The 60,948-nt window shown below is 57.1% G+C and overlaps 1 protein-coding gene across 1 annotated transcript; it reads left to right on the forward strand.

Annotated features, from left to right (window-relative positions):
- The first annotated feature begins 9,714 nt into the window (after positions 1-9,714).
- Positions 9,715-39,254, forward strand: LOC102457667 (glycine receptor subunit alpha-4). Its single transcript, XM_075896715.1, has 9 exons — positions 9,715-9,855; positions 17,414-17,532; positions 19,471-19,538; positions 21,640-21,863; positions 24,601-24,683; positions 26,113-26,253; positions 26,702-26,916; positions 29,295-29,444; positions 38,863-39,254. Exons 1-9 carry the CDS (start codon positions 9,785-9,787, stop codon positions 39,151-39,153), a joined length of 1,362 nt encoding a protein of 453 aa, XP_075752830.1. The 5' UTR covers positions 9,715-9,784; the 3' UTR covers positions 39,154-39,254.
- Positions 39,255-60,948: the final 21,694 nt, after the last annotated feature.

Below are 60,948 nucleotides of genomic sequence, written 5' to 3' on the forward strand. Positions count from 1 at the left end.
ACCCCAGTGCCTCAGCCTGTCCCTGGAAGGAGGGACCCAGAACCAGGCCCATCTGAAGCAGCTCTGGGGCATGATGTCAGGGACCCAGGCTCAGCCATAGCGCTGCAGGGAGCTGGGGTCCTTCCCAGGGTGGGCACCAGTGTGCCAGGGTCCCCCAGAAACCTGGGCCCAGACAGGAGCGGCGGGTCGGAGGGAGAGGCAGCCAGGTGGAGCTGGAAGTGCTCAGGAGCAAAGAGCCACGCCCGGCTGCAACAAGCACGGGCCTCTCGCTGGGATCCTGCCCAGGTCCCGTTCCCGTCTCAGACTCTGGGCAACAAGCAGCGAAGCAACCCTGCCTCCCGGTGCCGGCAGGCAGCTCACGCCTGGCTCCCGCACCTGCAGAGGGACGTTGGTAGCCCTGGAAAAGAGCCATGGAATGGGAGATGCCGAAGGCAGGTTGGACCAGTGCAAGGACCTTCTTCCACCTCGGACCTCCCGGCCAACCTGTACAAGGCCGGCTCCACCTGCCCCCTGCAAGCTCCAGGGAGTGTCCCGCTGGCTGAGGTCCTGAGCGCAGTTCGTGCCCCCTCTGCGAGGCAGAGATGCCTGTCAAAGGAGGGCGGAGGGCGGAGGAGAGACTGCTGTGGGTTAACACACCCCGCCTCGGAGCGTATTCCACTGGATGTGCCAGCATAGGCGGCATGGTAGAAAAGCTCTCCGGGCAGTGTCCTCGTGGGCAGGCCTCGGTTCCCTGGCCAGGAGACAGTCCCGGGGTCCCCACTGACAGGCCCAGGACCAAAGCCAAGCGCTGCCCGAGGCATTTTGCAGCTGGTGGGGCTGGCCAGGATCACAAACAGGTGCCTTGGGCTTAAGAGCAGAGTGTGCGGATGCCCACGGTAATGCAGTGCGCAGGGCTCTGTAGAGTGATGCACCTGTCCCAGACTCCCCTACCCCACGGACACCCCGCACCACACACCCACCTGCCTCCGTGTGCATCTCACGCCAGCGCCGGCACATGGAGACACTTGCTCACCTGCACAGCCACTTACACACGTACCTGGGCGCGCGCGCACTCATGCACACACACACACACACACACACCGCTGGGCCTGCGCCATTCCTCACTCCCACAAACAGACCTCAGCCTGCTCCCGCTCCTACCCACCCATTCCTGCACACAGCTGCACACACGGGACACTTGGTACATCCAGATCCCCCCTTCCCATACACTGGCGGACCTCAACACACATGCACAGAAGTGAATTAAGCCTCAAACCTTCCTGCCAGACAGGGAAGTAGCGTTAGCCCCACCTGTTAAATGAAGCACAAAGAGGTGACAAAATCACACCGCAGCTCGGCTTCTCCTCAATCATGCCCAACACAGTTTATCAGCAGGGTCTGCCCGAAACTGGATTGACTCTATTTGCCATATCCCAGTGTTCCCAGACTTCTCCAGAGCAGCTTTCTCCTCCTATCTAGCTGGGATCCCTCCCAGGGAGCAACGGAAAGAAGAGGATGTTCTCCCCTGCTGCCGAGAATCCCTGCCTTCTACACCGTAAGTCTCCAGGAGAAAACAGAGACCGCAGAGAAAAAGCCCAGGAGACGGCAGGTCTCCTAGGACTTTGCCATCATCATGGGGGTTACCACATGACTTCCCACACATCACTGCAGAGGGAACAGAACTCAGACCCTCCCGCTCCAACTTCTACCACCTTTCTAGGAGGATCTCTAGTAGCTGCTAGCAATATAGGGCTCGTGACACACAGCTGAGCGGTGGTAAATAATAAAGAAGTGGGTGGCCCGGCCATGGCACTCAGAGCTTGGGGAAATTCTCCATTTCCACGGAACTTTCTGCTTTGTTCCCCCCTTTTCAATGCAGATGTTCCTTTATGCCCCCTCATTTGTGTTTAATAGAATTCATAGAATAGAGTTCATAGAATAATAGGACTGGAAGGGACCTCAAGAGGTCATCGAGTCCAGCCCCCCGCCCTCAAGGCAGGACCAAGCTCCACCTAATGTGCCCGTGACCCTGTTCCCAACGCCGCTCCCCCAGCCGGGGACATGTGGCCTGTTGGAACACGCCCCCAGCAATGAACGGAGGAGCGAGAAAGTCACATTAGTTTGGGGGCGGAGGAAGAAACGCCTGCGACAAGGCTGGAGCGACACAACACCAGAGGAAATCACAGGGGAGCAGACATGCAGGGCAGCTGAAATCCCGGGCAAGGGGAGACCACAATCTCTTCCAATCGAGACGAGCCTCGGGGCTCTTGGGACTCACCTGGCACACGCCCATTGATGGAGATATTGAAAGGGCAGTTCTTCATGGGGTGGCGCCTCCTGCTGGCCATCCCGGGGATCGGCTCTGGCGAGGGCTTGTGCCCCCCTCTGGCAGCATCTCTCCCTTCATCCTCTTGCCATCTGCCACTCAAGGGGATCCCTCTTTGGAATACATCCCCCTTTAGGTCGCCAGGGGGGCGGATCAAAGTCCCTCCATACAAAAGGGCACCTGCTGTGATGTAGTGTGGGTACCTTGCTGGTTGCTAGGCTTGGGTTGTGAGTGACCTCCACTGGCTGCTGTCTGCAGCATGGCCCAGCAGGGCAGGGGATGAGTCATTATGCAAGGGGGCTTCGAACCTGTCCGACCAGTTATCTCCCAGGGAGCGGAACAATGGGAAGAAGGGGAGTGGAGCCCCGGCTGGGGTCACGGCTGGAAGTGAGTTAGTTAGGTTGCTGGCTGGTATCATGGAGGAAGCAGCCTAGGCAACGGGCTGGGATTTAGGGGCCCAGGCTCCCCCATCTTAAGGGGGGCTGAGACATCCTAGGCCTGCCCTGTAACCGGATTACATCTGTGCTGTGCTGTATCCTGGAGAAGCAATAAACTCCCTCTGTTCTACTGGCTGGTGGAGTCTGTCCGTGCAATTACGGGGGTGCAGGAGATGGGAAAACCTCAATGCGCCGTCACACCAGCCTCCCGTGGGCCTTGCAGAAAGAGCCATGCTGGGAACCCACCGGTGGAACCACGTGGCTAAGCCAGGAGTGAAGATCTGGGAGCCAAGTTTCCTAAGAAGGGCTGAATTGTACATAGTGTAGCTGGCTCCTGGCTAACTCTCACTGGATGGGCGAAGGTAAAGTAATTGGAGTCGCTGCCTTTTCAGCAGAAGGCCTCTTTCCTTGTGCCCCTGAGAAAGTCCAGGGCCTCACCTCCCGTGTCTGTGACATCTCAGTGTTGCAAAGGAGCTGGGGGGCAGGAGTGGGTGTTGAGCCGTCCTTCAGGAGCATTTCTAGGCTTCACCCTGATGCATATTTGAGGTTTTATAACAAGTCCTGCCCAGGTTGAATAACATGGGCCATTCCTCCCCCAAGAGAGAGGGCTTGGGGATTGATCGATCAGATTAGAAGCCAGGGCACCTGGATTCTGGCTCTTCCACCACCTCTCAGTGTGACCCTGAACAAAGTCATTTAATCGCCCCGTGCCTCAGTTTCCCCCTCTGCAAGATGGGGAGGGGAGGATGATACCCACTTTGCAGGGCCAGCGTTAATGAATGGGTGCACAGCACTGCAAGCCCTCTAGGAAAGCAAAGTAGCAATTGCTTTGGAGGTAAGCACGTACTCGTGGGTCTGTGGCGCTGGGATTGTGTGTCACTCCCCATGCGGGGATGCTAAGGTGCGCACAACACTTGTGCTGTTTCTTCCAAGAAACACGGGGCCCAGCCCGATTCTGAGCTAGCAGGAAAAGCCATAAAAAAAATCACCGCCCCAGCACAGCTCAGGCAGAGGGCGAAGGGAAAGAGAAGCAAATAAACAAAGCCACAGCCAGCCCCCAGGACTTCTTCTGCACCATTAATCTGACACCCGATTGGCTCGCTCAGATGTGTGCTAACTGCGAAGAGGGTTGCTATTCCCTAACCCAGGGATTCCCTCGCACGGGGGGAGAAAAGACAGCAAATGGCTCATTGCTTAGGGCCGCACGAGTGTGTTACAGGGTGAGCCCTGGGGAGACGCTGCTCTGGAGTTTCCCCTAACTTGCCCTTGGTACTGCGTATTAAACTTGAGCAAAGGCAGCAGTAGCGAGGGCGTAAAATGCTCCCTCCAGTGCCCACAGCAGGGCAGATGTACATGAATGGCCACGGGAGGCAAAGCAATGGAGAACCAGACCACTGGATGCTACTGCGGACTCTGCCACCGACTCACTGTGTGACCTCGGAGGGTCATGACACCTCTCTGCCTCAGTTTCTCCACCCATTAAACGAGGCTAAACATCTCCCCCTTCCCAACAGGGAAAGTCTGGGAGATGTTTGAGACTTCCGGCTGTTTCCCATCCCACTGCAGCAGTCCTGAAGGATAATTAGCACCCAGGGGAGCAGTGAGAAGAAAGCCCTGCTTGGCCCCTGGCTACTAGGCCAGGCTTCTGCGGCTCCTGTGCCCGTTGTGCTCCTCCCGTGCTGTTAATCAGGCCAATAGGGTGGCCCGGGTGTAAACCCACGCAAGCCTGCACCACATCCTGCCCCAGAGCTGGAATGAGAGCAGCGTCTCCATGGCAGCCTGATGTGCAGCTTGGGATTTGACACCAGCCCATGTTTCCTCTTTCCTTTTTCAAATCACGTCGGGATTTATTAGCGACTGTCAGCGAGGCAGAGATCAGCCCCAGGGACTAGACACCCGAGGCCTCCGCCCTTCCAGCCTGCCCTGGATGGCACAGGGAGGGAAATAAGAGGGGACCTGGGGCCCTTTCCCCCCTCCCTGAGGTAGCTCTGTGGGGTTTCCTTAAAAATATGCCTAAGGTCACCTTGGTCTCCCCTGGTTTTGGAGGAGGCGTCCCAGGCAGACTGTGAAATGGCCCTTCACAGCCCTGGGGTCAAGGGGCTGATCCTTTCTCCCAAAGCGCTTTCCTCCCTAGGGGTCATTAGGCGTTTGAGTTCAGACAAGTAACCAGATCAACTCACAGCAGCATTTTAAACGCCCTGCCTCAGAATTCTCCCCCCTCTCCCCGCCCATCGAGGCAGGTTTCCAGCTCTTCTTTCTGGTGGTAAAGACTCAGGTCTCCAGTAAGACAGAGCAGGGAGACCTGCGGTCGGGCTCTAAGCTAGGGGACCAGCGATCCAGGGTTGGGTCTCAGCACCTGAGTAAGCGCTTTAGTCTCTCTGTGCTGCAATTCCCCATCTGTAAAGTGGGAATCAGGCCTGCGCTCCCAGGGGGGTGGTCTGGGTACATAGGTTAAGGACTGTGAGGTCTCAGCTCCTCTGGGGCCCTGGCCATACTGCAGAGAGGAAAGGCAACAGCTTCTAATCTAGGGCAGCCCTTCCAAACCAAGATCTTCCGGTCTTCCAAGCAAAGGAAGGCCCCAACCCACAGTCCCCCAGCACTGCAAGGACGTGCCTGGCCAGCCCTGGACGGGGGGTGCCCCCCTCAGGTGGCTCCGATCCCCAATCTTTTCAGCGATTGCATCTGTGAGTCCTAAGTAAAGACGGGTCAGGCCGAGCGGGTCTGGGTCTGGCCCCATTTCCGAGTCTCTCTCTGCTTAGGGCCTCGTGCACACTGCATTGCAGCTGGTGCAGAGACCCGCCGGGTTTCCATGCAGCCTGCGAAGGGGGGACTCTGCGAAACTGGCCAGTGGGCTCAGCCAGGACCCCCCTGATGGGCAGCGGCCTCTGGCCCGCGCCCGCAACTGCTCGTTACCCCAGCAGGGCTCCGCAGGGCTTAGCCCAGGGGCTAGGTCTGCTCCAGGGCCGTTCCAAGCCTCGGTGCCCCGCAGGCCAGGGGTTCACCTGGCAGCCCAGCCTGGGAGTGGCAGGCGAGCATCGCTGCAGGGTCTCCCTGGAGTGACCCCAACTGGGGTTAGGAGGGCTGGGGGGAGGGTGCAGAGGCAGCCCGGTGCCGTGTGACTTGGAGCGAGGACTCTCTCCGCCACCGGAGCCATCCGAGAGCGCTGCCCTGTCAGCGGCGCCCCCTCAGCCCGGGTCCCTCCGGCTGAGAACACTCTGATTGCAGCCGCTTGAAATGCTGCTCCCCTTGTGCCACTGTCATCCTCTGCGGCTGTCACCCTCCCTCCCGGCCTCCCCTGCTGCCGCAGCCCTTCGGAGCCAGCCCTGTGCCTCCCAGCCCCCTAGCGCTGGGCCTGCCCTGGCCTCGCACGTCAGCACCATTGATTTCTGAAATGGGGCCCCGGGGGTCACTGTGCGTTTGGAATCAGATCAGACTCTCGAAGTTCGGAGGGCTGGGGGGCCGGTGTCCAGTTCAATCTATTATAGTGTGAGAGGTGAATCCCTACATTCCCCACAGAGCAAAGCTGGGGCCTGGCCCTGGAGTTCTGGCCCCCTCCGGCTGGGACAAACCTCTTGGACAGCTTGTTTAAACCCCTCAGCAAATCTGTGATCCTCTAGGACTTCGTGGCTGTCCCTATTCTGCACACTCGGACGCCAGAGCAGCAGCAGGAACAGACGTCAGCACCCCTTCTCAATAAAGCACTTGAACTGTAGGAGAATCTCCATCAGTAGCAATAGAGGGCCTATGACACACAGCTGAGCAGTTCCTATGCTCCTCCCCCGCCCTCATCCGCGGTAGCACGTTGCTCCCTTTGAGAGAGCCCGAGCATTGCTCTTAGTGCTAGATATCAAACCCAGTTTGCAATGTACGAACAGCAGGATGGCCGATCCGCATTCAAGTCAGCTGAGAAACAAAAGGCAGCCATGCAGCGTATTTCCCAGCTGAAATCCGCACGATCCCTGTCTTCGGTGCGCTCTGCTCAGAGGCAGCATGGAAACCCCAGAAGCCACCCACCTTGGAGCTCTCTGTTTCTGGTTCGTCTGTCACTAGCGTGGCCCGCCCCACGCCAGGAAAGATGAGAGCAGAGGTTCCTGCTGCTCTCTGCATTAGCCTGACTTTTACTCTGTCCTCCCTCCATTGCAGCCCGCGGGGGATCGGACCTTAGCTTATTCCAGGAGCTGGTTCTTCTGGGTCCACCTGCCTTAAGGCGAAATATCAGCGTAAAACTGGTGCCACTCCTCCCTAGCAAGAGCCAGTGTGAACCCTTCCAAGTGATCCTCCCTCTGAGCTCAACCCGAGAAATCCCTCCCGTTCTCACCCCCGGGCAGTTCCAGCCTAGACCCAGCGCCTAAATCTTCTCTCCCTAGAGACATGGCTGAGAATGGGGGTGTCCCCGCAGCGGGGCTGGCCAGCGGGGGAAGGGGAAAAAAACAGGAACCGATACCCGCCCCCCACAGATCACTCGGTCCTAGCTCCGAGAGGCCCCGATCCTGACTGGGGTACTGGGTGCCATCCCCATGCCACTCGTAACAGTGAGGGAGACAGGCAGCTAGATACCCTCAAACCCCTGTAGGGGCCGCTCCTGCCAGCTGGTGCGACCCTTCTGCGGGGCGCGAGCCTGGAAATGCATCTGCGGGACGCAAGGCCTTAGATGCGCTTGAGCACTGGGCGCTGTCCAAATGCTGAAGCCCCGTTCCGCGTCAAGGCGACTTCCCCCTGACCCAGCCTGACCCTGCTCTGCAGCCCAGGCTGCGGGGAGCACGCGAACCGGGTCGGGGGGAGCACGCGCGCCGGGCTGCGGGGAGCACGCGAGCCGGGTCGGGGGAGCACGCGGGCCGGGCTGCGGGGAGCACGCGGGCCGGGTTGGGGACAAGGAAGAAGAGCCATCACCTTGAATAGGGAAAATCACCTGCCAGACAACCCGCGGCCCGCTCCTCAGAGACACGCCCGCGGCTTTGCCCTGCCTGGCAGCAGGAGGGAGCGAAACTCCCAGTGACCCCCCCCCCCCGGTCAAACACACACCCCGCCTGGGCCAGTAGCTCTGGGGCTGCCCGTCCTTTGAATCGAACCGCTGGGCGCATGGGCTACGTCCCGGCAGCCTGGCTTCTCCGAGCAGGACGGAGCGGGGCTAAGGGGGCGGGGGTCCCGCAACTATCTGCAGCCCTGTATTGAGATCCAGCCCAGCCGCCTCCTCCCGGCAGTAACATCAGCCCCCGTCGGGGGGGGGCAGCCAGGGGAATGAAGGGCTGAGGCTTTTTTGGGGGGGCATGTTCCGTACCCCTGCTGGTTGGGGCCGTTGCTTGCCCCCTTGTGCCCCCCTCAGGGGTGATGCTCCACCCATCTGCACCTTTCAGGCTCATGCTGGGTTGGCTCCCCCCTTACTAGAGGATAGCAAACGCCTGCCGGGCGAGCCCGGGCAGCGTGGGGAAGGGTGGGGGGTAGGGAGGCACAAGGGATGGGTCTGGCGATTGCTCCGGGGGCGGGAGTAGCAAGCAGCCTCCTCCCCTCCCCCCCCCCCAGGGGCCGGAACGGCTTCGTCACGCCCCAACTGGGCCTGGGAGGGCCGGGAGAGGCAGGTATCTGGCCGGGCCAGTGCTTGCTGCCTGCCCCCAGCAGACCGCGAGACGCGGGAAATCGGCCCTGGCTGGGAAGGCCGGACCTAGAGCGGACAGACCCGGGTACAGCGCTTCTCGCTGTCCCTGCCTTCCTGGGGGGCCGGGGGCAAATCATGGTAGGTGCCGTGCCTCAGTTTCCCCCCCACACAATGGGCGCGATACTACTCGCTTTCCCCCTCCCTTTGTCCGCCGCGTGCGTTCGGCCTGTTGGCGCTCCGGGCCGGGCGCTGGGTTTTGCTCTGTGTTTGTGCAGCGCAGAGCACAACGGAGCACGGGCCTCTTGGCCCCGCTGCAGCGCACCCGCTGCTCAGCGACCTGCCCACGATTAGATCTCAGGCCAGTGGCTCCAGTGGACTAGACCCCAATTGCCCCCGCCAATGGGCCGCACAACTCCCCTTCCCCATGCATCCCCTCCCCGGGGAGCTTTGCACCGAGACTGGCATCTCCCTGTATCTCTCGCGCACGTTCCCTCGTGTAAACAGACAAAAGCGGAGCAGGGAGCTCTTGGCATCCCCGAGGCGGCTTTTTGAAGAAAGCGGCGCCGGTTCCCGGCACCGCGAAGCGCGTTCGAGGTGTGACACCGCCTGGACTCCCGGGCTGGAAGTGGCGCCGTTCGAACGGGAAGATGAAGCCGGCGCTGGATCGGCGCCAAAGTCCGTTCAGGACCATGGTCAGTGACCGCAGCGGGCTTGGGTTCAGGCCTCGGGTTCATCTGCCCAGGGCCCGAGTGGATTTTCAGGGGGACTTTCGCCGAGTCCCAGGGGAACTGGGCTCACAGAACGGGGGGATGGGAACCGGGCAAGCCACGGAAACCGGGGCGCGGAGGGGACTTGCCTCGAGTCACAGAAACGGTTCAGATCAGGACTCGGGGTCTGCGACCTGTGGGGTGTCAGGGAGACGGGGGGGGGGCGCCCCTAGAGCACCTGACACCCGCTGCCCCTGCTGCTGGAAGAAGGAAGCGAACGGGACGGAGAGGGGAACCCCTGGGTGCGGGCTCTGCGGTAGCGCCCAGCGGCCCCAGCAGGACCCTTGGGGGCCAGGGGGATGCGGGGCCAGCCCTGCCCTGTGCAGCTCTCCGTGGGGCACCCCCGGCTCACAGCAACAGACCCCGCTCCCTGCGCACACCTGGGCGGCTCCGCCCCCGCTGCCGGGGGCTGCGCCTTTCCATCTCCGCTCCCAGTGTCTGGGCCGCGGCGGGGTGGGGGTGGCCCTGCCCCTCCCGCCGTTGCTTGGCGCGCAGACCCCCAGCGCAGCCGCCCCGGGCAGTTGCGGGAGGAGACTGGCAGCCAGGCGGGGGAGGCTCCCGCGGAGGGGGGGTGGCATGTCTGTGATGAGGCAGGGGGGGTGCGCGCTCCTTCTCGGGCTCCCTGCGTCCCCTCGCGGCTCCTGCCGGGCCCCGGAGCAGGGGGGTTCCGCTTGGCCGAGGGATGAAAACTCTCGCCCCAGGCACCGTCTCCTTCTTCGTCTTCTGCCTCTTGCAAGAGCCGGTCCCGCTCAGGTGAGGGGCGGGGCCGCATGAGCCGGGGGAGGGCAGCAGGCTGGGGGGGGTCGGGGCAGCAGGCTGGGGGGGTGTCGGGGGCGCAGCAGGCTGTGAGGGGGGTCGGGGCAGCAGGCTGGGGGGGTTCTGGGGCGCAGCAGACTTGTCGGGATCGGGAGACAGCATCTTGGGGGATCGGGGGCGCAGCAGACTTGGGGGGGGTCGGGGCATGCAAATACCCCCCTGCCCGTCTGTGCCACTTCGCCCCCGCAGCGCGCTGGGGCCGGGAACCCCCCACAGGGGCCCAGGGGCGCGCGCCGGAGGGCGCAGCGGTGAGGGGGGGGGCTCGGTAGGCGGGGGGGGGGGGCGGGGGGGGAAGCTGCCTGTACCAGAGCCCCGCTGGGGGAGCTCGGCAGCGGCCGGAGCGGGATTGCCCGGGTCTGAGGCGCGCGGTTGCCCACGGCTGCGGGACAGGCACCGCCAGGGTCCCGGGCCAGGGCGAGGCTGCCTTGGGGCCACGAGGGTGCTGGAGAGACGCGGTTCGGAGCGTCCCCCGGAGAGCGCCCCCATGGTAGCGGGGAGCGCCGGGGCAGCCGCAGCATTCCCAGCTCTCTCAGCCTTCCCTGTGACGGGGAGACCTGCCGGAGCCCAGCCTGCTTCCAGCTACTCCGGTCCCCACCCCCAGCCCCGGCAGGACCCCCCATCCGCCCTCCCTGGGAAGGGCCCCAAATGAGAGGGGAGGCTTGAGAAACCCTCCTGGGCACAGGGGTGCTGGGGTTGGGGCTGCCTGCCTGGAAGTGGCTTCCATGAAACACAAGATTTCGGTTTGGCTCAGTGGGCGTCCCCCCCCCCCCCCACTGCCCAGTGCCCCTGCTCCCCGCCCCCAGGGCAGGGCTCTCACAGGCAGGAGAGGAGAGGCCAGGCTGCGGGGCAGGAAGGCAGCAATTGGTAGCTTGGCTGGCACAGGGCAAGGCAGGAGAAGTAGGGTGGGGCGAGCTGGGAACCAAGTGCCAAGCCGCAGGGTTGTAGCTCCAGGCTCCCCTCCCCCCGGTAGAGCCAGGGATACAAGGTACCGGCAAAAACAACACGGGCTGACCTTGGAATTCCTCTTCCCTAAGGGACATTCCCCAGTGACCGGGACACACCAGGCCCTACACCCCCCCCAGCCCACTCCTTGGGGAGGGGGAACAGGGAGAAAAGGGGCATGGCCGGGCTGCCTACATGATTCAGATACTGGGGGGGGGGCACCAGGCCCCAACTTCTTGGGTCAGACTGTTCAGTCCATGTTGCAGCAAACTTGGCATCATCTTTTTCCTCCTCTCTCAACTGCTGCATGGAGAGAAACGTGGAGACCCCTGGGAACCTGGGCCCCACCACATGGCAAGCACAGAGCCAGTGGGGCATATAGCGGAGCAGCAGGAGCATAGAACTCCCCCCCTCCGCCCCCCCTGCGCCCAGGATGGAATGGCCTGGAGGCGGGGTTATAACTCAGGGGCAGGGAGGTGTCTGCAAAGGGGACATTTGTCTCCAGGCAGTTTGCAGTGCTACACAGTGGTTGTTGAACAGGCAGGTAGCTGACTCCAGGGGCAGCTTATTCCCCACAGCTCCCTAATGCGCAGGCCACAGCTCCGCTGCATCGAGCCTGGCACGGGGAGAGGGAAGAATCCTTCTTCCTCTAAGTGCACCCTTAAGCATCTAAAAGGGTGTCACAAGGAGGCGGGAGAAAATTGTTCTCCTTGGCCGCTGAGGACAGGACAAGAAGCAATGGGCTTCAACGGCAGCAAGGGAGGCTTAGTTGGACATTGGGAAAAACTTCCTGTCTGTCAGGATGGTAAAACACTGGAATAAATTGCCCAGGGTGGTTGTGGAATCTCCATCGCTGGAGATATTGAAGAGCAGGTTGGACAGACACCTGTCAGGGATGGTCTAGATGGTGCTTGGTGCTGCCGTGAGGGCAGGGGGCTGGACTTGATGACTTCTCGAGGTCCCTTCCAGTTCTAGGATTCCTCTTCTGAGGGGAGGGCTCAGGCCCCTGGGCATCAGACAGAGGCCTGACTGCTCTTTGCTGCCCAGGTTACTGGAAGGTGGTTCCCTACCACTGGGCTGTCCCGCTCCCCACAGCTTCTCTGCCAGCCTTTTGGGCTCACCCAAGCTGTTCCTGCAACAGCAAGCTAATAGGAGAAGAGATGTCAGATACCCAGGAGCAGGGAAGCAATCCAACTTGACAGGCAGGGTTTCTCCTGGCTGACTGGCCCAGCTGGGTGGGTTTGGGTGACACTAGCCCAGGCAGGGGACACACTTGCCTAGGGTGGGGCTATGAGATAATTGACTTATTTCCCCAGAGCCCCAGCATGCAGCATTTTACTGCTCTTAGGAAGTGAAAAGAGCCGCTCCAATGAGAGACAGCGGGGCCACGTGGGCATTCAGCTGGCCGGCCAGCCAGCCAGGCTGCAGCATTGCTAAGAGCTAGTGCCAGAGCTCCCTTGGGCCCAGAGTTTTAAAGTGATTTCTTGTGCAGTACAGCATGCCCGGCCATGTGTTGAGCCCAGGCCTTTTGTTTTGTTCCTTCACATGGTCATTACAGGCTGGGGGAGGGAGAGAAACTGACAGGCACATGCAGCTTCATCAAAATAGACTCTTTGAGAGCCGTTTAAAAGTCTCCATCAGCCACAGAAACAGCTAGGGAAGTAACGCATGTCAGAGTCTGCTAAGATTTCAGTGCTGGGGTAGGGGGGCATTGCTCACCCCGTGCTGTTCGGTCCTGCAGCTCCCAGAAGCCTGCCAATGTTTTTCCACTTGGGAGTGCAACTTCCCTTAGATAGTCACCACTCAGAGTCCCTACAATGATCTGCAAATGTACCTAAGTCTTGTCCTGCAGCACTCTGGGTATTAGCTTTCCAGCCACACACAGACCAGCCAATGCGGTTCTGCCCTTCAGCATCCCTATGCTATTCCAGTTCCAGGAGAGCACCATGCTGTGGCCATGCACCCCCCTGCAGGCCCAGAGCATCTCAGATACTGCAGGCCTAGACCCCCACAGCACATCTCATTCTTCACCGGCAGCTTAACCCTTCCAATAGCGAGCAGCCACTACACTCCATGGGTGAGATTACAGCCCTGGACAGCAGGTTACACTGGAATGGCACAGTGGGCTGGTCTGAGTCCTTACAGAGGAGCAGGAAGTTTGGAATGGAAAGCCCCTCCGTCTCTCCCCCAGCCTGTTTAATCAGCCAGCCTCAGGCAGGGTACTACCGGACAGCCCGGGGGTGGAGATCAGTCTCTGTTACTGGGCTAGACCAGAGCGTCAGGGAGCCCAGCACTGGTCCTGGGGCTGCACCAACTCTTCTATAATGAACAGAGACGTGTTTTCTGTTAAAGGGGCCGTTCCACATGCTGTAAAGCCCCTGACTTACTTGGTTTGCCTTGGCATTGGCTGGGCCTCCTGGGTGCAGATGGTGGGTTCATCGCCCAGACTTGGCATCTTTTGGGCAAGAGGTTCCTGAGATCCAGGCCCCCAAACGACAGGCAGAGCCTCACGTTGGCTGATCCTACCTACATTTTGGAAGACAGGTGGGGGGAGGGGAAGAGGCCAAGCCCCGCCTCTCGTCATGCCCTCAGTGGTCTCCTCTGGTCGATATTTACCCCATCTAGTGCCTGGCCCCCCTGAAAACACCATTCAGCAGAGTGACTCTGCAGATAGGCCCACGCCCAGCACTGGAGAGCCAAGGGGATACCCAGCCCAGGGGCAGATGGGCCCAGAGGTTTGCTAGACGGCACACTGGGTCTGCACTAGACAGAGCACTGTACGCTGGAGCACACAGAAACCCGACAGCAAAACAGGCAGGCTGCCTCGGGGCCCTTCTCTGCGCTCGTCCTTTGCAGCGTTCTCATTCCGCTGGGCACAGCTTATTGAGACGACCGGGCCACTTCACCCCCACCCCCTGCAGCTGGGTGTGCAGAGCCACCTCCTTCCCGCCACCCCGTGTCCTTGCTGAGAAGTTCCCGGTTCAGGGTTACCCTGCGCTGGCAATTGGGATTAGCAAAGCAGGTGCTGATGATTAATTTCACGCAACATTATAGTGTACAGGAATCAGAGCATTCTTCACCTAGTCACAATAGTGTCAACGGCAAGCGTCCGGGATCACTACAGCTGCACGCATTGATCACTAGCAAACAAACACGCTCATTAAGAGAAAACCAAATCTAGGGCATTTCTGATGACAGACTTCGTAGGTGCAGAACTCAGGCTGCCCAGTGGTATCCCCTCCCCTGCAGAGTGCTGAGCTCAGCAAAACTCAAACAGCAAGTAGCTAAGAAATGCAAAGTTAAGGCAGACACCCACTCAACCTTTACTCCACCCGCTTTGCCTCCTACACCCCCAGCTCACCTGCAAACAAGGCACCTCGGTGGAGCTCCATTCAAACACCGTCCCGACTCCGCAGAGACCCCCACCTCTGCTAACTTTTACCACCCTCTGCCCTCGTACACACAGTCCATAACACCACACTTTCCTTGACCCTTCCTTAAACCCACAGCCCTCCCAGGTCTGATGGAGAGGGCAGCAGAGTCCTGTTGGCCCTGGTCTACACTAGGGAGTGGTTTCGAAATAACCCCCCTTATTTCAAACTGACGGGCTGCTTGTTTCAAAATCTGCACTCCTGCTTTCCTCGGGAAATAACGCGCATTTCAAACAGCGGCCGTGTGGATGCTCAGCTGCTGCTATTTCCGAAGAACGCCTCCCCGGAGTCACTGGAAGTCATTCGAGTCCCAGGAAGCACTGGGGAGTAAGTCAAGGCCCTGTGTCCACATTCACGGAGCCTGCCTCGGATAATGTTGAGGCTCCCCTGTCGTGGGACACGCTATTTCGATTTTGTGACTTCACAATCATTTCCTAGTGTAGACGTGCCCTCCCGGACACAGCCGCACCGTGCTGAAGTTAGCCATACTGGGCCTCTAGGCACAGGTGCCTCTTGCTGACAGCCACACCCCCAGGGTCATATCAGAGCGTGATCTGTAACAGAAGAGGTGCCACGCTCAAGCACATTTTTTACTTTCCTAATGGATGTGGCAAACTCAGAGGCGCTAGGACTATGAACTGCCAAGCCCCGGGCGGTGGGGCTCAGCTCTGGATCCCACCCGCTCCTGCCCAAGCAGCCTGGCCCCAGATCCCAGTCACAGCTCTGTCAGGCTGCTCCAAGCCAGCCCACATGGCCCAGAATGCAGGCAGATCGTTCCCAGTGACTGGCCAGCGCCGGGGGGGCCGAATCCAGGTACTGTACAGGGGGACCACCAAACGGTCATGCTTCCTTTCCTGGCTCCCAAGGGTTTGCTAGTTGCAGAACTGAAAGCTGAGCTCTTGGGCGGCCGCCCAGGAGAGAATCAAATGCTGCCCGGCTGATTAGCAGAGCGCCCGCAGCCTCCTACAGCCAGCAGCATGTGTTTCTATTGGCGGTGCACCTCTGCACATGCCTGGGTGCACAGAACATTTATTCCACACATGGATGGAAAAAGTTAGCGGGAACATGAGACCCAGCTGGTCTGTAACCCTCCCTCCCTCCTTCAGAGGGACAACACAGGGACAGCAGCAGCAGAGCCCGTCCCTCCAGCTAATCCCTGTTTTCCAGCTGAGGATTGATTGAGAACTAGACAGATTGACACACCTCTGTCCATCCCCCTCATCTCCTCCCCCCCCCCCCCCCCCCGCCCCTGATCACTCTAAGCCCCAGCTGCAAGTGGGCTGGCCCCAGCCCCTGGCCTTTGCTGCACCACCTCCCCTCCTGATTGATCTGACTGTGCCACCTCCCAGCCTCCTCTCCCTGCTCTGCTCCAGGCCCAGCTGAATCAGCAGAGTCCCTGCACCAGCCCACATCCCCCCAGGCAGGTTTGGGAGGCAATTCACAGCCCTGTGGGGTGAGAGGGCCCACGGCGCCAGACTCCAGCTGAGCCAGGGTCACAGAGCTGGGCTCCTGTTGGTGTCAAGCTACATGGTCTAGGTAGATGGCCAGCCAGGCTGGGCAGGCGGGTCAGTGTGGCAGAGATGCTGGATACGGATTCTGGGAAAGTGGGGATGGAAGGGGGACCCTCCAACCCCTGTGGAAGTTTTGCCCTGGACTCCCCTGGAGGCTGGATTTCACACCTAGAGAAAGGTTCCAGTCCAGCCCCTTGGCCAACTAAAGCTAGGCCTGCCCTGACAGGAGCTGGTTTCATTTGTTCCTAAAACGCGTCCACTGGAGGTTGGACGCCCCCCCGGAAGACCTGTACCGCTGCCTGGCTTTCCAGTTAGAAAGAGTTTCCTAGACAGGAACGATTCAGCAACAGCCTCCTCACAAGAGCCCTTCCCACCTTCCCAGGCTTCTCAGAAGGGCTGTGTCCAGACTCAGGGTTTTTTTCGGGAAAAGTAGCCTTTTCCCGAAAAAACTTCCCCTGCGTCCAGACTCAAGCCGCGTTCTTTCGAAATTAATTCGAAAGAACGCGGCTTTTCTTTCGATGGCGGTAAACCTCAATTTACGAGGAAGAACGCCTTCCTTCGAAAGTTCCTCTTTCGAAAGAAGGCGTTCTTCAATGTAAATAGGGCTTCTTCGAAAGAGAGCATCCAGACTCACTGGATGCTTTCTTTCGAAAAAGCAAGCCGCTTTTTCGAAATTTCTCCATGTTGTCTAGACGCTCTCTTTCGAAAGAGGCTTGCAGTCTAGACATAGCCAAGGACACGTGCCCAGGTTTTGTAACCTGCAGTCACAGGTTTTCCAACCCTCTTCTCGTTTAATCGCTCGCCTCTGGACTCTAATTTGTCTGCATCTTTCCTACCGCGTAGCCCCCAGAACTGGGCGCAGGACTCTAGCTGAGATCTCCCCGGTGCCTTTGCCTTTTCCCTCGTGGCCTTTCGCTGTTGACTCATTCAGCTTGTGATCTCCCCCACGCAGAGCTAAAGCTCTCAGGCCAAGAGCCAGCTCCAGCTACTGACCTGAGAGTCAGAGTCAGCGCACCCCGCCTGACACAAGACGTGACCACACACCAGCAGCAGGGGCCCGCCCCCGACATAGGCAGGGAAGCAGACACAGACAGTGGATGGCTTCGGTACCGGGTGAGATTCAGCACTGCAGAGGCCCACGGCTTGTTCTGTATCAGCTGCACTGAGGGCTGTGCTGCAGCAGCTCCCCACCCCGGTCAGACACTCACAGGGAGGTAGGCAAGAGGAGAAAACAGCTCCAACTAGGAGTGAACCCCCAATTCCCCAGCTGCACAGCCCTGTTCAGCACCGGGCATGTATTTCAGATGCACCGCACGCACCTCAGAGATCAGGGGGACCAGCTGCTTGTCCATTTCCTCGAGCTTACAATAGCCCTGCCAGTGGGTTGTGAGCTTCCTCAAAACAGTGCCCTGGCATGCCAGCCAGAATGAGAGCTTCACTCCAGAGCCTTGTCTGTGCCAGACAGGCCTCTGGCTCTAGGAGCTCCAGCACAGCAATGCCTTGAAGGCTCCTGCTTCCTGGCCCTCCATGCAGCGCTGAGGCGCATGCGGAAGCATTCCTGGCCCACGAGGGGGATGTCAGCCTGCTAACCTCCGTCCTTTCCCTCTGCAGGTTGGTTTCAGGGAAAGAGGAGCTTAAATCTGGCCAGTCTATGTCACCCTCGGATTTCCTGGACAAGCTCATGGGGAAAACATCAGGGTATGACGCCCGGATTCGCCCCAACTTCAAAGGTACACAATGGGGTACCAAGAAGGCTTAAGAACCCCACAGAGGCGGAACCCCAGAGTTGCTCAGACAGTGCTGACTAGAACCGGGGTCAACGGGGCAGGGTCCCTGCCTATGCCCCTTCACACAGGTGTGCTGTCCCCCGATTGCCCTGCCGGGGGAGCCTGCCAGAACTCTGCCGGCACCCCTCCATCCTGACCTGCGTCCCCCTGCTAGTCCAGCCTTGGGATTCCCCTACCACCACTCTGTCATTGCCCTGCCCTGCTGCTGCCCACTGCCTCCTTCCAATGCCCCGTTCCATGGGTATGATTACAGTATTACCCGGTACCCTGCTGTGCTCGGAGCTGTACATGCAAACAGCAAGAGACGGCCCCTGCCCCACAGAGCTCCCCGCTTAAGTAGAGAGGCCAGACAAAGAGGGAGGGGGAGAATAGGCCCAGACAGGGGAAGTGACTTGCCCAAGGTCACATGACACGGCAGTGGCAGAGTCACCCGACTGTGGGATCCTGACTCCCAGCCCAGTGGCCTCACTTTTGTCTAAGTTTTCAAGAACGTGAAGAACCAGACAGATTTTTGCCCCCAGGGCCATTTCTCCATTCCGTGGAGAAACCCACAGGTTCAGAGTTTATACATGTCAATGAACCCATGGGGGGGGGGGAGTCTGGAATGCACCACCCCCTTTAATTTACACATGAATTGAGAGTGTGCACACACATACACAGGAGGCAAGGGGTTGTCTGAGAGGGTATGACTGTGTCCAGTTCTGGGCGCCACATTTCAAGAAAGATGTGAAGAAATTGGAAAGGGTACAGAGAAGAGCGACAAGAATGATTAAAGGTCTAGAGAACATGACCTATGAAGCCAGGCTTCATGAACTGGGCTTGTTTAGTTTGGAAAAAAGAAGATGAAGGGGGGACATGATAGCGGTTTTCAAATATCTAAAAGGGTGTCACAAGGAGGAAGGAGAAAATTTGTTCCTCTTGGTTTCTGAGGACAGGACAAGGAGTAATGGGCTTAAAGTGCAGCAGGGGAGGTTTAGATTGGACATTAGGAAAAAATTCCTAACTGTCAGGGTGGTCAAATATTGGAATAAATTGCCAAGGGAGGTGGTGGAATCTCCCTCTCTGGAGATATTTAAGAACAGGTTAGATAGACATCTGTCAGGGATGGTGTAGACGGAGCTTGATCCTGCCTTGAGGGCAGGGGGCTGGACTCGATGACCTCTCGAGGTCCCTTCCAGTCCTATTATTCTATGATTCTATGATCTATGTGAGTATCTATCTGTGACGACGAGTCGGGGTTCCTCCGATCCTGCAGCTCTGTAGCAGCAAGAACAGAGACCACCAGCCAGTAGAACAGAGGGGAGTTATTGCTTCTCCAGGATACAGCACGGCACAGACGTCATGTGTCTACAGGAGTCTGGGCCAGGATGCCTCAGACTGCTTGAGATGGGGTGCTTGGGCCCTTAGATTCCAGACCCCTCCTTACTCTGTTTCCTTCACGGTTCCAGCCCAAGACAACTCCTTCCCCCACATACACACTTCATTAGTTCCCTCGCTGCCCTCAACCGGTCTGACCGGTTGGGTCTTTGTCTACATGACCTAGGCGGCCCACCTGCTGGGCAGTGCTCACAGACAGAGGCTAGTGGGGGTGATCCACAGCCCACAGCATAGCAACCGGCAAGGCACTGACACTACCTCATGACATGTGGGTGAGTCAGTGGGAATCTCACATCACAGCGCAGGGGGGCACCGGGTTACAGAGCAGACAGCCCCCCCCACTACGTCACACTATCCAGGCAAAACCTGTGGGTCTGTGCATGGGCGTTTATTGGGGTGAGTGACGGTGGGATGCAGATGGGTAGCAATAGATCAGTTTACATCGTCTCTTCCCCTCAGACCAGCGGCTGTAAGCTGGGCTCACCTTCTCTGGCTGTCTTTCAGGGCCGCCTGTCAACGTGACATGCAACATCTTCATCAACAGCTTTGGCTCCGTCACAGAAACCACCATGGTAAGACTTCGCCGCCTGTCCCACCCTCCTTCCCTGCCCTTTCCACTCCCTCAGAAGGGACAGCCGGGGGTGGTGCCTCCCATCAAGGGCTGGGAATTTGGCCCTGCTTTCTGTAATGGCCCCAGGTCCCAGGAAGGGGCAAACTCCATGAGATGTGAGGTCAGACCCACCTCTAGTGCTGGAGTTCCAAACTTCTCTGAGGAGATTTTGGGCAGCCCTGCCTGGCACTGTGCATCCAGCCTGCCCGTGAGGAGCAACGATGCCCTGCCAATACCCACACTGCCTTCCCCAGCTGGGCAGCCCCCTGAGGCTCACCAAGCAGCAGGGGCCAGACGCCCTGTCCTGTGACCAGCCCTGCCGCCAATCTTTTAGACGAGACTGAACTGAAAAGCCACGGTTGTGCCTGGCCATTGAGGGCCGGAGGGCAGGGGTGGACCGGCCCGGCGGGATACCAGGAATTTCCCAGTGGGCCGTCGCCTGGTGGGCCGTCGTGTCCGCACGCCATTGCCTCTCACGCCGAGCGGCTCCGCGTCCGCGCTGTATGCGGCACGCAGAGCCCGAACCGTGCCGGACGTGACGCAAGGGGCAGGGCTTGAGGGGCACACAGGAGTGACATCACGGGGAGGGCCGTTCTCAACCCATTTCCCAGACCTATTTTGATTGCCAGTACGCTCCTGCCAGAGGGCCCCTCCGCCTGCAGCGGGGGATGAACCTCACGCAGCAGGGCCAGCCGCCAAGGTCCTACAACCGTGAGTCAGACCCCCCCAAAATCCAGAGCCTGCCGGGTCAGCGCTGGGGGGTTTGGTCTGTTTTGTCGAGCTCCCTCTCTGCACCTCAGCCTGTGCAGCCATTCGCGCTGCCGTCTCCACACACGCACGCTGAAGAGGAGCACGTGCAACCCATGGGACTCGCAGCAGGCGGTACTGGGATGGCGGGGGAAGCCCTGCTGCTGGTCAGGGCAGACAGACTTTGCTTCTGGGGAGCCTGGTGTGCGACCCTGAGAGAACAGGGCTGAACTGAAGGCACAGCTGTGAGATTTAAAGTCACAGAGGCTGCAGGCTAGGTCCTAGCTGGAAGGACTGGCTCATCCCACCCATGGCTAGCCCATGCCCTCGCAGCAACAGGAGGATGGGATTTCAGGGGTGAAGCTGGCAGAGGAACTGTGACCTGTTTGCAGTTGATGTGTATGTGTGTGTGTGTGTTTCTAGGACAGTGGTGAATTTACAGTTGGGGGGTGTGTGTGTGTGTTTCTAGGACAGTGGTGAATTTACAGTTGGGGGGTGTGTGTGTGTGTGTTTCTAGGACAGTGGTGAATTTACAGTTGGGGTGTGTGTGTGTGTTTCTAGGACAGTGGTGAATTTACAGTTGGGGTGTGTGTGTGTGTGTGTTTCTAGGACAGTGGTGAATTTACAGTTGGGGTGTGTGTGTGTGTTTCTAGGACAGTGGTGAATTTACAGTAAGTGCCAACAGCTGTGACGTGCGTATTGTAGGAGGGAAAGGGCATTTCACAGACAAGTCTGTAAAACACTAGACAGTTTGTGCCCAGGCCTGGCTTACCATGTGGTCACCCAACTTCCCCAGGAAGACCCTGGCAGGTTTGAAACAACCCCAGAGGCCTGTCTCGGGTCACAGACTCCAGCCAGATCTTGGCCTGAAGGAGAGCCCAAGATCCGGGCTGTCCCTTTCTGGGTCCAAGTGCTTTGTCTGCCAGAACCCCTCTTCCCAGCTACAAGGGAACTCGTTACCGGCATGCTGTTCCCTAACTGGGGATTTGCATTAGTCCCCCTGACTGGCATCCTCTGTGGAGCCAGGACACAGCCCCTGATAACCCTAGTGAGAGGTCTAGACAGTTTCAAACGTCTGACTTTGCCAGGACGCCAGGACACCTGCCACACGCTGCTCCTTCTCAGCTGTCCCTTCCCAAGGACTCTTCTCTGCCCCCGAGCGGAGGCAGGAGTTGGCTGCTCTTCCCCAGGAACCTGGCCCTGGCTCTCCCGCCCCACCTGTCGTACCCGATCCGAGCCCCTCAAGGCACAGTGGGTGCTTGACAACAGGGACTATCCCCTTCCCCCGCTGGTAGTGATGGGTGCCTCTTCCCTAGGATTACCGGGTGAACGTCTTCCTGCGCCAGCAGTGGAACGACCCCCGCCTGGCCTACAGGGAATACCCGGACGACTCACTGGACCTGGACCCCTCCATGCTGGACTCCATCTGGAAGCCCGATTTGTTCTTTGCCAACGAGAAAGGGGCCAACTTCCACGAGGTCACCACCGACAACAAGCTGCTGCGCATCTTCAAGAACGGCAACGTGCTGTACAGCATCAGGTACCCCGGCAGGGCCGTCCCAAGAAACGCGGCAGCGTAGGGGCGCAGGCCGGCACAGCCATCGTGCCTTGCAGTCTCCTCAGGCTGCAGCCATAGTCAGAGCCGAACGCAGCGGCCCGGCGCGTTCTGCATGAGGGAGAGGGGGTGGGGGTCTCGGCAGGGGAACTGGGCTGGATGGCTTGGTATCTGTTGCTGCCTCTTCCCTCCTCCCCTGGCAGCGAGCCCAGCCTGCCGCAGCATTGGCTGCGGCTAAACTTGGTGTGTGTCAGCAACGGGGGGGGGAGGGAGGGGCTTCTTTGAGGATCTGTCCCTCGCTATCCCCCCTCAGCAACCCACCTCCTCCACCCGCATTCCTCAATATCCAGACAGACATAGGGGCACCAGGTTAATCATACTATGTAAGGCCACATAAACCCTACGGACAGCCCTCCCCATGGGGCAGGGAGCAACAGGACCGCTCCTTTGGGAGGGGCCAGAGAAGACAGGAGAAGAGATTCTGCCCATCAGGGGACGGGGGGCGGGGCTGGGGCGGGAGAGGGTCAAGAATCAGCCTTAGGGGGATAGAAACATGGGGATAGAAGGGATCTCAAGAGGTCATCTGACTAGCCCGGCCTCTGGACTGAGGCAGGTTCAGATAGATCTAGACCAGTGGTTCCCAAACTTTTTGGCATCACGCCCCCTTTTTGATTTTTGAGAAACCCTCATTCCCCCCCCCCCCCAAATAGCAGCAAAACTTGAGGGGGAAAAAAAGGGAACTGATTGGGGCCAAAAAACAAAAATAGCAGCACAACTTGGGGGGGGGGGGAATTGATGGAGGGGGCTGGGTGGCCTCACCCCCCTGGAATTTCTTCATGCCCCCCCCCCAGTTTGGGAACCCATGATCTAGACCATCCCAGAGAGAGGTTTGTCCTCTGACCTGTTCTGCAAAGCTTTCAGTGGCGGGGACTCCCTGAATAACCTATTGCAGCGCTAAGCTACCCTGTAAGAGCCAGCCTCCATCGCCCTGGCCGCGCACAAAGACAATTGCTTCTTGTTCTGCCTTCCGCGGCCGTGAAGAAGAATCTCTCTTTGTCCTCTTCGCAGCAGCACTTAACGGATCTGAAGACTTATCGGCTCCGCTCTTCCCCAACTTAACGTTCAGTTCTTTCAGCCTTTCCTTGTAGGCTGCATTTTCTAAAGCTCTGCTCACTTTTGGTGCTGTCTGCTGGACTCTGCACTTTGCCACTTGGTTCCTAAGCCAGGTGCCCAAAGCTGGATGCAGCTCTCCAGCTTGAGGCCTTGCCGTGGTCTTAGACAACACCCCAGAACAATCAGCACCCCATTATTAGCTCATTCCTTTTGTGAGTCACTTTAACGCCCAATTCTTTTTGGCAATGCTCCCACCTGGCCCGTTAGTCCCCATTTGGTAGTGAGGCACTGGAATCTCCTTTTTATGGGTTTTGCAGTGGTCTTTACTGAATTTCATCGTGTAGATTTCAGGGCCGCTCTCCCATCTACCAAGGTAATTTTGGATTCTTACCCTGTCTTCCAAAGGGCTTGCTACCCTGCCAGCTGGGTGTTAGCCAGGGATTTTATACACATACTCAAGGCCTTAATGAGCACACTGAATAGTACCAGATCCAGGATGTACTTCTGGGGGCCCACCAGATACAGCCTACCAGTTGGACAGCAAGCCACTGATGGAAAGTATGGTTTTTTTTTTTTTTAAAAAAACACACACACAGAATCATGCACCCACCATATAGCAATTTCATCTGGACCACATTTCCCTCAACCTTTTGATCCTCTGACTTGTGCTGAAGGGACCATCCCCAGAGGCATCCCCCAGCACAGCAGGCCATGCTGTAGTATCCTTTCACTTTCCAGCACCCTCTGCCAAGATCCACTCTGGTCTGCTTGGGGGTCTTGCCTCTTCTGATCACTGCCCCAGGAGAGCCCCATGACCATTTTGTCCCTCCCACAACAGCAGAGCCTCACAGATAATCCAGTGTCTTTGCACCAAGACCCCAGCTCTCAGCTCAGTGGCTCTCAGGTCTAGAGAGCATCCTTAGCCTCTAGCAGCCAGGGGCTTCATGCCACCTTCCCAGCAGCTGGTAGGGAAACAAAGACATAGCCTCTGCTCTGAGACTCAAACCAGGGAGCCCTGGCCAAGCAGCCAAGGTCTGCTCTGTTAGAGGCCTTGCAGCTGCCTCCCTGGCCTCCTTCCACTAGGCTTTCTTCAGGCCTATTCCTCTGCTCAAGCAGTACCTCCCAGGGCTCCAGTTTCTGCCATGGGGTCAGCTGAGTCCAGCCCTGCATCTTCCAGCAAATAACGGCAAAGCTCTTCACCTGCAGCTCCTTCTGAGCCAGATGTATCGCCCCACCCAGCTCTTCCCCAGCTGGGCGTCATCTTTAATTACAGCAGGTGCATCCCCCAGATGCTCTCAGGTCCACATGAACCCTTTCATTATCCGTGCGAAGACTCTGGCCCGGCACACTGGCATGAATACCCCTGTGACTCACCCGTGTCCCTCCCAGTGGCTAATAGCCCATTCCTGTTACCAGCTCATGGAGTTACTCCGATAGCGGGATTGACACAGGCCCATGGTGGAGCCAGGTAGCACTAGCGAGAGGTTCTGTGCCTGCTGTTAGCCATGGCCAAGGAGCACAGATTTCTGGTCCCGAGTCCCCGGCCTGCTTTGGAAGACAAGGACGGGGGGCTCAGGCAAATCTGCTCCATTCCTTCTGCTCCTCCCAGGCTGACGCTGATCCTCTCCTGCCCCATGGATCTCAAGAACTTCCCCATGGACATCCAGACATGCACCATGCAGCTGGAGAGCTGTGAGTACCCAGAGGGTGTGGATGTGAGGTGGGACTTAAGGTCTGTCCCAGCATCTCTGCAGGCTGCAGCAGCGGCACTAGGGGAAGGAGGCGCCGCAGCTGTGGCCAGCAGCAGCTGTCTTCATACATCCTGCCTCCTGTACTGGCCCCTTCCAGAGTGATAACCCCACATCCTCCTCAGCCCACATGCCCCTGCAGCTCCTGCTGCTGCTCGGACGTGAGGAGGCTGCTGGGTAACTGGGAGGGAAGGAGATGGGGTGCAGCAGGGAGGAAGATGTGGAAAGGAGGTGCGGCTGGTGGCAGCAATGAAGATGAGCTAAGGAAGGAGCTGAGGGCACAGGAAGGGAAGGGATGTGATTAGTGGGCAATTGAGAGAAACAGTGTGGGGAGGATTCTGATCCTGACTGTCCCCTTCATTTTGGGGTGAGTGGCCCTCACTTTGGGACTGCTGTCCTGCAGGAGGAGGGTGGACAAGGGGGGTAACAGGCCTTCTATTGTACATAAGCCCCTGGCAAGAGGATCACAGCTGGTAGAAAAACCATGTGTGTGTGTGTTTTGTCCAGGGTCACAGCTGGTAGAAAAATCATGTGTGTGTTTTCTCCAGGATGACAGCTGGTAGAAAACCCCCATCCATATCTGTGTGTGTGTTTTCTCCAGGGTCACAGCTGGTAGAAAACCCCCATCCACATCTATGTGTGTGTGTTCTAGATGTTGTGCTGTGCTGTGCTGTGCTGTGCTGTGCTTGGGGGAATGCCTGCAAGTGTCAGTGGTGTCTGAGGTGTGACTGCAGTGTAAGTGATGTCTGGGTGTGTGGAAGATAATACTGCATCCCCGCTGTGCATATAGCCTCTGTCTCAGGTCTGTGCCTTGGTGTGTTTGCACCAGCATGACTTTCTGTGGAGACATGCCTCTCTGTGGCATGATGGGCATGCACGTGTATCTACTCTTGCACGTGAGTCTCTTAGCTCATGCACGCCTGTGGCATGTTGCACATGCACGTGCAACTGTCGCACGACAGAGCTACACGTTTGTGGCTGTTACCTTCACTGGAGGAGCACTTCCATGTCCCGAGGCCTGAAGGCAGGGATTCACAATGCAGGCAGCATTACTGCATGTCCAGCTAGGCAGGACAGATCTGCCTCCAAAGCCAGGGGTGCACAGGGCATGGCAGAATTCCTCCTGGGGAAGTTCTCCCCTGTGCCAAGCCCTTGCCAGCTAATGGGCTCACATCAGTGGCAATGCCCTGAGCCAGTGCTCTGGATGTAGAGACCCGGAGGCCGCAGCATGGAGCAGCCTCAAGTCTGCGTCTCCATCATCCAGTTTCTGGAGTTGCTCCCAGGGTTCTGAGAAGCAACTCCCAATTTTCACTCTCTCCCCTCATTCCCTTGCTCCATCTGCCCTCTCTCACTCCTTCCTCTCTGCTCGCCAGTCGGCTACACCATGAATGACCTGATCTTCGAGTGGCTGGAAGAGCAAGAAGCTGTCCAAGTGGCCGAGGGCTTGACGCTCCCGCAGTTTATTCTGAGGGACGAGAAGGATCTGGGCTACTGTACAAAGTATTACAACACAGGTCAGTGCGCGCCGCACCCGCTCAGCCGGCGTCGGCCCCGACAGCATCACAGCACTGGGACCCCTCCCCCATTGCCCACAGGAACTCCGCTCTGGGGTATCTGCGAGCGGGGGAGTGGTCCTAATGCCCCTTCCAGAAACATGCTGCTGCCCAACGATTTCAGACTGGAAGTGCGGCTGGAGATGGTCTGCCATTGAAAAGCAGGGGAAGCTGGGAGCATCTCCCCCCGACTTATCACTTGCCAGGACAGCCCCGGCTCTTACAAAAAGGCCTCCAGTGGCCACACCTGCCAGTGCCTTGGTTTTGTGTTGCCACAGCACACCAACCCTGGCCCATGTGCTAGAGGGCTCGGACCGGAGACCCGGTCACCACGAGCTCTCTTGGGGCTGCGCAGATGGAGTGAGGGACCGTCTGTGGTGCTACCTGTCCTGTGTCTCTCTCCTTGCAGGGAAGTTCACCTGCATCGAGGTGAAGTTCCACCTAGAGAGGCAAATGGGCTATTACCTGATCCAGATGTACATCCCCAGCCTGCTGATTGTCATCCTCTCCTGGGTCTCCTTTTGGATCAACATGGACGCGGCCCCCGCCCGGGTCGGGCTGGGGATCACCACAGTGCTGACCATGACCACCCAGAGTGCAGGCTCCCGCGCCTCTCTGCCGAAGGTCAGTGGAAGCGGGCAGGGACCATGCTGCCCGTGCCTAGGCCACCGTATCACCTATTCCATGTGCCGACACCACGGCTCTTCCCACCCCCCGGCCTCAGCCAGCTGCCGTGCAGGGACCGCGTTGGGTCTGGAAATCTGTGGGGACCCCTTTGCTTCTGTCACAGCCTCTGGAGAAAAGACCATCAGCCCCAGGGCTCTTCCCACAACCCCTACGGGATGGTAACTTGACGGTAGATCCCAGACACCAGAGGTCTCCCATCCTGGGGGGTGCAAACACTAGTCCCCCAGGGCCAGATTCTCTATGGCAGTAGGCTGGAGTCCAGCTGAGCACCGCAGAAGTTTGCTTCTCCCCAGCGTGCACCGTGCCTCTCACCAGCCTGGCCTCTGAAGGCCCAGTTCACAAGCCTTTCGCACTTGTCTGGTGCAATTGAAGGAGGTGTTACACACTTATCTTCCTGCTGCCAGGATAGGCCCCTTTTGGCCAGCCCGGCCCCGGCCAGCATAGTCAGCCCATCTGCTCACCCAGCCTGCTGACAGCTTCCAAGTTCAAAAGAAAAATGTTTCTTCCTGCTTCCTAGCACCAGAATGGTGCCAGGGTTTTCTAACTAGCCCCGTGCCTGGAGAGCAAACAAAAGAGGCCACCAGCGCGTGCGCCAAGCGTCCCTCCCTAGATGTGGGTGAAGTCCCTGGGACTGCAGGAATCCCAGCTGGGCTCTGTGAGGGGGAGTAGGGATGGAGAGGCAGGCTGGGGTGCTGATGGGCCCTAAGTGGAGAGGGAACATTCCCGACCCTTTCCGGCCTGCCTTCAGAAACCACCTGCCTTTAGAGCAACAACCCCCCCTCCCCGCCAGCATTCGCCACCCTGCTATTGACACAGAGTGAATCCAGTTCTAAATCTGATCTTCTCCGGGGTCCAGGCAGAGGCAAACGCAGAGAGGCCAGAAAGCCCAAGCAGGGACGGCCTAGAGGAGTTGTACAAGCACCCACTGAGCCATGGAGGGGTCATTAGCAAGGCTGAATCGAGGGAACAAAGATCCTCTCCACAGGCTGGATGCACGTAGGGTGCTACGCTCAGCCTGGCTCTGTGTTCCGCCAGAGCGGACGGGCCAGACCTGGAGGGGAATTCAAGGGCAGGTTTCTAGTTTTTGGTAGCAGGAAGGGGGCTGTAGTGAGGGTTTTTGCAGCTCCAACAGAGCAAGCGCTAGCGAGGAGTTAGTCAGTATTCACAAGCCGGTACAAGCCCCAGCGGCGATCAGGGCCCCATAAGGGTAGGCGAGGTGCAGACACCACGTCAGCGCCCCTGAGAACAAGTGAATGGGGCACTGGTGAGGAACAGCAGCGCTTTCCAGCCCCTCGCACGACGGAGTTTCGATCACAAGTGATTTGGGAGCCTGGTCCTGCTGCCCATTGACTCCTCGTACAACTGGCCCAGGAGATTCCAGGCTGGAAGGGCAGGGGGCTACAGAGCAGGACGAGGGGCATCGGCAGGGCTGGGTGGGGTGTGGGGCAGGACCCATGTTCCCTCTACTTTTTTCCATCCCTGAGCAGAATGAACTTTCTTATCGGCACCAATGTGGAGGTGACGTGGCTCCTCCCCAGCAGCTTCAGGGCTTGGGGAGAAGCATCTCACCCTGCTACAGCCCTGAGCCCCTGCTGCATGGGGCTTCCCGGGGAACTCAGGGCAGGGCTGGCGAGGAAACCGAGACTTCCAGACCAGCATGGAGGTGCGTTGGCAAAGCCAGCTCAGCTCCTGCCAGCCCCTTGGGTCAGCCAGGGCCGAGGGGGAGCAAGACCCTTCTTCCCTCTTGCTGCACTGGGAAGGCGCCCCATGCTGTGGAGGGCTGCTGGCCAAGCCGGCACAGCCCCACGGCTGGTCTGCCCAGGGGCTCGGCAAAGCACCGGCAGCGACATCCGAAAGCTGCTTGGCGTTAATGAAAGCAGGAGACGGCAGGAGGCAGATGGGTGGAAAATGCACCGAGTGCCGCACAATTGATTTTTCTTCTTCCCCTCCTCTCATGGCCCACTGGCTCCCTCCCGAGCCCCACACGGCCGCGCCAGGAGAGGATGGCAGAGGGCCCCTCTCCTTACCGCCTCAGCACAATCGCCTCTGAGTGGAGTGGGGTGGGAGAGGCAGAGCGAGGGAAGGAGAGAGAGGATGTTGGGGGCGACTGGAAAAGGGGGTGAGAGGGAGAAGGCAGGAGGGAGAGGGAGAAGCGAAAGGGGCTGGACAGGCCAGAGGAGATGGTGAGAGGCTCCGTCTAGTAGAAGTGAGTGGGAGGCCTGGCCAGAGAATGGCCACGTTCCCATAGGCCAGAGCCTCCAGGCTCTGTGCTCTTTGCCCAGACCCATTCCTCCCCTGCCCATGCCGGTTTGCAGGTCTCCTACGTGAAGGCCATTGACATCTGGATGGCCGTGTGCCTGCTCTTCGTCTTCGCTGCCCTGCTGGAGTACGCGGCCGTCAACTTCGTCTCGCGCCAGCACAAGGAGTTCATGCGCCTGCGCAGGAGGCAGCGACGCCAGAGGATGGTGAGTCCCCCCCCCCCCCACCTGCCAGCTCACACAGCATCCTCACCACGGGGATCTCCCCAACAGGCTCCCCAGTCCTACCCCGCCCTCCCCCCCCCCCCCGGGCCCGCATGCTTGGAGAGGTCTGTGCTGGGAGTTTGACGAAGCTCTCTCAGTCATGTCCCAGAGCTTCTGCGCCAGGGACCCAGGTACAGCTGTGAGAGGCACCCAGCCTCCGGGCAAGCCCTGCGGTCCTGCTGCCCAGCTACAGCCGGCTGGGGGCGGCCGCTTGGCTTGCGCAAATCGGTCACAAATTCCCGCCTTAGGGCGACAGCAGGGGTGCTGGGAGCAGGCAGTGCCCCCCGGCAGGGGCATGGACCTCAGTAACAGTGGAGCTGGGGGAGTTAGGGGCCTGCCACGGGCCTGATGGCACCTTGTTGCTGCCGACTACAGCCTGTGGGCCCAGGCCTGGCTGGGAGGGGTGGGGGGTGTTCTATTACTCAGCTGCCTTGAGCAGCCCTGAGATACCTGCAAGGTGCCCCCTAAGTGTCCAGCTGCCCCGGAGCCTCACGGGGCCCAGGCCTGCTGCCACTCCGGCAAAGGGGAGCTTCCCCATGGAGTGGCCTGGGGCCGGACCAGCCACTAGCTCAGTCACGCTGCCCATCCCGACCCCAGCCAGAGGGGAGCTAGGAAAACCTCCTAGACCTGCCAGCATCCTTGCACCAAGCAGAGGAAGGGCTGCGAGGGTGTCCCCCGTGATCCGATCCCAGGCTGGGCCGGGGGACACAGGGACTGATCCAGGCAGCCGCTGTCCTCCTGCAGGAAATGCCATCACTCCCTTTGCTTTAAGGTGTGCTTGGGGGGGGGGTGGCCCTTCCCCCTCGCCCCAGGGGCAGGGTATCAATATGTCGTCGTGGCAACAGAGGATACGCCGCCGATCACCAGTCCGGGCATCAGATAGGCTCTAAATAAATAAAAGCGGCGTTGCCGAGCTGCACTTTGGTTGCCTAGCGACAGAGCCCGGATAGATGGGGCTTGTTAACGGTGGCGCTCTGATCTGAAGTGAAGGATCCCTGCCTGCTTGCGCTACAGGCTGGAGAGGGCCCATATGCCAGGCCCATATGCTGCCGCTCACGCCCGGCAGGCGACCCCGGCCGCAGCCGCAAACCAGCTTCCCCAGGTCTCGGCGCCAATTGGCCGCGGGCTGTGGCAGCGGAGGGGGGTCTGGGCTCAGCCGCCGGCCCCCTCCTGTGTGCCTCCTCCGCCGGCTGCAGTCTGCCCAGGAGGGGGCTGAGCCAACACCCCACCATAGCGGGAGCCTCCCCACGGCCGTCAGGGAGGCTGGCTCAGGCTCCGAGGCAGGGAGCACAAGGCAGCTGGAAAGAAAATGGGACGAGGCCTCCCCTGGGCGGAGCAGAGCAGCCCGCAGACGAGGCCTGACTTCCATGAGATTGGCAGGCCCAGGGACCCGCTCCGGGGCTGGCACTTTGCAGCCCTCCTTTTCCGTGTGCGATGAAGTTGTGCTTCTCACTTTCCAGTGTCCTCCTTCCCGTCAGAGGGGCCGTGTGGGCGCCCTCCAGTGGCTAATGTCACCACATGACTCGGCAGGAAAGGCTCAGTGCAACCCGCTACATAAGGGAGCGGATTCTCTCCTGCCTTGAACACCTGACAGCCAGGTGTGAGCACGCTGCAGGGCAGAATCTGGCACACCCTGGCCGCCAGCCCCACTCCCTCATCCCATCCTGCGAGGGAGGGTGCGTCTGCATCTCCCGTTGCAGTTAAAGTGAGAACAGGGGGCTCGGCGGAAGCCAGAATCAGACCCTCTGGCTGGATGTGCCCGGACACTTACCTATTGTGTGTGGGCACGGTGCTGGTGTCCCACCTGTCCAGGCAGGGCGCTGTGCAGCCAGAGGTACATTCAGAGCTGCCCTTGCCCATTTGCCGAATATGCAGCCATGTGGGGCTCCCAAAAATATGGGGCACCGCCGAGACTTCATGCCCACCCACCTGCCTCTTCCTACCCCTGCTCTGTGGCGCTGCTTCTTCTGGAGAGGAGCTAGCAAACTTACAAGTGACACAGCCTGCCAGAGCTCTGAGCAGACACAGTACCTGGGAAAGAGCCATTTGAGTGGCAATGAAACCATTTTACAGGCATTGGCCAACCCCAGGTACAGACGGTCCGTTTCTGAATTTACTGTGTGAGTCGACAGGACCTTAGTTTAAAAGTTGCTTTAAGATATTTCATTGGTGTGTTGCTGAAGATTATAAAATCACAGCCCTAAAAACATTCACCATTCCCCCATTCCAGCCTGCCATTGGGCATAGGAGCAGCTGTTTAATAGTGCTGCATAGGGCCCCGAAGGACGGCCCTGGGCACTTTCCTCTATAACTTGCCACATCCCGCTCCCTTTTCCCCAGCATATTACCGCCGGGCGGGCACCCTTCCCCACCCATTCTACCCTGCCTCCTTTTCCCTGGCGCTACCGCCTTCGCTCAAAGCTTCAGTGCACATGTACTGGCTGGTGGAGCCAATCATCCGCTGTCCTGTTTTTGTTTGGTCTGCGCTAATGGATTCCAAAAGGGCCTGACCAGCCAGACGCCCAGCCTGGAGTCCCTGCAGCAGCTGGACAGCCTGCGCAGCCGCGAGCCCACCTACGGAACGCTCTCGCAGTTCTGCAGCTCCAGCTCCAGGGTAAAAGCAAAGCCCCCCCACCACACCCCCTGTGTGAGAAACCTCCCCCCCCCCTTCATGTCAGCCTCCCTCAACCGCTCCAAGCTCGTCCCCTGAAACGAGGGGGTAGTCCTTGTCACCGGGGAGAGCTGCATTGCCAGGCCGGGCCTTTGAGCGGCTATGTTCATCCCGCAGGGGTGCTCAAAGGCCAGGAAGATGAGAGCCACCAAAGTACTCTGGATTGGGGGGTGTTCAGACTTAAGGGGAGCTGAACAGTCTCACTGGCCAAGGTAGGGATGGTTAACGGCAAGGGCACAGCAGGGATGTCTGGGTTCCCATCGCAGCTCTGTCACCGTGGGACCTCGGGTAAAGCATTCTGCCAGTCGGTGCCTCAGTTTCCCCCTCAGTAAAAGAGGGGGTAATGCTAAGTACCAGTACTGCTGATTTAGAAGATGCGTTGCTGATCGGGAGAGCGATGCGATTTCTGTGAAGCAACATTACGTCCCATTCCTGGGACTCGCACCTTCTCCTAAGCATTTTACAAACATCCCTCAGAGGGACTAAGATGGGAAGGGTTTTACCAGAAGCCCCAGGGTGAAAAATGGCAGAGCTGGGTACAAAACCCAGTCTGGGTCTTGCTACTTCCCCCCACTTCCTTTTGAGGCTTCTACTCCACAACTCGCCTCAGAAGGGCAGCCCCCTGTCCTGCCTGCTAGCCGCTGCTTCCTACCGATTCCCCATGGGCAGACAACGCAGCTTCTTAAGAGCACACTGACCAGGGACCCGGGAACGTCTGCCAAATGCTGTCCTGGGAGTGAGTGGCAGCTCTCCGGAGCCCTTGTGCCTGAGGAGAGTGACCACAGCTATGCAGCCCAGTGCCCTAAGAGGGAGGCGGGGTAAGGTGACTGTTGAGATCCCTGGGCAGAGACAGTCTGGACATAAATCACAAAATCCAGCACTGTAAGGACATGCATATGGGGTACAGAAAGAAGTGAGAGGTGAATAGGTTGGGGGGGGGGAGGGCAGGGAACGGAAACGGTGTTCTACCCTGAATGCCAAATTCAGGGAGAACAGGGATTGGCACAGGTCTGAGTGGTGAGGGAGGAAACAGGACTATCACACTCAGTGCAGGTCCAAGAGGTGAGGATGTACTGGGATATGCAGTCAGGACTGTCACACTCGGGGCAGGGCAGAGTGGTGACTGTGTGCTTGGGTGTGCAATCAGCAGTCACACTCGGGGCAGAGTGGTGACGGTGTACTTGAGTGTGCAATCAGCACTGGCACTCTCATGGCAGGGCAGAGAGGTGACGGTGTACTTGAGTGTGCAATCAGCACTGTTACACTCGGGGCAGGGCAGAGTGGTGACTGCTTGGGTGTGCAATCAGCAGTCACACTCAGGGCAGGGCAGAGAGGTGACGGTGTACTTGGGTGTGCAATCAGCAGTCACACTCGGGGCAGGGCAGAGAGGTGACGGTGTACTTGGGTGTGCAATCAGCACTGTTACACTCGGGGCAGGGCAGAGTGGTGACTGCTTGGGTGTGCAATCAGCAGTCACACTCAGGGCAGGGCAGAGAGGTGACGGTGTACTTGGGTGTGCAATCAGCAGTCACACTTGGGGCAGGGCAGAGTGGTGATGGTGTGTAATCAGCACAGGCAGAATAGCTGCCTGTACTTTTGTGAGTGCTGCTCTTGGAATTCCTGACCTTCAAAAGAGTTTCTCCATAAGGCAAAATAAAGTGTCCATGTTTGCTACTGACAACCATGACCTGCAGCCCTGAATGCCTCCTCACCTGTTGCTTTCCCTCTGATCTCGCCCAGCCCCTCCATCGCGTCACAGTGACCCTGAAAGCCCAGCTGTCCTACCAGCCATCCCTGTGCACCTCTGAGCTGCCTCATCCCTGCTCCTCTCCCTCACCGTAGCCCGCTCTTACCACCTCCTTCCTCTGCTTCACAGCTCCCTAATTCCAAAGGGAAAATGGAAGCCAAGTAGATTGAATGCTCCTGGTTTCCCCTCTGCATAAATTCTCACCGGCATGTTTACTCAATGAAAGACCCAGTAAAGACAAGAGGAGACATTGTGCTCTGTCTCCCCAGGGTAAATCTAGGACAAACCCACTGAATCCAGAGTTACACCAGCCTTGCAGAGAGCAGAACTGGGCCCAACCCCCTGCTCAAAGAAGTTTACAGTGTAAGGGCCCAGCTGAACTCCCAATGGGGCCGCATGGCAGAGCCGGTACCGGGGTTGTGTCTGGCGTGTGGCTGGGGCACTAACTGAAGCTGTTCCATTCTGAAAAGTGTCAGTGCAAAACCGACACCTTTTCCCCAGCAGCGTGCTGGCAGTGAATCCTGCTTTCAGCCTTCGGTGGCCAGCCACTGGCCCTGGGACTCACACCCCGCCCATGTAGACAAGGTCAAGTGCTGTCAGCTGCCATTTGCACGACTGCACCTTAATGCTGGTGGCCAGGCATCAGTGGCTGAAACTGAGGCAAACCTGCGGGAGAGCGAGCTGGAGTCTGTTCCTTTCGTGCCTTGTCGCCAGGGTTGTGTGCACGCTCCCGTGACACGGCCAGTCTCTCTACTGCAGAGAGGGGCTGTACAGATTTCAGCTGTGCAGTCCCACGCGAGTGTAGTTGTTGCTTTCAAACAGCAGCGCTGTCATGAGGAGACATGGCCCCTGGCTTCAAGCCACCTTGGCCCACCCTCCCCCAGGGCTTGAGTTCTGTGGCGTGCCCCCTGGAGATGCCACACAACCTCAGCCGGGTGTTTCTAGCCCTTACACCTGGGGAGAAAACTTCCCAGAGGTGATGCGAATGGAACCAGTACATTAGTCTGCAGACAGCCTGAAAGAGCAGCTCTCAGAGGGGTGAACTGTGTGTTCATCTCAAGAGGGTGTTCCATTTCAAATCCGAGGGACGGTGCAAAGTTCAGTGATGGAATTGTTCCACCGCTGATTGTTTGAACACCCCGCTAGAGTCACTATCCCCGAAAGCCAGAGAGCCTGCCCACCTCACTGCCAGCTTGTTAGGCAGCTGCCCTACAAAGTTCTGCAGCCCATGGGACATTTACAATTTGCGGGCAGCATAAAACAAACAGAAGGCCAGGTCAGATTCAGTAATGGAGAGGGCTCTCCGGGGATTGGAGTAGCCATGTCTAGGTGAATCCAGTCCTCACTCTCGTTCTATACATGGAACGGCCACCGCATCTCTGGCTGGCTGCACCGGTGTGCCATGAAACAGAAAGACCTCGCTGCAGAATACCCAGACAAAGCAGGATTTCAGCCTTCCAACGAAGGGTTAAATATCTCAATTTCAGGCTCCCTTCCCTGCCGCCGGCTGATTCCCAGAACACGCAAGGCAGCCTTGTCCAGGGATTTGCCCCGATTCCAGCCTCTAGCATAAGTACACTCGTACAAATCCCATGCAGAGTTTGGCCTCGCAGCCACCATGTGTCATGTGGGCAGCTCACATGACTTTCAGGCAGCTCTGCAGGTGCACAGACCAGATTTGCCAACCTCCGCTGGAGGTTTGCTCTATTGTAGCCGCATCGCAGCTGCTACTGATGGTGGCTTTGGGGACCCAGCGTCAGCCCAGGCAAGGCCTGGTATTACTGCAGGTCTTGGGGATTGATGATCTTCCCAAAAGCGCCAAACAAACCCCGGCAGAGCCCCACCTGCGTCTGGAGCGTAAGAAAAAGCTGAGCTCCTCATTGCAGCTCCTAAAGGAGCGCTGAAGGGCGCTACCCTCTGTCTGGCTTTGCAGTTCACCTTTAGCAACCCTGCTGCGTGTGCCGTTCCTCGGCGGGCACGCTCTCCGCTTGCCTGGACTTGGCAGCTAGCAATATATCTAACGAAAGGACAAATAAAGCTCTGCAACAAAAGAAAACGAATATCAATAATTTACCAGCTCCCTGCTCTCCCCACTGGGAGCAACTTGCTTAGTAGGCAGGTTCCCCTGTTAAACAAAGAGCCAACTCAGGGCTCTCTCTGCATGAGAACCCCCTGGGCTGACTGATCTCCACCCCAGAAATGAACATGGTGGAGGAGGAGGAGGACTTTGGTCCCTGCTCACTCATGCAATGAGCAGGCCTGTGCTGGGACTCTCGGGAAAGTGAGAACTAAGCACAAAAAGTGATGATGGATAATTGTGCTTTCCAATTGTGGCCCTTGTATCCAGGGATCGGAGGGACCCATAGCAACACCATTTTCATGATACTTTGTAGGGCGGTAGTGTTCACGGCCCCCCAATGAGATCAGAACCCCACGGGGTCAGTTGTTCTACGCAGAAAGGGACAGCCCCGGCCCTGAAGTGCTCACAACCCGAATAGACAGGACTGTGGGTACCAGAGAGGCTACTACCTACAAAGAGAAGCTTGGGGAGAGGTACAGAGTTGCCCAACATCTGTAGTGGAGCCATGTGTTGATCCCAAGTCTTGTGAGCGCCAGTCCAGCAGCTTAACCTCGCGATCAGACTCCTTTCCATTGATCACTAGAATAATGGGGGGCACTTCCATCGAAGGGCCGCTGCATCCTAGGGAAGTCAGCGCAGAATTTGGCCCACTAAATGTTTTAGCCTGGCAACTCTACATAGTGCTAGGGAAAGGATGCCTCTGGCTCATTTTACCCATTACAGAAATGCAGCCACTTCTGGGGTGAAATCGCCACTGTTAAACAGCACACAGCAACGCTACCCAGGAGTGGAAGCGAAGCTAAGTGACCCCTAGGAAGCTGTGCAAACGCACCTCCCAGATCTGGGTCAATCTCTTTCTGTAAGCACCCCACACCGACAGGCACGCTAAAGTCCTCCCTATGGAACGACCCAGACGCAGCTCTGCTTTGCGGCAGGATAATGCAGTGTAAGGAGACAGGGTAGAAATATCCACTCAGAGCTTGCCAACCCTGCCCTGGCAGCCAAAACAGCCGTTCTGGGGAGCTGAGCACTGACTGGAGTCCTAGTATCATATGGCTGCTTCTGTCCATGAGTCTTGTTCTGTAGACACACAACAACGGGTGTAGTTCACTCCATGTCTGCACAACAGATAGTGATAGCAGACTCCCCCGCAAGCAGATGTGGATTGGACCTTCCAGCCACCTGCCGCCATACCCCTGCCTCGCGGAGGGGTCGGTGGTGACCAGAGTCAGGGGGTTGTGTAGAACAGTCCCTCTCTTACGCACTCCGGGGATTGCAGCGAGTCCCCCGACCGGCCTGCTAGCTCTTCTGGGGATAAGGACTCTGTGCAGGGACACTTGGCTTCCCAGGCCCTGCTGCCATGGCTCTCCCGCAGCTACACGGGCAATGGTGCTGCAGGGACTCTGGGTGGGGCTGCTGCCTCAGTGAGCTGGGAGCCCTCCAAGCTTGGAAGCTGAGGCCCTGACCTCCTCTTGCCCTGGTTACCCCTGTTGCTTTGCTCGTCCCTGGTCCAGCAGCAGCAGGGGGAGTCCCTTGGGGTGGCGAGGGGCTGTGCAGGAGGAACATGGGGGGCAGGGGAGGATGTGGGGGAGCAGGGTTGCGTGAGGAAGGCCTGGGGTGAGAGAAGCTGAGGAGAGAGGCTTGGTGGTTTCAGCTCTTACATCACCCACCTGCCACCCAACACACTGGCCTCCTCCCTCCAGCTCCACGCAGCTCGTTCAACCTCCCCCAGTCAGCTATTGCTAAAACCCAGCATGCCTCCTCCTCCCCCAATGACCGCTGTTACAAACACACCGTCCCTCAGCCACCATCCACCACAACATCCTGAAACACGCCCGGCCCCTGGCAACCTGCCACCACGCATGCCAGCCCTTCCCTTCCACTACGCCCCTCAATCTCCGGAGCAGGTCGAGAAGAGCCATTCCCCGCCCTGCTGCCTGCTCTGCAGGGCAGACTGCCTGCTGTGTGTGTGTGTGGAGATGGGAGTGTTGCGGGGAAGATAATCCATGGGAGGTTACCAGGGTTGGGTACCACTTCACTGGGATTTCCTGGTTTTTCCTGGAATCATGCCGGTGTGTAGACGTGACTGGTTCCTTACTCCAGGGCTTTGGGGGAGGTAGACTGTTTGGAGATGGATTATCTTATCTTTATGGTTTTCAGTGTATTTACCCTTGTAGGCCTCACATGCAGCTCTCTCCACCCAATATATATAACCTGTGTTATCCGGCACGCTTGGGGATTAGGGCATTCCGGTTATCTAAAAATTCTGGTTATCTGAGGGTCCCATCAACCTAAGAAAAACCAATGGACAATAGTCGTAAAACTCAAGTTTTTAATATTGGTAGTTTTGTAGTGTGAGGCAGTTGGTCTCACATTTCTATGTTGAGTTAAAGACGATTAGTACTTCTTAAATAAAAAATTGTTAAGCCATTCATGGTAAACCAAGCCAGGCCTGTGCGCCTGAAGATGTGACAGTATTGTGGCTGGGGGCAATGCCGGTTAACAGAGTTTTCTGGTTAACAGAGTGCCGGATAACAAAGGTTTCACTGTACTCCCAGTATGGCCCTGAGGCCGTCGTGGGCCGCAGCAGTGTGCTGACTGGGCCACAAGAGGGCTGTGGGTTGAGAACCACTGTCTGGGTGACTCACGTGTGTAATGCATGCAGAGCACAGCCCTGGCCCAGGAAAGGCGTGCATGCGTGAAGCCCTGGGCGTAAGCACAATCTTACTGGCTACAGTGGCACTCCCCGCTAGGGGATCTGCTAAGCTCACCCTTCTACCTGCACGATCCAGCCTTATAATCTGTGGCCCGTGGCCCTGAACTCACGTGCTGTGTCCTTCCCTTCTCACCTGCGTCTCCCCAGGAGGAAGAGGTGGTCCGCGAGAGCCGCTTCTACTTCCGCGGCTACGGCCTCGGCCACTGCCTACACATGAGGGATGGTGGTGCTGCGGAGGGCCCCAGCATCTACAGCCCGCCTCCCCCGGCCCCCTTCCTGAGGGAGGGGGAGGTCGTCTTCAGGCACTACGTCGACAGGGCCAAGCGGATCGACACCATCTCCCGAGCCGTCTTCCCCTTCACCTTCCTGGTGTTTAACGTCTTCTACTGGGTGATCTACAAAGTGCTGCGGTCCGAGGAGATCCACCCGGCACCCTGAGGCCACATGAAACATGGCGCCATGCAGGGGAGCTGCCTCATCTTCCTGGTCTCGGGTGCGCCCGCCCGGCTGTGTGGGCTGGCCTCTGTCCCCAGCACCAGTCAGGGCATTAGTAGCTTTGCCGGGGCCTTGTCTCGCTCTGAGCCGGAACGTCTAGGACCAGCTGAGAAACCTGGACACATGCTGCCCGCGAGAACCTAGCCCTACTCCATCCACCCCTACCCCAGCATGGTGTTGGGGGTCACTGTGCTGCTTGTTATTAATGAGATCTTGAGCTCGTCTGGGCAAGGCCCATCCCGCCCTGCAAACCAGACCCGGCAGCAATGGACAGACACCACTCCGGGGGGTATTTACATTCTTCCGCTGATATTTACATTCTTGGCCGTCTCATCTCCTTGCTCTTGTCCTTGATTCTTTATGGCCACGGGGCAGAGGCGCTGCTGGAGGGGGGCCCCATGGGGTGAGTATGTCAAGAGCAAGTCACCCAGCCTCCTCCCACACTCTTAGGAGACTGGTCAGAAAGCGGCAGTGCAGCAGAGAGCCCTGGACCAGCTCTGGAGATGGTTCCGGCTGGCTGTCTAGGGGCCACATTTATGTTCTTGACTTCCTCTGTGAAGAAACGCTCCCAGTCCTCCCCTGGATCCAGTCCATCCGTTCCCCTTCTCCTCTCCTGCCGGACGGAGCCACACACCTCATGCAGTGCTCTAGCGTAGATTTCAGGTGCAGGAGGGAAAGGGTGGTTTTAAAAAAAGCCACAATAAATAAGGGCCCATCCTGTGCAGGATGAGCCACCGTAACTCCTGCTAGTTAAACTGGAACGTAATGGTGCTCAGAACCAAAGAGAAGGTTTGATGAGACTGAGCTCTCTCGCAAAGGTGCCAGGGGGCAGCCGAGGTCTCTGAGGTGCTGTTGGCTCCAAAGAGGAGGAGGGGTTGTCTGGTCGGCGTCCAAAGGGCAGGGATTCTGGGGATGGCCAGGATCCCTAGATCAGCACTTTTGATCTCTCCTGGGGAGTTGCCTCCTGCCACAGTGAGAACAGGATCAAATCCTGCTGGGGCAGGAAGAGGTGAGGCATGTGCTTTCAACCCTAAAAAGGCAGAAGGAGGAAGTGCTGGCTTTCACCAGTCTACTTCCATTCCCCACCTATTTGCCCTCCCCAGCACCACTAGGCTAGCTGGATAATGTTATATTGGATCCAAGTCACCCCGTTGTAATTCTGTTGAAGTCAGCAGCATTATATCATGGCTATTTGGTCACGTAACCTAGGCCTAAAACTTCAGGGTTCTAATAATCTGGGGAAGGACAGACCTGCAATAACTTAGAAAAATCCACGGCTCTTCCCCAAGAAAGAAAAGCAATAGGCACAGTTTATATAGGTCCTACAAAAAAACAATGTGGCTATGTCTAGACGGGCGTCATTTCCCGCAAATGCTTTTAACGGAAAAGTTTTCCTTTAAAAGCATTTGCGGAAAAGAGCATCTAGATTGGCACGGATGCTTTTCCGCAAAAGCACGTTTTGTGGAAAAGCGTCTGTGCCAATCTAGACGTGCTTTTGTGCAAAAAAAGCCCCGATCGCCATTTTAGCCATCGGGGCTTTTTTGCGCAAAACAGTACTGTGCTGTCTACACTGGCCCTCTTGCGCAAATCATTTGCGCAAGAGGGCTTTTGCCCGAATGGGAGCAGCATAGTATTTCTGCAAGAAGCTCTGATTTCTTACAGTAGGAAGTCAGTGTTCTTGTGGAAATTCAAGCGGCCAGTGTAGACAGTTGGCAAGTTTTTCCGCAAAAGCAGCTGATTTTGTGGAAAAACTTGCCAGTCTAGACACAGCCTGTTGTGCTGTTATGCTCCCTTTCTGGCCTTTTGGGCTCTCCTATTCCCATATATCTAACCCAGACAGTGCCCAAAGCAGGGCTCATATCCTCAGAGATCCTGGCACTCATGCTATACAGCCACATCTGGGGCTTCTGCTCCCCGCACACACTGGGGCAGGAGAAGGAGCTAGCGTTTGCCAGGTAAACAAGGACAACCTTATCAGGAGAAGTGGGCTGCTCATTTGTCTAGAACCCTGTTACAGGCAAGTTCACAGATGACACTAAGGTTGGGGGGAGGTAGATATGCTGGAGGGCAGGGATAGCATCCAGAGTGACCTTGACAAATTGGAGGATTGGGCCAAAAGAAATCTGGTGAGGTTCAACAAGGACAAGGGCAGAGTCCTGCACTTGGGACGGAAGAATCCCAAGCATTGTTACAGGCTGGGAGCGGACTGGCTAAGCAGCAGTTCCACAGAAAAGGACCTGGGGATTACAGTGGATGAGAAACTGGATATGAGTCCGTGTGTCCTTGTAGCCAAGAAGGCTAATGGCCTATTGGGCTGCATTAGGAGGGGCATTGCCAGCAGATCCAGAGAAGCGATCGTTCCCCTCTATTCAGCACTATCTGGAGTACTGCGTCCAGTTCTGCCCCCACCCCTTACAGAAAGGATGTGGACACATTGGAGAGGGCCCAACGGCGGACAACAAAAATGATTAGGGGGCTGGAGCACAAAAAGGCAAGTGTGGACACTCCAGAGGGAAAAAGCACAGGTGCTCTGATAGCCATTCTGTGAATGGCCATCAGAACTTTCTTGCACAAGAGCGTCCATGCAGTGTGGACGCTCTCTTGCGCAAAAGCACATCACTTTTGCAAAGCACTTTGAGGTGTGGACCTGCTCTTGCGCAAGAAGCCTGCAGTGTAGATGTAACTGAGGGATTTGGGCTTAGTCAGTCGACAGAAGAGAAAAGTGAGGGGGGATTTGAGAGCAGCCTTAAGCTTCCTGAGAAGGGGTTCTAAAGAGGATGGAGAGAGGCTGTTCTCAGTAGTGATGGATGGCAGAACGAGGAGCAATGGTCTCAAGTTGCAGTGGGGGAGGTCTAGGTTGGATATTAGGGGAAACTATTTCCTTAGGAGGGTGGGGAAGCACTGGAATGGGTTACCTAGGGAGGTGATGGAGTTTCCATCCCTAGCGGTTTTTAAGTCCTGGCATGGCAAAGCCCCAGCTGGGATGACTGAGTTGGGTTGGTCCTGCTTTGGGCAGGGGACTGGATGACTCCTGAGGGCTCTGCCAGCCCTAGGATTCGAGGATTCGAAGTGCAAGGCACAGCACAGTGAGCAGCGGGTGTCCCTTTAAATCTCTGCCTGCCTGGGGCCGAGCGCCAGGCTGCAGAAAGGGGCAAAGTCCTGGCACAGCTCACAGTGTCTCTCATTGTAGATCTCGTCCAGATGGGCAAACGGCACAAATCCGCCTTGTTGAGAAACTTCACGGACAATCCCCCCGGGACAGTACCGAAGCCGAACAAGGGAGCCTCTTTGACTGGAGCCAGGCCCACAATCAGCTGGTGCCAGAACACCACCTCAGCCCCGGCACGAATCAAAGCCCAAAGGCCCCCGCTAGGAATACCCGAGCAGTCTTGCTGGCCAGGCAAACAAGGGGCAGGGGGCAGGTCACAATGGCTCTCCCTGCAAAAGGCCTACAGTGCCTTCAGCTCCCTAGTGCAGTCACATCCCCTGGAGATGCCACAGTGGCGGGCAGCCTCATACAAAGCTAGAGAGTCAGCGATTTCTTAGCCCTTTCTCAGGTTTTACCTCCTTGACATTAGTTGTCCAAGTAACACTGGAGTAAGCTCATCAGGATTTAACCCAACCAGGGTGCTTAGCACCTCACAGGACTGGGCTTGCATAGCATTTTTTCATCCTGCCAGACTTTTACAAACCCCTGCTAATGAAGTAAATCTGCCCTCCCCCCTTTTGGAATCAGTGGGAGGGGAGAAAGTGCTGTTCCCATTTCACAGACATGGAAATAGAGGCAGAAAGCTTGAGTGACTTGCTCCAAGTCAATCAACAACATTGTTAATATATCCAACCACACGCTTCGCCCGGTAAAAGAGCCGGTCCTATCTCGGGGACTCTCTGCCCTCCCACCCGTTCGCACATGATACTGTTCTGCGGCGATGTGGATATTGACTTTGTTCAAAGGAGTCCAGGTAGCTGCTGGGGACCCCCCGGGAGTGGCCAAACTATGAAATAACCTATCTGGCCACAAATGAATTGAACAGTGGTGTTCCACCAGTGTTGATGGGGGCTAGTAACAACCCCTTAGGTGACACAGGGTTACTAGATATTTTTCTCCCTCTGTTTTGCTGTTGATTTTGAGTCCTGGTTTGGCCCGAACCCGACCCAATGTGACTGAAGACTTGTTTTTGGACAGAGCCGGTCTTGGAGGTCACCAGACGCGATCCTCCAGCTGGTATAAAGTCACCTCCGCTATTGGGTGAAACTGCTGACCTTTCTCTCACGGCCGGGAGGCACCTCGCTGGGCCCAGAGGTGCACCCCTTGCCTGGCCCCTGGAGAAAAGCCTTGTTTTGCAGCAAGGGGTTTTTAAGCAGCATTGACCTTCCTACACAAATAAAATGTTTCTGGGATTTTCATTGATGGGGCCCGTGTTATTTATGGAGGAAGAAATTCAGTCCAACCTTGACACAGCACAGGTCACGCCCAATCTGTGGCCACTTCCCACAGGACTCCTACGCCCTTCAGCAAGGAGACCTCTCTTCTTTTCTCAAGACGCCAGTGTGGAGCAGAGGGTCACACTAGCATCTTCAAGAGCACGAGGACTCTCCGGTCTCCCTTGTCATTCCAACCCGTGCATCCCGTTTGCTCTTTTTCACCTAAGGCTCTGACCTCTGCCATCGCAGAGAAACAGCCCCCTCCCCCCAGGGGCTGAAGGAATTCTGTCTCCATCATTTCTGTCTTGACACTTGCACACCTCCCTCAACCTGCACTGTTTCCTTGGCTCAGGGGGAAATTAGTCTCCATAGACATTCAGACCTTGGTGTCCCCCTACTCACTGTGGCATCAAAAGACACCCCCTCCAGCTATGTTTTTAAGTGTTCTTCCAGCTCCCCATTGTCTGCTGTGTGTCATAGGCCCTAGACAGCTCAGGGGCAGCGGACATTTAGCTCAGATGATAGGGGCTGGAGCAGGAAGATCTGTCTTCTCCCACTGTTACCATGTAACTCCAGTTAGTGATAACCTAAGAGCTCTAAGTAGCCACCAAGTAATTACAACACATACAGTCAGCCCAGTCTGACTGTAGGCAGTCAGCCACACACCCCTCCTAGCTGGCCTGGAGTCTGACTGTTCTGTGAGAGTTTTGGAAATGCAGTTCCTGAAATGTTGCGGCGCAGTCTAGGGCTTGATGGAGACCCTCACTCTGGCCCTGGGACTTGGGGCTGAAGGGTGTGTGTGTCAAGGCTCCAGGGGGGCTGGGAAGGGGTTCAGAGCTTCTGCCCATATGGAGCGCCAGGCCTTGAGGCATCAGTCCTGCAGCTCCTTTCCCAGCTTCAGGCCTGCAGGGTGTTGCCAAGGCTCAGGGCTTTAGCTACAAGGGGAGCACCAGTTTCAGCCCCAGGGACCGCTCCTCCCACGGCTGGAACTGGGAACAGAACCGTGTGTTGCCCTGGTACCCCCTGCAAGGCTGAAACTGGGACAGAAGCCACAGGGCTAAAGCCCCAAGCCGAGGCAATAAAGTATTTGCAATAAAGAGGTGTCTGCTGCTCCCTGATCACTTCTACGTGACTACAAATGAAATTACGTCATGGAAGATGTTCAGTCAGAGTCCCCTCCATCCTCAGCCGACAGCTTCTGCTGCTCACAGGAGTGAGTGTTTTTCTGCTGGTGGGAAAATTCTTCAGCGCACGCACTGTAAATGCACACAAGCCTCACTATGCAGATTGCGGGAAGAACAGACACATTCCCCTCTTCAGTGTATGGGAAAGAGCTGGCCTCTGCGATGCTCTTTTCTGTAACTGGTGGGTTGCTGGCACTTTGCACTCCCCACGCTAAGTCCGCAAATCTCTGTCTTTTTCCAGGATATGACACAAAGAAATCCCACCGGGGAGAAAAAAATACTTCCCCATGATTCATTTCCCTATGTGACATTTTAATTTTACCTCATTACTTACAGAATGTCTGTGAGGGTATCTTTCGGTTACATGATCAGTGAACTAAGGGGAATTCTAACCTGTGCGCTCTTGCGGGTCCATCCCAAAGTCACTGATGGGCAGCTGTCTTTGAACCCATCTGTCCTATCACCCACCTACTCCACTACCGAAAACATCTGCATAACTACTATCCCTTATCCATCGCCCACTTTTGATTATACATCAACAGGTACTTCTACTAGTCAGAGGTGCTTTTCTTGGTGGACACCAGTTTTCCTAAAGACTCGGAGGCACCGGCAGCCATAATGAAGTACAGTCCAATATTTGATCACATGAAATTCCTAACTATCCGTCACTCACCGGTTGAAAACCAACACTCGCCTTCGAATTCAAACACACTTTTTGCTAATACGTAAAGATTTGGGGAGAATAGTTAAGAGGTCAATTAATCTACTATGCAAGAAAAAGGATAACAAAAGGGCTATTATTTACGAAGGGGTGCAATTCTAAACAAAGAAGCAAACACTCATTTGTTACAAAAAAAGGAGCCGTATTTACCCGGACCATCCCTGTCCCTCAGAGGGGATGCCTGACTATAAGTGTGTTGCATATTTGGGATTATTTTCGGATGGCGTTAGCAGGGTTGAGGCGTCCGCCTAAGGTGCCAGACTGTGGGGAGGTGCCACTAGGACCCAGAGCGTAGAAAATTGTATCTGCTGTTGGTGCAGATGTATTCTCTCTGCAGTACCATGAGAGGAGTAGAACAGGAAGGAGGCAGAATCGAGACCTTTCAAAGTTTTGGCCCAAGCGAGGGGACATGGGGGCGTCATTTGAGCTCCCCGCCGCAGGTGCCAAAACGTTGTGGGCCGGCCCTGGGCATTAGTAGTGTTGTGGGCAGCAAGGCCCCGGGGCCGGTTGCAGAGGTTCGTTTTCAGTCTTCTGCAAGTGCGTTTACAGGGAGAAGCTCCCTGTCGGGACGCTGGAGGGACAAGCTAGCCTGGGGCCGGCATGTCACAGGAAAGGGCCTGCAATGAAAAATCTCTTTGGATACCCCTTCCCACTGCTCCTGTACGAGGAGCGCATCCACCCCAGGCTTGCTGCCGGACCGGCCTCTGGAGCGGAGCGCATTAGCTGCTACTGCCCCCTACTGGTGCCTTCTGGGATTCCTACGGCAAACCCAGGCCCTTGGGGGCTGACTGGCTCTGGGGTCTGGAGCTTTTCACCTTATTGGCTGCATCTGCACGGAGCTGTCTGAAACCGCCCCCCCACCGGCTCTAGCAGCGGGAGCACTAGAGTCCATCAGCCCCTGCCTGTTTCTCTCAATGCAAAAAGAGCGATGCCGTTGACCTAACTCCGCCCACAGCCGCGGTCAGTGGCTGACCCACCCGAGGGCCCCGCTGCCCCTCACGCGGCTGGAACCAAAGTGCCTTAAAGCAGCAGCAGGCGACGGCCAGGCAGGCGACGGCCGGGGTCACGCGCTCCGACCCAGCTGGCTGAGATAGCGACTGAAAGTCGTGGCGGTCTGACGGTTGCTCTTCGGCCCGGGAAATGAACACGATGGGCCTGATGGGTCTCCATGGACAGGCGTCCCCCCCGCAACCTCGCCCCGTCACTGTGCATTTGGCCCCTTCTCAGTCCAGCAGAGGCCAGGCCTGGCCCCCCCCCCTCTTCTCCAGGTGGTGCCTTCAGATGAGAGCTGAGCCATGCCAGGGGGGAGAAGCTTGCACTGCGGATACCTCGTCCTCCTCCAGGGCTAGCGCGCACGACTCCAGCCCCTTCGAGAGCCGCTTCCTGAGCTGAGGGCTCAGGTCAGGAGAAGGGAAACCTCCTCTCAGCCTCAGCAGGGAACAGACCCTCTCCACCCCGCTCATGCAGCACAACCCTTGGGGCGTGCTGCCCCATTCCATTCGTGTGTCCTGACAAGATGCCTCTCTGACAGTCTGCAGGGCCCCGAGCAAGGAAATGACTGTGGACACCCCAGAAAAAAGCTATGGCCTCTCTCCCCATGCAGCAAGAGGACCTGTAACTGGGGGGCCCCCCAGAAGCTTATCTGATGGCCTGCTCCACCTTGGGCGATGGAAAGACAGCAGCCTCCCCATGAGACATTATCAATCCAGGTCTTTTGGCACTGCCCATATGGGCATGCCATTGCCACGCTGAACTTCCCAAGATCTCAAATCCCAAAAGCACAGGCACCTGCCCTAGCGGCAAAGGAGAATCTTCATTGAGCGGTACAGTGTCCCTGACACACAGTTCTAATTGTACCCAACTAAGGGAGGCCAAACACACCGGGATCTCACAGTTGCAGGTGCATCCGCTGTACCATAGCTGGCTCCACAGCAGGGGACGGTGGCGATCAGAGTGCCGGTAGTGGGTGTTCAAGCCTGGTGAAGTGAGTGCCCGTTCAGGAAAGCTTGCATTCAGGTTCATACCGCTTCCATAGGGCGCTGCTGGCCTCCGTCACTTGCAAACCGTGCTCTTGGCTTTCCCGGCTGTGGGCTGCTAACAGCGCATGCAGCAGCCCAGCCTGGAGATGGGGACAGCCGCAGGGGGGCACAGCCCTGGCGCAGAATTGCACTGAGATGTTGTTATCTCCAGCGGTGATTTTTCTGACATAATTGGCAGTGATTGTCTCGTTTCATTAGACGTGACACAGCCAGTTGCTGAGCCCAGCACTCTGGCCTGTAGCTGGGAAGCCTCCTGCACTTGCTGACTGTGGGGATGGGGAATTGGCGTTGACACCCTCCCCTCCGCGAGCCCCATCTCGCTGGGATGTCTCTGGGGTCCCCTCTGGGGTGCTAGTCACACTCTGTGGGGAGAGTCCCCAGGCTAAGCCTCAGGCCTTGGGGGAGGCTAGGCTGCCATTTTCTCTCTGTGTCCCTCTGTTCCTCAGGCTAGTGACATCTGTCCTCCCCTAAGAGCTCTCCCAGCAGCCTTGCCTGTCAGGCAGGCCCTGTGTCTCCTCTGGAACCTTCTCCTGAGGGACCCCTTCACTACAGCCACAGCCTGGCTCTTGCTGGGCACAGCCCCTAGCCCCCTTCCTACCCACAAGCCCCCTCACAGGAGTTTGGGGGAGCTTTCCACTCAGGTTAGCTGGCCTGGCTGGGCGTGTGGGTTGGGCCAGCGGCAGGCTTTCCCTCAGGCTGGAACCGCTAGGGTTGCGAATGGCGTCCAGTCTGTCCGGTCAGGAAAGCTGGTAACCCCAGAGGCACTCACGCCCAGTGACTCAGGCATGGTGTTACCCGGACACAGGGTTGCCAGATTCTCCTGGTTTTTCTCCATGGCTGCGTCTAGACTGGTAAGTTTTTCTGCAAGGAAAAACTTGCCAGCTGTCTACACTGGCCGCTTGAATTTGCGCAAGAACACCGACCATCTAATGTAAGATTGTCAGTGTTCTCGCGCAAATACTATGCTGCTCCCACTCGGGAAAAAGCCCCATTGTGCAAATGCTTTTGTGCAAGAGGGCCAGTGTAGACAGCTAAAAACTGTTTTGCGCAAAAAAGCCCCGATGGCAAAAATGGCGATCGGGGCTTTTTTGCGCAAAAGCATCCGTGCCAATCTAGACGCTCTTTTCCGCAAATGCTTTTAATGGAAAAACTTTTCCGTTAAAAGCATTTGCTGAAAATCATGCCAGTCTAGACGTAGTCCATGTGTTTTTTTTCTTACCAGTATTACAAAAGAAACACGCACTTAAAGCAAGCGCACGTGACGTGTGGTGTGTGTTGACTGTACACAACATTGTGAGAGCCATGCGCACGCCTTCTGCAGCCAATCAAAGTGCTGCTGCGGTTCAGTCGGCACATCTCGCAAATTCTAGGTACGCCAGCTCAGTGAGCAAAACTACCCTATCCCAGGAGACCATCTTACTTATGACAATTTTGCGGCCCACTGAGATGAAGGAGGGTCATTCATGCGGCACACTCAGTCGCCTAGATTGCCCCTCAGGGTATGTGTGCACTGCAATGCTATTTCAGGATACCAGAAGTATCCTGAAATAGCTACCGCGCGTCTTTTGAACGCATCCGCTATATCGAAATATTTCGGCATCCCTGTAAACCTCGTTCCACAAGGAATAAGGGATGTCTCGAAATAGTGCTTTGTTTCAAAATTTGGTGCTGTTGGATGTGCCAAATTTCGAAGTAGCCTAGTTTTTAAAAAGAATCAAAATAAGATACGCAATTTGCATGTAGACACACCCTCACTCTCCTAGACTGAATCCCCCAGGAGTTTCCTCAGTATTGTCTCCTTCATTAATCCCCATAACTAGAGCCCTGTGCAGAGACAACATTTTGTACCCACATCTGCATCTGTATCCACAGACACGAGCAGATGTGGATACTAGTGGCTACAAAGCGGATGTACGTGGATTTGCAGGGCTCTACTAGTAACTTCTAAGGATGGGACCTCAAAATGGTCTTGGAGGTGCCTCCATCAAAGCTTTTGCTTTAGCTTCTTGTACCTCTCCAACGGTGCTGACCCAGGCTCCACTGCCACCTCTGTGGTTCCTCAGCCCCTGACATTCCACAGCCACGGTCTCCCCGTGGCCCTCTGTCCCTCCCTTTGTCCTTGGGCCTCCCACACATCACACCACAGGTCGTTATGTCCCAGCCAGGACTGCAGGCTTCTCAGAGGGTCTGTTGAGAACTCCCTGTGTCCTCCCAGGGCTCGTCCGCTGGCCAACAGGCCTGGCATTCTGGCCTCAGGACTCGTGGTATGTGCCACAGGCTCATTTCCGGCAAATCCTGACTTTGTGACAGAAACATTTGATATGGCAACATACCTGACAGTCCCCTGCCCCTGAGCCCACAGAGCCTGGCACATGGACAGTCCCCTGCTCCTGAGGCCACAGACCCTACACATGGACAGTCCCCTGCCCCTGAGCCCACAGACCCTTCACATGGACTCCCTAGAAGAACCAGTCAAGCAGAGGGAGTGGGACCTGTGAGCAGCATGGCCAAAGCCACAGGAAGCTCCAGCCATTCCAAGAAATGCACAGCCTCGAAAGCCGGTGGCTCTCAGAAGAGCTGCCAGTACAGACTAGCCCCCCCCGCCCCCCCCAGCCGAGAACAAGCACTGCTGTAATGAAAGAGACTATAACCCACCTGTGTGCATCCACAGCTAGAGCTTATTCTACTAGCAGAGAGATGCTGGTCTATCACCCTGGGTCCTAGGGGGAAGTTCAGGCTGGTGCCCTGCGGTTGCTGAGTGTGAGGGACCTGCGGGTGGGAAGACGGTGGTTGTGTATCTCTTCAGGGGTCTCACCCCGACGTGGGTGGTGTCTACTTTCTCACGCATCGGTGGAAAGCGGAGCAGAGCCTCAGTGGAGTGTCACTGGTGTAAGATCAGGATTAGATGCACTGGATGAATGGCCACAAACCCAGCCCTGTGCCTCTCCTCGTGCCCATGCCTGCGCACAGGGCCTATCCCCTTGTAACCGCTCAGGGCGGTTAAGATGCTTTCTTCTTCTTTCCCTCATTAGGAAACCCATTTGTGCCTCTTGCTCCTCCCCCACGTCCTCTCCTGCTGTGCTAGGCACCACTCACTGAGAGAGACACCCTGCGGGGCTAGAATCAACAACGTGGCTTAGCCCCTTAATGAGTTCACAGAACCTCCTGCTACAAACAACCCTGCCAAAGTCACCTCCGCCCTGGGCCCCGCTTCCCTCCGCTCTCATGCCTACTGCAGGGCAGCGCCCAGGCGGCGTGGTCCCAGCTCCCACCCAAGAGCCTCCACTGTGGCTCCCAGAGAGACAGGGAGAGGAAACCAGTCTTTACAGAGTTGTAGAGAGAGGCCGGGTCTCAGCCCCAGTTGTGGCGGAAGCCACACAAGCTCAACTGCGGGGGGGCTGAGTGGGGAGAGAAGCACTCTGGGGGTGGAATGAGACTCCCACCTGGAGTGACGGAGGTACCCCTATCCGTATCCTGGGCAGGTTCCCCGTGTAGACAAGCCCTGAACTCCCTGCTTCCCTCATGCTGCTGTCCCTGGCGCGGCTCGGGAGCCAGCAGAGCTGTTGTGGGTGCACACCAAGGAGAGGGAGCACCGCGGGCGGCTGGTTCTCTCTCTGCTGGTGCGATGAAGCATGGGAGGTGCTGCCTCTCAGCGGCTGTGCGCTCCCAGGGCGGGGGTCTCTGCTACTGGGGTCAGGCCACTCAGGGTGGGACCTGAGGGCTCTAGAGTGGGGTGATGGCTAATGAGGGATCCGATCTCTGGTAGAAACCCTGAGTCCCGTTCCTATGAGCTACTCGCAGGTGGGACCGGGAAGCGAAGGGGGAGCTTCACTTGGTACCCAACGGGCGCTAGGCTGGCCGTGAGGGCTCCTCCCTCTGCTGCCCCTCCACCTCCCGCCCCCACGTCTGCCCTCCCCTCCCCACGCTGGTCAGGAGCCAGCAGCAGAGAATTGCCCGCTGTCCTCGGGGACTTACGGCAGCCCGGGCAGCTCTGCAGTACCACGAAGGGCCGGCGCTTTTGTTGACAGCTGGCACCAGGGTGAGGCAGAGATCACAGCTGATGGCTCCACTCTGGGGCGCACATCAATCTCCCTCTGTCCTCACGGCCAAGTGTCAATAGAGCCGATCTGGGAGTGACAGCCCAGCCCTGGCCCCTTGCTGATGGCGCGCATTGCGAAGCGCTGGCTCGTACCTTTTAGAGCAGTCTGCCCCCCTTTCCTCCGCCCACACCTGGCCTCGGCTTTCTCCCAAACATCGCCGCCCTTGCTCAGCCCTGGGGGGCTCGTTCCGCAGGGATGTGGGCCTGGGCCTGGCCTCCTCCCGCGCACAGGCTCCAGATCAAACGCGGGCACCCCCCACGCAGGCTGCCAGCTTGTGTCGTGCGTTTGGCCTCAAGCAATCGGCCTGGGGCGCTCAGACGGGCCTTGCCTGGAAGCACCGAGGCAGCAGAAATGCCAGCTCCTGGGCAGGCGGGAATGGCAGGGCTGGGGCACTTCGGCCCATAGCGTGAGGCGTCTCTGGGCCTGACCCTCCTCTAGCCGGCACCATCAAGGCGAGACGGCCCTGTAGGCCTCTCTGGAGTTGGGGTGGCAGCCTACGGCCATGGGGGTACTGTGTGTTGCCCATGAGCAAAACTGCCCTAATCTGGGAGACCGGCTTGCTTGCAGCCCCCTGAGAGGAAGGAGGCCACTCCCGCCGCCCACTCGCTAGCCTCGGTTGCCCATCGCCACTCTACCGCTTAGCAGTAAGGACACTCCAGCCGCGAGCTCTGAGCGCCCCCAGCCCCCGCCCCGCTGCAGCAGCGCACCCCAACTGACCAGCGTCTCCTCCCACCCCTGCTCCGATTGACACGGTACCGTTAGAGTGAAAGCCAGCGGCGCGGGTTTCACACAGCACGGAGATCCGAGGGATCCGAGTAGCGGAACTAGAAACAAGTGGGTAGCTAGGGCAGAACTAACTCGCGACTGCACGGGAATGCTCATCCAAAAATCCTCACGGCGCTTTACAGCCAGCCGTTGGCTGCATGATGACTGGAGAGTCACCGTGCTGTTACCTAGGAGATAAGCTAGTTCCTTGTACCCCCTGACGCCCCCTAACAATCCTTTGTTTGTACTCATCCCCAGGCATCCCCTGCTGCTTGTTTCACCCGGTGAGTTTCCTCTGGTCCTAGGTGTCTCCATGGGGCACCCCCCAAAACTCCATGGAATCGCCTCAGCTCCTCATCTGTAAAATGGAGCCACTAATACCCCCCCGCGCAGGGCACCGATGGGCGTATTTTGGCACAGCATGGCCCTGCTACCCCCGCAAGGGCTTCCTCTCTCGTGATGGATTTACTCCCCAGCCCCGTGAGTCAGGGTGGGGCTTGTTTGTTAACCCTCGTCCTGCGTACAGACTCCTTGGCCCCTCATGCCCACCCCCTTTGGGGAGCCTTGGAGCTAATCCAGGCCTCTTCTCAGTCGCCCGCTGGGTCTGGGTAATAGTTCAGATGGATTTGCCCACCTTGTGTTCTGGGCCCTCTTCCTGGGTCAGCAGCTCCCACCCCTGCTCCTGGAGCTGGGCTGTAACTAGCTAGCCCCCTTTCCCAACGCAGCCCTTTCGCCCTAAGCTGACGAAGCAACACACGTTGAACTTCCCTGCTCCGGCACCCTCGGGACCCGACTGGTCCCAAATCGGGGAATTTGCCAAGCCAGGGGAGGTCAATGTCCCTGACCCCGAGGCACAAGGTTCTCCCCTCCCCTGGGGTGCCAGCGAGGCCTCCCCTGTGCCAGCGGGGACTCTGTTGACTGCTAGGACTCCACTGCCGTCCCTGGCGTGGCAGAGCTCCTCTCCTGGCTGCCAGACCCCGGCAGCTGCTCGGCTCTTCCCTGGGTCCTCACTCTTGGCCCCAGCCCGCTGGTTTTTCCCATGCCTGGGAGCGCCCACCGGATCATCGAGGATGCTGGACTGGGGGTGTTGCCGGACTAAGGAAATCCAGATTGAGGCATTTCAACCTGTACTACCGCAGAGCACTCTGGTAGCCTTTTACCAGGGCCAGATGCTCATCAGCTGCCAAGCAGCCACCTAGCCGTTAATCGCTCCAAGTGGGCCAAACCAGAAGCCAGAAGGGGTGGACTGGGTCCTTCTCCCCGTACAGGGGTCAGCCCCTCCCTGTCACCCCCTCCACGAGCTTATTTTCCCAGGGGTGGTGCAAACCTTCCTTCGCATTTGCAAAGCAGGCAGAGGCGAGTGACATGCGCCCGGGGGAAATGAACAATTCTGCGTCAGAGCAGGCTGTGCGGGAAATAAGGTCTATCGAGAGCCACACGTGGCACCAGGAGGAGAAAATCAAATGCCGGATGAGCTGCTCCTTAAAAGAGCCGGCCCTGGGTCTGTCTCATTGCCGTCCCAGACCAGCCGGGTGGCAGTCAGGGTGAGGCACTGAGCCGCCATGCCCTGGGGGAGAATGCCCTTCCTGAAGCCGGGCGTGGCTGTAGTGTGGGCGACAGCCATCCCTCTGCCCACCTGTACCTGTGAGCAGCACTGCCAGCCGGTGGTGGGGACCGTCAGAGAGCAGCCTGGGCTGCTGTCAGGGGCAAAGGAGGGTCTGGGGGGGCTTCTGGGAGACCAGTGATCCCTGCTCAGTCCTCTCCAGGTACCAACACCTCATGCCCAGCTTCTCCCTTCTACGTGTGACCAGCTAGATACAGGGGACCTCTCCTGCCAGGGTCCCGCCTTTCTCCTCCCTCTTTCTGCACCTGCCTCTTCCTGGGGAGAGACGATAAATAAGGGGAGTGAATAATTATTTGAAATACAAGATCCCAACAGCTGCAGCCCCCTGGGGTAAACGTGAGGCCAGCTCGCCAGATGGGGCCTTTGGCATCAGGGGTCAGAACCTCAGCTGGTGTCAATCAGCAAAGCTTCCCTGACGTCCCTGAAGCCGCACCATCGCCCCAGCTGAGGGTCTGGTCTGCCTTGGGTTTGCACACAGCTGGCCCAGGCTGTGGCCCCGGTTTGTACAGTCCCACAGATGATCTTGGTCCATGGCCTGTGCCCAGGCAGTCCTGAGCACTCCTCGTTAGAGTCCCGTGGAGGGTTTCTCTCAGAGGCACAGGCGGCAACAGCCTCCGCCACACTGTGCCTTTCCCGATTCAGCGCGGCACTGATTGCCAAGGGCAGTCGGCCGAGCATGGGGAGAGCGGCGCTCAACAGACACCCTGACTTGTGCAGCCAAGCACCCGCTGACTGCTGTTTACACTGCAGACAAATCATTCAGGGTCTGGGAGGAGCGGAGCAGCCTCACCTCCTGGCGACATCTGCGGGAGCAGGCTGCATCCGGCGCGTCACACGGCGCACAGCGCGTAGCAGGAGCCAGCCCTGAGAAACCACATCGCTCCCTAGCTGTGGAACAGTCTGTCTCCCAAGTGTCTGGAAACGACCCCCCAGGTCTTTGGGACTCGCGTCCATGTCTAGCCCTTGGCTCACACATTCTGCAGCTGACCCCATCACCGTCCGTGTTCACTAACACACAAAGATGGATTACAGGCCTGCAGGGACACCACCCCAGATGACGCCACTGCACACCTGGTTACAGGGCTCTGCGCCTTTGTCCTCACCCACAACTATTTCCAATTTGGGGACAATTTGTATCTTCAAGTCAGCGGCACCCACATGGCCCCACAATACGCCAACATCTTTATGGCTGACCTTGAACAACGTTTCCTCAGCTCTTGCCCCCTAGCACCATTCCTCTACTTACACTACACGACATCTTCATCATATGGACCCCCTGGGAAGGAACCCCTTGAAGAATTCAACAGGGATTTCAACAACTTCCACCCCACCATCAACCTCAGCCTGGATCAGTCCAGACAAGAGATCCACTTCCTTGCCACTACAGAACAATTACATGACAGACACATTCCCACCACCTTACACCAGAAACCTACCGACTGTTCCACTTACCTTCATGCCTCTAGCTTCCATCCCAGACACATTTCTCCATCTATTGTTTACTGCCAAGCCCTAAGATACAACCGGATTTGCTCCAGTCCCACAGACAGAGACAAACACCTACAGGATCCATACCAAGCACTCTTATAACTGAAATACACACCCGGAGAAGTGAAAAAACAGATTGACGGAGCCAGATGAGTACCCAGGCATCAGCTACTTCAAGACAGGCCCAACAAAGAAAACAACAGGACCCCACTTGTCATCACCTACAGCCCCCAACTTAAACCCCTCCAACGATTTATCAACCATCTACACCCTATCCTGGCAAATGACCCCTCACTCTCACAGGCCTTGGGGGACAGGCCAATGCTCGCCTACAGACAACCCCCTAACCTCAAACAAAATCTTTCCAATACCCATGACGCACACATCCATCACGCTCCTCTAGGAACCCACCCTGCAATCAACCCTAGCGCTAACTCTGTCCACACATATATACCAGTGACGTCATCACAGGACCTAACAACGTAAACCACCCCATCAGGGGCTCGTACAACTGCACATCCGCTAATGTGATCTGTGCCAGCAATGCCCCATGTATATTGGCCACACTGGACAGTCTCTATGACAAAGAATTTAAGGACACAAATCAGATATCTGAAAAGGTAACCCAGAGAAACCTGTTGGGGAACATTTTAACTTGCCTGAGCACTCATTAGTGGATCTCAAAGTCATTGTATTATTTCAAACCAATTGAAAAATCCAGCTCCACAGGGTAACTACAGAACTTCATTTCATGTACAAGTTTGATTCCTACAACAGAAGTCTATACAAAGACCTTGGCTGGATGGCCCGCTACATTCCACACCCTAATGGCATAAAAACCCAAAGAAAGGGTACTTAGAGTGGGCACTAAGTATTCTTATCAGCTTCATTTAGCATGGACATTCTAATTGACAATTTCTTCCCCCTTTTTTCTCCCCTCCCACCAGCCTCTCTCTGGGCTATTTATTTGAAAATTAAACCCTTTAAATTCCCTCATCTAAAGAAGTGGGCTTGTGCCCACAAAAGCTCATGAGACCATCTACCCGTTTTGTTAGTCTCTAAGGTCCTGTGAGACTATTTGTTGTTTTTTAAGTTTTTCAAGCTCCTCTCCCTGCACCAGTAACATTGTGTGCTGGCTGGACAAAGAAAACATTTGCTTTTCCTGTTAGCACCACTGTCCGGAATGTGGACAAGTCGTTTGTGTGTCTGGGCCGCTTGTATATTGTCATGGTGGGGTATGTCTACACTAGCCCCCTAGTTCCATCTAGGGAGGCTAATCAGGGTGTCTGAAATTGCAAACGAAGCGCGAGATATTTAAATCCCACGCTTCATTAGCATGTTCCCGGCTGGTCGCCATTTTAGAAATTGACTAGCCCAAAGTAACTGCCCGTGTCTACACGTGACAGTGAAACGGGATTCCGAATTAAAGCCCTAACTCGAAATTAGCTGGTATTCCTCCTGGAATGAGGTTTAACGGCTAATTCGATGTAGGGCTTTAATTCGGAATCCCGTTTCACTGCCACATGTAGATGCTTCATTTGCAATTCTGATTGCCCTCATTAGCCTCCCTAGATCGAACTAGGGGGCTAGTGTAGACATACCCATGGCGACTAGCCTGCTGCTCAGCCGCCTCAGGTGTGATTGGCAGACGTGCTCAGCCCTCATTCTGCTAATTATCCAGACTTGGACCTTGTACCTAAATCCTTTTCTCAGTTAGGCGCTCCCCTCCCACCCAGACCTGGGGGAAAGGGTGGGTGCCTTCCTTCTAGGCACCTCCCTCCCTGGAGGCTGATATTCCCTGGGACCAAACTCTTACTGCTCCCTCTTACTCCCGGCCCCTGCCTCCTCCTTCTCTTGCATACTCACTTCTGCCTCAGCAATTGGCCCCCTTTCCCGGAGACAGAGCCAGTGTGGGCAAAACACCAGAAATGGGTAAATAGCCTGGAACTTAAAGACTCAAAAGGAAACCCCTTGTAATGAGAAATCATCGGCAAGTCCAACACCAAACAAAAGGATAAGCAGCATTTGCTTTGTGTGTATGTGAAGGGACACAAGCTGTATTCTTGGCCGCTCGCGGAGAGGAGGGACAGCGGCAGGGTGGCACAGGCTTGATGGAAGCATCCTTTGTTTTAATTTGACATTCTTTTGTTTCTCCAGATGAATCTGTTTTTAACCCTGTTAGTGAATCTGCTCCCTTGCTCTGCGCTGTCGCTCCTATGCCCCCTCACACGTAAACTGGCTCTGCCGTCTTTCAGCACAGTCTCCCAACTCCTTGCAAAACCCCCAGGCCCCCAGCGGTAAAATGCAGGCAGTACCCTCCCACCCCCCCACACACAGGCGGCCACCTCAGGTGCCAGACTGTGGGGGGATGCCACCAGGACCCAGAGTGTAGAAAACTGTGTCTGCTGCTGGTGCAGATGTATTCTCTCTGCTCTAGATGCACTGAGATGATGGAATGCCATGAGAGTAGAACAGGAAGGAGGCAGAACTGAGAGCTTTCAAAGTTTTGGCCCAAGCGAGGGGGCATGGGGGTGTCATTTGAGCTCCCCGCCGCAGGTGCCAAAATGTGGGCCGGCCCTGTTCGTCAAATGGGTCTCTCTAGGAAAACTAGAGAAAAATCTATCCAGGCTGCCTCTCCCCTTCACACATTGCTCCGGTCCTGATGCATGCTGGGAATTTTGCAGACTGAGGAAATGACATGCCCAACCCTACTGCCATAATCTCACTGCACGTTGTTAAAGAGAATCTAATGCTGGAAACAGCCCCGGAGATGGAAAAACAGGTAAAAACATGGGCAGCAGCTGTTACCAAAGGACAGCTCTTTGAGGTGCTTCAGGAGAAATAACAACTAATAAGGACAATACCTAGATGGATGTATATGGCATGCAGAGATGCAGTGCTTTACAGAGCAGGTAGTCTCATTCTTTTTGTCTCATTCTTTCCCCACTTGGAACTCCTCACCTGGACAATTCCAGGTGGGGAAACTGAGGCACAGACCCTAGCCGTGACTTGCCCAAACTCTCACTGTCAGTCAATGGTGAGGAAGGGAACAGAACCCCGGAGTCCACCTCATAGTTCAGCACTCTACGTAGCTTTTTAAAATAAGTAATTGTTGTTATTATACACTCAAGATGTGCCTAAGCAGAAAAAAAAAACAAAAAAAAACAGATCCACATCTGTTTTTCAAACATGACAAAGTTGGGGAGCTGGTTGTGCGAGGGACGGTGTTTTGTTTCAGTCCACAATAAAATCAAATTATTTTGCAAAATTTACATCTGGAATCCAGATTTGGATTCTGACTTGACTTCCCTAATTCTGGTGTGCTTGTGTGGTACAGCGCCATCTTCATTACTATGTATAAAATCTTTAATTATGGCATTGCTTCCGTCCCACCAAACATTGTAACACTGGACACGGCAAGCCACAAAAGCAGGGAGGCTAGTTCTAGTGCCTCATCGCTAACCCCATGATGAACGTGAAATAGGACCCTGGAGAAAGTCACATTGAAACCGAGGCAGAGGAGAACACTAGGAAATGCACCATAGAGAGCAGCCCGGTGTTGGAAGGGAGACGTAGCATGGGACCTTATAGGCTTTTCCATTTCTGGCCTTCCTGATTCCCAACCAGCATGAAGTACAACAGAAGGGTGATTCTCCAGCATTGGTCTCCAACAAACCAAGGAGTCCATGGAACTAGACCCGTGCTCAGACCTGCCACAAATGGGACATGACTAGCCAATGCAGCCATGACTACCAACACCGTAGCACGGACAGGAGGGGTTCTCCAACTGGCGGAGTTAATCCACCCCCCACCCCACACGGCTGTGGTGAGGCGGACAGAATTCCCTAGCGGTATTGACACCGGCGGTGAGGGCGACTACGTCTTCCAGGGGGTGAATTTCTCACCCTGCTGCGAGATGTGGCAGGACCCGTGTCAGCTCCTAGAGACCAGCCCTTAGTCTGCCGGGGATGTAGGAGGCCAGAGAGGGTTTAGCCTCACGATGTGGAACTGCTGCACCCTGGAGCGCTGGGGATTGAGATAAATGGGGCACGCCTGCCTGCCCCCGGCAATGGTTCTGCCCAAGGAAACCGAGTTTTTCCACCCCCAAACGAGCTTATTTTGTCCAGCTCTCTGAGAAGCCTTGCCCCTCCAGGCCAGAAGGCACAGGTGCCTCATGGTAGCAGTCGGGAGGTGCAAAATTGTAATGGATAAATGGGGTGCCCCTTCCCTGCCCTCTGGGTGGCCTTCCCTGCACTCCCCCTCCCCTTCCAGCAGGCCTCAGTCACCCCTGCCTGTAGCGGACTGCAGGGAAGGGGCAAGGCTCTTAAACAACAAGCGATTATAAAAGTCCCAGCTCAGAGGAGCTTTTGTTCTCTCCCATGTAACAGCCGCTGCCCTCTGGGGACGCAGGAGCTGGGGTATGGGGGCACCTAGTGGGGAGAGCAGAGACTACAGTATGGCAGCAGCGTTTGGGTCTCTCAGGCAGCCTGTGCCAGAGCCACTGTTCCAGGCGTTAGCTCTGCAGGGTCTGGGGCTGTGTGGGGATGGAGGAGTTGGAGCGGTCAAGAGGCATTCATCCCAGGTGGGGCTGAGGATGTGGTGTGGGAAAGGGGATTCCGTCAGCTGGCAGGGAGGCCAGGGCCAGAGCCATAAAGAGCCCTGTAAATGGAGGAACCCAGGAATGGTAACGGGGGTCAGTCTACACTGTGCAGCTCTGAGGGAATGTTGCCAGGCGGGAGCATCTCCCCCAAAAGGTGCAAGAGCTGGTTCCTGGACGCAAAGGAGCTGAGGAACCAGCCTGGTGCCCTCAATCCCTTGCTCTCGGCCTCATTCAAAGGGGTCAGCGTCTGTTTGCGCGATTTCTCCTGGTTTAGGTAGCACGGGACAGCGCAGTACATCTGTCATATCCTGCACTGGTTGGTACAGAAGAGACCTATAGCCCAACACAGAGCCAGACAGCCGTGGACGGTTGGTGAGGGCAGGGCTGGGGGAGGCAAGCCCCCAGCCCTACCTCCAGCCCCGCCCCTTCTGCTGAGGCCACGCCCCTCCCATCCCACCTGACGGGGAGGTGGGGCAGTGTACTGCATGTGTGCTCCCCCCTTCCAACCGCAGGGAGAGGAGCAAGAGGGCACGTGCTCGCCCCGGCCTCCCCAGCCCCTGAGGAGGGTGCGGCCCCGCCTGGCCTCTCCAGCCCTGGAGCACCGGGGGAGGGAGGAGGACGCACGGTGCCTCCTAGCCTGGCCCGGCCCGGCCCAACCTCTCCAGCCCTGGAGCACCGGGGGAGGGAGGAGGACGCACCGTGCCTCCTGGCCTGGCCCGGCCCGGCCCAACCTCTCCAGCCCCAGAGCACTGCGGGAGGGAGGAGGACGCACAGTGCCTCCTAGCCTGGCCC

This window comes from Pelodiscus sinensis, chromosome 13 (assembly GCF_049634645.1).
Source record: "Pelodiscus sinensis isolate JC-2024 chromosome 13, ASM4963464v1, whole genome shotgun sequence".
Taxonomy (NCBI): domain Eukaryota; kingdom Metazoa; phylum Chordata; order Testudines; family Trionychidae; genus Pelodiscus; species Pelodiscus sinensis.

What these genes read in the sequence shown, in the direction of transcription:
- LOC102457667 (XM_075896715.1), top strand. Translation starts at nt 9,785, where the DNA reads ATGAAAACTCTCGCCCCAGGCACCGTCTCCTTCTTCGTCTTCTGCCTC. An exon ending in CAAGAGCCGGTCCCGCTCAG is followed by an intron (nt 9,856 to 17,413) that starts GTGAGGGGCGGG and finishes TTCCCTCTGCAG; the next exon opens with GTTGGTTTCAGGGAAAGAGG. An exon ending in GGCAGCGACGCCAGAGGATG is followed by an intron (nt 29,445 to 38,862) that starts GTGAGTCCCCCC and finishes GCGTCTCCCCAG; the next exon opens with GAGGAAGAGGTGGTCCGCGA.